Source organism: Tiliqua scincoides, chromosome 4 (assembly GCF_035046505.1).
Source record: "Tiliqua scincoides isolate rTilSci1 chromosome 4, rTilSci1.hap2, whole genome shotgun sequence".
Taxonomy (NCBI): domain Eukaryota; kingdom Metazoa; phylum Chordata; class Lepidosauria; order Squamata; family Scincidae; genus Tiliqua; species Tiliqua scincoides.
The window spans coordinates 207,983,982-208,056,070 of NC_089824.1; the positions used below are offsets into that span (position 1 = coordinate 207,983,982).

General features: G+C 42.6%; 1 protein-coding gene across 1 annotated transcript; it reads right to left on the reverse strand.

Annotated features, from left to right (window-relative positions):
• Window positions 1-12,706: 12,706 nt before the first annotated feature.
• ZNF217 (zinc finger protein 217) lies at window positions 12,707-43,212 on the reverse strand. Its single transcript, XM_066624950.1, has 6 exons — window positions 43,176-43,212; window positions 23,743-25,440; window positions 21,156-21,281; window positions 18,680-20,218; window positions 14,137-14,263; window positions 12,707-13,858 (listed from the first exon to the last, which is right to left on the reverse strand). Exons 2-5 carry the CDS (start codon window positions 25,133-25,135, stop codon window positions 14,154-14,156), a joined length of 3,168 nt encoding a protein of 1,055 aa, XP_066481047.1. The 5' UTR covers window positions 25,136-25,440; window positions 43,176-43,212; the 3' UTR covers window positions 12,707-13,858; window positions 14,137-14,153.
• Window positions 43,213-72,089: the final 28,877 nt, after the last annotated feature.

Consider the following 72,089-nt stretch of genomic DNA (forward strand, 5'->3'; position numbering starts at 1 on the left):
AACTGGCAACAAAGGTAAACTGGATGCAGCTGCCTCCCCTGATTCGGGACACAGTGCATGATGTCTTCTGGAAATCTTACAAGCAACCCAAGGATGGGCACAAACAGACAGACAGACATGCAAGCACATGCTGGGTTCATAATTTGGCATTCCATTGAGTAAAGAGCATATTTCTATAGTAAAATAGATAGAACAACAGATTCAGTATAACCTGTACCATCCTATGCCTCTCTACTCAGATGTTAACCCCATCAAGTTAAATGGGACCGAATCCCAGGTAAGAGCCTAAGGATGGCAATCCTATGGTCCAATCCTATCCAGGACTTCCACTGATAGAACTTGTGTCCTGTCAATGCAAGGAGCAAGACACAGCAAGCAATGGCCGCAGCAAGCAACGGCATAGCTACAGTGGTGATGGTGCGGGTAGTACTGCCGATGCTGCAATATGCACCTGAGCATTGCTGTCGCTGCCCAGAATGGCTCCCACAGCAACCCTGGAGCTACGACTCTGGCAAGCGGAATAGGACCACTGGCACAAATGACTGGCAACAGCACGTATGTTCCACTGGAGTGCCCAGCCACCAACAGTGCTGTTAAGTTGGTGGTTTGGGTAGGCCCATTGGGGCCATGGCATGGCAGTGTAGGTAAGCAAAAATTACTTTCCCGCATGTCATGAACACCAGAAAGACTACAGCATGCAGTGGAGCCCACCAAGGATGGAATGGGCCATTCGGCCTATTCAGTCTACAGAACACAAGGAACCTCCCTCAGTATTTGGTTACAGGGCTTTTGAGAAGAATTTTATCAGGAGGTACAAAGTTTCTTTGGGCAAGTGTCCCAGTGTGAGAGGTGATGGAACACAGCAGAGGAGGGCGGCAAAAAGGGTGGGCAGAACAGGGGTGGGGAGGGGGCAAAACAGGACAAGGGAGGGTAACGACAATCAGAAAAGTCTTTGGAGCCCAGGTTTATGGGGCTTCCCAATGCAGAGCCCAGGTCTGCAATGTCAGCAGCTAGATACAGTACTAAGGAAAAACCAAACACTCGCCTAAAGCTTTGTAAAATCTTTTTAAATAGAGAAAGTCATTGCAAAAAATTAGCATCATTGTGTTTAGACTCACACTACAATGGAAAGTGTCTTGTGTGCACCACAACATACTTCTGCAGCAGCTGCGGCCCCTCAGCTGTGTCCCTGAGTTCCTATATACTCCTTCCTGGCAAGCGGATCTACAGGCCAAAGAGCTGCCGCAGCAGGCCAGTTTCTTCCCAGATTTGACACTGCGTTAAGAAGTGTCATGTATGTATTCCTTTGCCCAGTACACATGGCTTTCAGTAGCAGTGGAAGCAGCACACCCACGTGAGCAGCAAGTCCAAGTGAGATAGGAAAATATAAGATCCCATGAAATATCTGGACCCCGTTCTTTGGCTCCTGGGAGGTTTTCTGACCCTGGGCCTAGGTACAAATTACCCCCTTAACCTCCCTTGCATGGGCCCTGACGACAGCAAGAAGCATGCAATTTTGCTGAGTGTTGGTGGAGCAAAGCCAGACGGATTGATCAGAAGCACCCAAGAAATCCAGTGCCAAGTCCTTTGAGGAAGCAACAGCAGCTATTTCAAAATAACACAACCCTGTTATTTAAATGCCCTTACCTTTTTGTAAGCCTTCCACTCCGCAGTGGGTCTCCGCTGAGAAGAGAAAAGGGGTGGGGAGGCTGCTGATGGAGGGGTTAGGATATGGTGTGTACCCTCCTGCAGCCTCCCCACTCCCTCCTATACCCTCCCCCACTGCTGCTTTACTTGCTCGCTGTGGCGCGGTCCAGTGGCAGACTGGGAACAGCGCCACCTTTTGCGTCAGCACTCCCAAAATGGCCACCAGTGTAGCGTTCCACATACCGTCAACAGCCATTTTGCAACAGTGGAACGTAGTTCCACTCTTGCAAAGTTCCACTACAGCTGGCGGCCCAATTCCATATGTATGTCCTGTTCTTGTTGTGGAGGAACATATGAGAGTCAACCTGGCCCCCTGTCATCTCTGCCTCCTCCTCCCAGGGGGGAGAGTTCCACCTCCAGGGGTTTCCAATGCCAGGATAAATGACTCACATGGCCTGGAGCACTTGAAATCTTTTTTGGGCCAAAGAATGGAAGAACAGAAAAGGGGGAGGGGTTGTCCCTCCCCTCCTCAGAGGGATCTCTTCTAGTTGAGCTTAAGAAGAAGCTCTTTGCCTGATCTGGAGTCCTGGGCAGGGCTTCTGAGGATATCTGAGGTTCCAAGCCACTTGCTGGGTTCTCACTGTTCCCTGATCCCATCCTGGGACAGGTGGTGGCTCCCACTGGAACCTGCTCCAGCTCACCCCTGAACAGAGTTGGCTGGCTGCCTGCCTCTAATCGCCTGGCCAGGTCCCTGCAGAATGCTCCTTCTACCTTCCTTGTGGCCAGAAATATTCCTTTTCCAATTCCCTTTTCAATTCTCCCCTCCCCCTTAGGCGCTAGATCAGTGATTTTCAACCTTTAACATCTCACGGCACAGTGACAAGGCACTAAAATGGTCAAGGCACACCACCAGGTTTTTGACAATTGACAAGGCATACCATACTGCCAGTGGGGGCTCACATCTCCCTTTGGCCCTATTAATAAATGACCTTCCACCCAAATTCCTGTGACACACCTGTGGACCACTCGCGGCACACCAGTGTGCCACGGCGCAGTGGTTGAAAATGGCTGCTGTAGGTGTTCTTTCTTGCCCCATTTCCTTTGTTCAAGTCCTCCTCCTTTGACATCACGGGCCATCGCTCCACTGCCCAGCTGATTGGTGGAGCCTTGTCTCCTGCCTGAGGGATCACTGCACCCATCCAGGGCTCGTACCCCCACAGGAATATACGGAGTTCTACCTATGCCTGAAGCCAGGCCATTTTGGGCAAATGTGCTGCACAAAAAGGACGTTGAAATGGTAAGGAAAACCACAAGAAAGAGATTCAGCAGGTCGCAGGACAGGAAGCGGAAATGAAATGTGTACTATATACAAAATTGTTGAGACCAATCCCAAGGAAAAGCAATCGTACCAGAAATGACAATTCATGAAAGCTGTATTACAAAGGAAGTGGGCTCAGGAACTTCTCTATCCATAATCAGGAAAGTCACTTATAACCAATTGTTATAAGGAAGTGCTGAAGACAATGTTGCACATATTGCAGAGCAACAAGTCCTCGTGATGGGTACTATCAATGTCAAAGTGAAATATGTCGCTCAGGCAGTCTGGTTGCCTTTATTAGCAGGGAAAGGCAAAGACCCTCTCCTTTCCGGCTGGGATTGAATAAAGGATGCTTCGCCTGGACTGGGCACCCACCAATCAGATCAGCACACTCTGTGCAGGACTTTTTCAGAGGGAGTAGTGGTACCTTCAGTGGGGTAGCAGGCAGGATATGTCAAGCCATGTTTTTTAAAGCAATGTCCAATAGAGGCACCACTAGGGTTTGAGTTCACCCAGTGTCCTTTTTGTTAGGTGTCAAGGTCGCTTGTCCCAGCAGAAATATCTTTGTTCACAACTACAATGGAATGAATCAGCAGTAGTTCTTGAGTAGAGACATTTCATGCTTAGATAAATGGCAGGTGTTTTGTCATGCTCGGACCACAAATCCCTGCAAGGTCTTTTGGGATAGAACTAGCCAATATCACCAATGACATCTGCTAGAATCCAGAGATCAGTAGTGTATCTAGAGGATGGACAAAACGGTAAGTACTGCAGGTGCCGCAATGCACCATGTAAGCAGCCCCTCCCACTCACCATCAGAGGCAGGGACAGCAATGTGTAGGTGCTAACTGAACCAAACTGCATTCAGTGAGCATGTGCCTCCTGCATGTCTCCTGCATGATCTCATCGCTGTCCAGAATGGCTCCATTGGCAAGTGAGAAGGGCTACTTACACTGTGCATTGTGGCGCCTACAGTACTTACTGTTTGGGGCACTGTTTAGCTATGCTACTGCCAGAGATGGGTCCCTGGTTTATCCACTTATGACTATAAATTTGAGTATAAGCCAGGGAAAGCCATGAGTAATGTGCATGATGAGCCATGAAGTATGACATTTTTCTCATCCTTTCTTTCTTGCCTATCTGCAGGTGGGCTATTGTAAGCTAAAGGGAGACAGGTGGCGTATGTGTACGTTCTTATGATTGCCACTTAGTGGCCAGAAAGAGGTAGATTAATTTGTTGAAGTTAGTTTAGAGTAGACTGAGCATCTTCAGTAGTGTGTGTGTGTGTGTGTGTGTGTGTGTGTGTGTGAGAGAGAGAGAGAGAGAGAGAGAGAGACTACTTAGAACAAAGAAGGGAACAAGCCACTGTCACTACTGTTTCAGGACTTCTATGTTATGGGTAGTACTAAAGCACCAGAAAGCTTTGTACAGGTGTACTTTCAAACATGAGTTTTTAAACACTTATTTTATTTGCAGAGTAACCTGAAATATAAAGAAAAGCTGGTTATTATTTGGTTTGTATCAATATCTATTTGAAAATAAGTACCGTAAGTAAGTAAGTAAATAAATAAATAAGAGGGGAAAAAACTGCTCCACAAAAGCAAAGAAGAGGAAGTGGCCTTGTGACTAACAAAAGGGTTAGCCAATCTGAGCAGTGAACAACCCTGCTCTGAAGATGGGGCACCTGTGACTTGGTGACTGACACAAGAGCTGGCCAATCAGTGCTGTTCAAAAATAGCTTCTTTCGAAAACCAGGAGAACAAGTTTACTCTGAAGTCAATCTGAAGGAGATGTGTGTTCGTATATGCAAAATGCAGTGAGTATACCTTCACAATAGGCTTACTAGTAAAATTATGTCTGTCTTAGGCATCTGTACTCTGTCCTTGGGATAAACCAGGCTTTGTAAAAGATGAAATCTGGAACTCCCTGCCACTTGGAGAAGCTGAGAGTATTGAAGTATTAAACCCCATCAGGGCCTGAATACCTTCTTTAGGAATGGGAACTTATTCTGTTCTAATAACCAAGCATATCACAACAAGAATGCATCCTACACCTCATATTAAACTTTTTTCCCTTCAGGAAGTTCTTGTAGCTTCAGTAAAGCTCACAGGAGGTCTCCTCCCTATACACTGTAAAAGCAGTCTTATTTTAACAATGTTCTAGTCCTCATGTGCCCTTAAACCATTCACTGGACCTATTTACAACTGAAAACCCATTTACGCCCTTATTCTGGTCATCCGATTGAAACATTTTATAGCTCCAGTGCAACTGCATCTTCATCACCCGTAAATTGTCACAGCAGAGGCTGTGCCACTAAACTATGGCTCACACCTTAAGCGACAGAAGCCCATTCAGTGCAGACCAACCAAAAACTATCTTCTACCTTCAGATATCCAGTAGTTGTTTTTTTCTTCCCTTCAATTAATTTGTATTCTAGATGGCAGCAATGTGCTCATACTGTCACCTTGTGGCCACAAGGCTCACAGCACATTTTAAAATGCAAAGGACTTCCTTATGCTGTTGATATTAGGAATTCCCAGTTCCTAAATTTATAATTCCAACTCTCCATACAGTAGCAATTCCCCATTCCAAATAAATGCCTTTCCTTTCTTTGTAGCCTGCAAACGTATGCATGCTTTCCTAGGAGTAAGCCCCACTGAGCATAATAGGACTTACCTCTGGGTAGACATGTATACAACTGTGCTGCTAGTTATTTAAATAACTGGACTTAAATAAAGTTGTTTAAAAGCACTTATGTAAATCTGTCATAAAGAGAGAGGAAACGCTATTGATTATATTTGATCTTGCCCTTCTTCTAAGGTGCTCAAGGCACCATACATGGTTCCCCTCATTTGATCCTCACAACAACCTTGTGAGGAAGGCTATGCTGAGAAACAGTGGTTCAAAGTCACCTTGTACACTCTGTGGGGACTTTTAACATGACTTTTGTTGTACTAGTCCAACAGAAAATGCCGTATGGCCATAGGCAAAGCTTGGTAAAATCTCAGAAGGCAGAAGTCTGAGCACTTCCAATGGGGGACAGCTAACTGTGCCCTTAAGGGCAATTCAGCCTCCTGAATGGGCAGTGCCATGCATGGGATCCTGAAGGAGATGGGCCCTGGCCCATTCAAAGGGCCCACAGGGATGGAGCCAGCTCTACTGGCTACCACATGAGTCACAAGCCTAGAACTAAGAAAATAGAAAATTGCTAGTGACTCAATGTTTTCTTATCTCTATATTCGACTGGACCATGACTGTGAGTCTGTGACTTTTTTTACACAGGTGTGGGAGAAGGGTGGTGAAACTGGGGCAGTACTGCTTGGGGCAATTGTGTCCTGGCATCATGTGCGGTTGCCATTTATGGGTTCGGAGGTGTGGCAGTGGTGGCTTTGCAATGTGCCTGCCCCTCATACCTTCTGCCATCGCTTCCCAGCCAACTCATCTGCTGAGCTGCAGCAGACCTCCAAGTGCACCACTGTACTTGGAGGTTTGCCACGGCTTAGCAGGAGACAAGAGTCAGCCAAAAAGCTTTCCGCTGACTCTCAGCTTCTGCCTAGCTGTGGCAAACTCCCACATACAATTGCCACACGCTTGATACACCTTTGGGGAAGAGGTGCTCAGTCATTCATGTCTGGAAGGGGCATTGCCTTGGGGTGAAGCATAACTTGGAATACACTTTGGCAGCTAGAGTTTCTAGCTCACTAGAAGGAAACGGGCTTTCCGCTTTGGGAGCAGTTGCCAGAAAAGCCAGGGGGCAAGACCATCTCCCCCCACTACTCCTTTGCTTTTCATTCAGTTTTACGTAGCTGTACATCTTTGGTGGGTAGATCTTGCCCAGGCCTGCCAACAGCTTGGGCTTTATGCCCCATTGCCAGGGCATATTTTTTAATGTAATAGTTTGTTTCTCCAGCTACCAGACACATAAGGGACACATGACCTTCAGTGTCACATTGCATACATTGCATTCATTCAGTGCAGTGAACTGAGAAAATTCAGACTGGAAGCCCAGGAACAACACATGTGAAATTGAATAGAAGCATCACAATCCAACCATAAGCAAGCATGAATTTATTCAGCAGCCACCCCAACTCCCTTTCTCTGGTGGTGAGATTGACTGATGAGTTTTGCCGCCTATTTGACAAGGATGTAATTTTATTTCAAATATTTATACCTTGCCTTTCCCCTCCCACTTGGGAGGCGCTAGTTTTTGCGTACCTAAATCTAGTTAAACTAAACTCATAATAAAGCTGTGGTATATAATGTTCAATGTTGGCCATACAAGGTGGATTCTTGTTTAAACGTACGTCGACTTTGATTCAAAGAAACATGGCTTTGTCAATCTAGCATCAGTTCTTGGATGGTACAAGAGATCAATCATAGCTGGCAAGACAAATACGGATAAATAGCTTCTGGTTCTTTGTTTTTTTGTGAGGCTTTTGTACCACAATACAACAGGTCCAGATGTGCCACTGAGTAACAGAGCCAGAAAGGAAGTTAAAGTGGGGGGGGGGTGTTCTAAAACCTTTGTTCTGGAATTCACTTACCATTTTCAAATGCAGGTGGTTGAAGAGCAAAGTAGCCCAAACACATGCTCAGAGGCATTCTGTCTTACTTTTTAAACCCAAAGCTGGTTCCCTTCAGAAAGATCAGGGCTATAAATACTGAAGAAAAATACTTCATTGCTTTTAAAGAGAAGGCTGTAGGCTTAGATTCAGTGGCTTTCTAATCCAGTGGCATAGCTAGAGGGGGTACAAAGCACTGTTCTGCAGATTTCTCAACACAACGTGCAAGCGGTCTCTCCTCCTCCCCTGGGAGCCATTCCAAGGCACAGCATGGTCTGTGCCACAGCCTCCTATCTTTGCAATGCCACAGAGGGCAGTAGCTTCCGCCACACATTGCCCCAGAAAGGGGGGGAAGCAGGTCCCCAGCGTGACTCTAAAGATCAGCTGTGGAGATAGGAGGCTGTGGCACAGAGGTGCCATGCTGTGCCCAAGATTATTATGCTGGTGCACTGATCAGGCCCACTTGATGGAGTTTGGAGGCTCCTGTGCTAAATAAATGCAGACGTTCAGAACGCAGTACAATCCTCCACACAATTGCACCACCAATATTACTCCTATGGGGTGGCATATTACTCAGTTCAATAGCCCTAGGCCAGTTCAGGTGTAATGCCAACCACTGCATGAATATACTGCCCCTCTTTTATCACATGTTTTGCTTCCATTATTTATGTTCCATTTTGGACCAAGCTATGGGTTGCCACTACATCCCAACCAGGAAACTACCAAAAGGCAAGACCCAAGCAACCAGCTGCAGGCTGTGGTTTGCCATCAGGGCCTGTTCTATGCTGCTCTTTCTGGTGTCTTTGCACTTTTGTCACTAATTCTACCACTTTTCTGTTCAGTGAGAGCTGCCTTGTGCTCATTTTAACAATGCAAGAAAGACGGCTTAGAAACCTCTTCATTTCGAAGTGCCAACCACAGCTTGCCCATTCCAATGAAATTGCAAATTTTGGTTGAACATAAGAACAGCCCCACTGGATCAGGCCATAGGCCCATCTAGTCCAGCTTCCTGTATCTCACAGCGGCCCACCAAATGCCCCAGGGAGCACACCAGATAACAAGAGACCTCATCCTGGTGCCCTCCCTTGCATCTGGCATTCTGACATAGCCCATTTCTAAAATCAGGAGGTTACGCATACGCATCATGGCTTGTAACCCGTAATGGATTTTTCCTCCAGAAACTTGTCCAATCCCCTTTTAAAGGCGTCCAGGCCAGATGCCGTCACTACATCCTGTGGCAAGGAGTTCCACAGACCAACCACACGCTGAGTAAAGAAATATTTTCTCTTGTGTGTTCTAACTCTCCCAACACTCAATTTTAGTGGATGTCCCCTGGTTCTGGTGTTATGTGAGAGTGTAAAGAGCATCTCCCTATCCACGCTGTCCATCCCCTGCATAATTTTGTATGTCCCAATCATGTCCCCCCTCAGGTGTCTCTTTTCTAGGCTGAAGAGGTCCAAACGCCATAGCCTTTCCTCATAAGGAAGGTGCCCCAGCCCTGTAATCATCTTAATTGCTCTCTTTTGCACCTTTTCCATTTCCACTATGTCTTTTTTGAGATGCTGGACACAATACTCCAGGTGTGGCCTTACCATAGATTTGTACAACGGCATTATAATTAGCCGTTTTGTTCTCAATACCTCTGGATCAAGTTGGAAACCAACTAACTGAAGCAGACCATGATGGGGGAGGGTGCATGCACAAAGGTATCAGTAACTCTTACTGCAGAAACAAAGAGGAAGTTTCCCAGCTTCTAGGCAAGTTATTTCTGGACTATCACTTTCTAAGAAGGGAGTCCTTTTCCACATTCTTCAGTTAAGTGCAGTATTCCTGCAGAAAAACAGTCTCCTGTTTATTTGTCAAAAGTTATATGGCAACAGAAATCTGAGCACGTGTCCTGCGGTTGATGATAACAGCAGCAATGTTCCTTTAACGAAGAGCCTCCTGAATATATGTACACTTGTAATACATGTAAAACTAATTTTATGAAGTAGCTTTTGGATATGGGAGGCACATTAGTCCTCAGGGTTTCTTTTTGGCAGCAATCCAAACATCTGCAAAGAGACTTTGCCTGAAAAATACGTACAGCCACCTTCAGTGGAAGTATCAGCTTCTAAAAAGATTTAGCTTCATTTTGCTTCTCAAGTTCACACGCTTACTCTTCAAAAACTGCTCACCAGCCTTTGCAGGGATGCCAGCCACATAGGCAAGCGTATCAGAACATGTAGAACCCAAGACTGATACTTATATTAGACCTTGAAACAAACTCGCGGTCTGGACAGTTTCCATTATTTCATCTGCAGTTCTTTGGAACAGTGCTTTAAGACTACTGTAATCGTTAAATTTTTTAAAGATTCAAATAGTTCAGCTAATGCAATTTACATCAGAATTCTTCTAGTCTGGGAAACTTTTTAGCATTCCTCTATTCTGTTTCTAAGAAAAGCTCCTATTCTGTAGAACATCTTTCTAAAATGAAATGTGTCTGTATTCTTCCTAGTCATTCTGGTCCCTCTCCAGAATTTATTAAGGTAAATTGGCTCTCTGTGTTTCCAGTAGAAGCCACCAGTGCATAGAACTGATTGGTTCCTCTTCTTGCCTTCACAATTTTACCTCTTCCCATCATGAAGCAGTTTACAGACTTTTTCACAATTAGTTGTGCTTTTTTCCTTTCTCCTAAGTGCCAAATAGGCTTTTAAGGGCACAATCCTAACCCCTTATGTCAGTGTTTTCCAGCACTGGCAGAGCGGTGCCAATGGGACATGTGCTGCATCCTGCAGTTGGGTGCCACTCTCAGAGGCCTCCTCAAAGTAAAGGAATGTTTGTTCCCTTACCTCAGAGTTGCATTGCCCTTATGTCAGTGCTGGAAAGACATAAGGGGTTAGAATTACGCCCCCAGTTACTTAAAGGTAGAAGAAGCAAGTAAAAGCAAATTGAAGGCAGATATCCTGTCTGAAGGGCAAAAGAGAAGACTGAATCAGTAGTGAAAACTTAGGTCACCCTAAAATATGGCAAAGAAGTTGGGCTCAGCTTCCTAAGAGGAAAACTGAAAACACTGTGCTTTTGATGCACTTAGTGCTACAACACAATTTTTCAGTGCATACCGCTTATCAAGGTGAACCTGGGTATGCACAGTAACCAATTACCTCTAACTGCTGTAGCAATGAACACCAAATTGTCCCATATCTTCCTGCTCTCTCCTTTCCCACCCCAACTCCAATTCTAAGGAATTAGGTATCTGCCAAGAGCACCCCTTTGCACAGATGATCAGAGCCCCTCCCAACTTTTTGAACTAATATGAATCACAAATGCTCTGCCAACCCCCAAAACTGTTGATTTAAGCCTTCTGTTTTAATCAAGTTCTCAAAATCATTAGCCTTTTGAAAAATAACTGAAGGGAAATTAACTTGATCCGAGATGTACTGCATTTCTCTCTACTAACGTCTCCTAAACATCCCCAATAACTCCCTCTCTAATCCACTTACATGATGCCAATTGAATCCTTGAAATCCTTTCTATGCAAGCAGCAACTAGACAAGAGTGACACCAACACCCTCAAATCAGAACCACAAAGCAAACTTCTGTCTGCCTCTCATACGTTTAAATGCATTCAAAAGACAAAAACAAAAGGACAACAGGAGTGTTTGCAAAAACACAAAGTCTGTATTTACATCCACATGTAATAACATATTCCACTAAACTGAAAACACATCATATCATAAATTAAATGACTCGTATACTGTCTGCAGTTTGACAATTTAAAGGTTTCACAATTAAAATAAATCAAAGTGAACAGAAATAAATATAACAAATCAAATTTGTACCTGTATACTCATTGCTATTGCCAAAAAAGAAAAGAAAGCCACAAATAGTAGCATCCCACAGTACTTAATACTGATGGGCAAAACCTACTTTGAAGACCAGGGATACAAATCTACAAAGCTCTGCTGCTACACCTCTTCTACCTAGAGCTTGTACGATGCTCCTAGGCAGAAGTGCTGAGTAGACCATTCCTCACAGCTACAGCTCCTTATTGTATTATCCTCAGGATGTGGGAACTGCTTATTTTGTACCATAAACATAAGATCAGACAGTTCAGATCACCTGAGAAAACCCCCAACTCTAAGCTTTTGTGTTGCCCTTCCTAGAAACTGGAGCAGCACTATGGTATGGGAAGGAACTGGTCTGTGGGCTTCCTACATTACTGTACATCCATGGGACAGAAAGGAGCTCATGATGTAGCAGTTTCATGCCAGAAAGTCAACATTAAGGTGGTGTCCCCAGTAGGATTCAAAAACAGTTACAACATTCTATTTTTTGTTCTGAAGTGAATGAGAGAAGGGAACTTAAAGCTTTCATTTAAAAAATCTATCAGCACAAAAAGGAAGATTCGTTTAAAAACTGTAATTAAACACAGTCTTGGTCTTTGTATATTTCTTGAGATCTGGATTTTGTTTTTAAAGAAAGAGAGAAGTTATAGTAGACACTCGATAAGACACATTGAAGACTCAGGCAAAAATAGATTAACATCTTCCAAGTGTATTCATCTTCGAAAAATAGGCTATAAAAGTGCAAAACTAGGAAAACAAATCTAGATTTTATGTACATATGGCTCAGCTTATGAACAGGAAAAGGGTAAATTGCGTACAATTTCCTGATGCACAGCACTTCATTACATTGCCAGTTTTACAGAGACATCAAAATTATATATTCCATAACACATAGAAAAGTAAGACATACATTTAAAAATGTTTCCAAGTTGCAGGGACAGGGAAAAGAGAAACCTCCAAGAACATTTGTGTTCTGCTATTTTACAGCTGATAAGAAAAACATTCAACATTGCAAAAAATATTTCTGAAATCATTCTATCCTGGAAACATTTGGGGTCAAACTCAAAGTAAAAAATTAAACTGTTGCTGCTTTACCAAGCCAGCTTCTTGGACCATCATAAAGGCAGGCAAATACATGGGATGATACAGACAATTCTATTTTTCAATATTCAGTTATGTGCAATGGAAAGACACTTAGGTACATAAAAGTTAAAGTTCCATGATAAGCATTATCAAGACAATTTAGGGGCTGTATTGCTCAGTTCAGTTCTGCACATACAGGCTTTACCATAGCCACGCTCACCTTAGGGGTTGCTCAGGACAGTTCTAAGGGTATTCATAGAACTGTCCTGAGCAACCCCTCTCTTCTAAGGTGAGCGTGGCTAAGAGGGCACAGCCAAATATGTCAGCCATTGCCTTCATGATGGGCATCTTCTTGTTGCCAGCCTGTATACACTGCACTGGAGAGATAAGAAACCACTGAAACTCACTATGAAAGGTGTGCACAATTCTCTTATTGAAGATGATGAGTGGAGTCCTCGCAGTGCACTGCCGCTACATCCTAACCAAGAACTGGTGAGGAATTAATGAAGAGGCAGCCGATTTGTGCCTTAATGGAATTCTCTTCCACCCATGCAGCTGAGAAGGGGGATGCTACTGATTGGTTTGCTGAATATATCAGGGCTGCCGTATTAGTAAAGATTTTTTAATACCTGTATGTTTATAGTTGTGTCAGTATTTAGATTGGTTTTCTGGGTGGGGGTATCTGAAAACTGAATATTTAAAGAAGGAATAACTCTCTCTCATGCAAGTCACTCTAGCAACAGTTAGGAGGCCAGAAGACAGTCAGCTGAAGGTCTTCTACTCGCACTGACAATCTGCCAAGAATGGCAAAGAGTCTTAGTCCCTTACTTATAAGGAGAACTTCACTTTCTCATAGGACATCCAAGATATCCATATGAGGAAGTACAAATATTAACCGAACATATTATGGTCTCTGATATTAACGTTCCTACCTCTGAATGGTGTTTAAACTATGAACATGAAATACATCGTTCATTTGGAAATTTTATTTAATGTACACTGTTTACAGCACAAAGCAAAATCTGTCAAACTGCTACCCTTATACAAAAAACCTCCTAGCATTTAAACCAGACAAAAATCAATGCACAGATTTACCTGAGGTGCAAGGGTTACATACAGCTTCAAAAGTGGATTTCTTTTCAGCAGCACTCAAATATGCAAAAATATACTTTATGTTGAATATTTGGTCTATTATACTTCTAAAGAAAAATATTATTCAAGATCAAGAACACATTTGCCAGTTCTTTGCAACCAAGCTTTAGATAATATTTGCATCCACAAGGTATAAATGGAGTGAAACCTATTAGAGAAATGTAGTGTTTGTCTCTATACATAGTACAATCACAGCTTAGTTTGGTAGCTTTCATCATTCATGCTCAAAGGAACAACTGCAAGGGAATTCAAAATTTGCATCCTCATACCTGGAATACACAAACAAAAAGCAATGATTGACCCACACCAAGAATCAAAATAGTACATCTATAAAATAAGGCATTTCCTATAGTTTGTTAGAAACAGTCTATCTTCCTAAAGTGCTACTGCAAAGCATGACAAAAGAAAATCATGCAGCTGTCCTACTAACATCAGATCCTTTTCACAGATCATGATAATGACCAACAAGTGGCAAGATATATGTGTTCCCAATTTACAGAAATGGAAAACTTATCAGAAATCTTTTTGAAAAACCAAATCATTTTACCATTCATTGCAGCCAAATCATGTCCTCTTGTCGTTCGGTCTATTATGTGCACTGCCAATAAGGTTCTCATAATTTCGCTTTTGTAGCATGGTGTTAGACAAGTGTTGATATGACACTGGTCTTTTTCCTATAAAAATAAACGTTAAATATCAATAATAAGTCAGCATGGCTTCTGTAAGGGTAAGTCTTGCCTCACGAAACTTATAGAATTCTTTGAAAAGGTCAACAGGCATGTGGATGCGGGAGAACCCGTGGACATTATATATCTGGACTTTCAGAAGGCGTTTGACACGGTCCCTCACCAAAGGCTACTGAAAATTCCACAGTCAGGGAATTAGAGGACAGGTCCTCTTGTGGATTGAGAACTGGTTGGAGGCCAGGAAGCAGAGAGTGGGTGTCAATGGGCAATTTTCACAATGGAGAGAGGTGAAAAGCGGTGTGCCCCAAGGATCTGTCCTGGGACCGGTGCTTTTCAACCTCTTCATAAATGACCTGGAGACAGGGTTGAGCAGTGAAGTGGCTAAGTTTGCAGATGACACCAAACTTTTCCGAGTGGTAAAGACCAGAAGTGATTGTGAGGAGCTCCAGAAGGATCTCTCCAGACTGGCAGAATGGGCAGCAGAATGGCAGATGCGCTTCAATGTCAGTAAGTGTAAAGTCATGCACATTGGGGCAAAAAATCAAAACTTTAGATATAGGCTGATGGGTTCTGAGCTGTCTGTGACAGATCTTGGGGTGAGAGATCTTGGGGTGGTGGTGGAGAGGTCGATGAAAGTGTCGACCCAATGTGCGGCGGCAGTGAAGAAGGCCAATTCTATGCTTGGGATCATTAGGAAGGGTATTGAGAACAAAACGGCTAGTATTATAATGCCGTTGTACAAATCTATGGTAAGGCCACACCTGGAGTATTGTGTCCAGTTCTGGTCGCCGCATCTCAAAAAAGACATAGTGGAAATGGAAAAGGTGCAAAAGAGAGCGACTAAGATGATTACGGGGCTGGGGCACCTTCCTTATGAGGAAAGGCTACGGCGTTTGGGCCTCTTCAGCCTAGAAAAGAGACGCTTGCGGGGGGACATGATTGAGACATACAAAATTACGCAGGGGATGGACAGAGTGGATAGACAGATGCTCTTTACACTCGCACAAAACACCAGAACCAGGGGACATCCACTAAAATTGAGTGTTGGGCGGGTTAGGACAGACAAAAGAAAATATTTCTTTACTCAGCGTGTGGTCGGTCTGTGGAACTCCTTGCCACAGGATGTGGTGCTGGCGTCTAGCCTAGACGCCTTTAAAGGGGATTGGACAAGTTTCTGGAGGAAAAATCCATTATGGGGTACAAGCTATGATGTGTATGCGCAACCTCCTGATTTTAGGAATGGGTTAAGTCAGAATGTAGGGGAGGGCACCAGGATGAGGTCTCTTGTTATCTGGTGTGCTCCCTGGGGCATTTGGTGGGCCGCTGTGAGATACAGGAAGCTGGACTAGATGGGCCTATGGCCTGATCCAGTGGGGCTGTTCTTATGTTCTTATGCTAGAAATAGTGAAAGCTAATAGTGAAAGCTAATTCCAAGAACTTAGTAGTTGGACTGCACTGTCATCTGCCTTTACTCAGGTACTTGACTGCATTCTGTAGGTACTGACATAATTGCATAAAGTTAGTGTCATTAAAGGGCTAGTGAAACATTCCATTCTCTTTTGTTCCAAAAACACAATATAGCAAATTATTTCAGACCATAACATTTAAGAACAATGCACACATAAATCAAGGAAACAGGCCAGGGTCCAAAGAAGCACTGAATGAGCTCCACATGCCCAAGTGAGCTTCAGATTGGCGTTTCCCTCAATCAGTAGCACACCATGCCACACAGCAAAAAACGAAGGGGAATTTCAAAGACTGTTACTGATACTGAAGGAAGTCCAGCTGTTCAAAGAAGCAAAGTTCATCATTCCATAGGGCGAGCACAAGCTCTTTGCTTAAGCTTAAAGAAGCAATTTAGAACCTGCCTTAAGCATGCACTGATTTACCACTTTGTGTTTCCAAAAGTGAATCAACTCCCTAATTTTATTCCTACTCTTTGAGATTTTTCAGGTGAAAACAACCGTAAGCAATCACCTTTGGCTGGAGAGAATACTTGTGGGAATACAACTTTACTACATGCTAGGAAGAAAATTTTAAGAATTGTAGATTTGTAATAGACCCAGTAATTGCAACCAAGCTAGCAAAGAGTGTCCAGATGTTTGTCCAACATACATAATGCCCTAATAGATTGGTTCTCAAATTGGTGGGTTGCGACCAACCAGTTGGTGTGTAAAGTTTCTCCCATCCCTTTAAGGGGCAGGGGAAGGCAACAACGCGATCCCCAGGATCATGTCACTAAGGGGAGCGAGGGGAGTGCTTTTCCTTACTGTGGGCTTCTGCATGCAGCAGGTTCTGGGGAGCCCCGTGCAGTCCTCCGCAGGGCTCCCCAAGTTTTAGAGTGTTGAAAAACTGTGTACAAACCGCCTCCTGCGAACTTGTGTGTGCTGTTTCTCAACATTCTAACACTCAGGGAGCACTGTGAAGGGCTCCCCGCACCTCCTGCTGCATGCAGAAGCCCACAGTAAGTAAAAGCACCCCCCCCCCTCACTCCCCTTAGAAACATGGTCCTGGGGTTCGCGTCCCTGCCCCCGCCCCTCCCCTGCAAAGGCTTACTTAGAGAGTAACACTCCCTAAAAGTTTGAGAACCACTGCCCTAATATGTACAAGGCAACCCCTCAAGCCCCAATGGAATCTAGAGTACTCTAGTATATAGAAACGCAAAAAAAACCACATGGGAGAGATGAGAATACATTGAAAAACCCTTTGCAGGCATCAAAGCACTTACTATGGCAAGAGCTGGTGTTGGCACAGTAGTTCCTAAGTGATCCTAGCTCACTCCAATGGCTTCTGTACTCATATGTTATTGGAATAGTGCAGGATGGAGACAAGATAATAGTAGCAGAAGCACTCATGCAATACAAGAATAATCCTTAAGACACATGGCCTGCCAGCCAAATTCTGCACATGCCAGCACCATCAAGGTACACTGCATTTTACACAGCCCATGAGAATCCAGCCTTAACCTACAAAGGGCCTACAATTAAAATAGGTGCAAGGGGGGAAAGAAACTGAGAAAGGGGAAAGAATTGGAGGCAGGAAAGAAAATCCAGTTATTTCAGTTTCTCTTTAAATTTCAGCAGGTTGTGCTAGATATACACGTTGAAGGGATTTGAGGGACAGTAGAATGAAAAGGTCGAAGCAATGAGAGGAGTAAATGATTTTGTTGGCAGAGTGTAAGACAGAGTTAAAGAGAGACTAACGACTGACCAATGAGAGTCATTTTACCCTCATACTGATGACATACTGACATAGTGGCATACTGATCATGTGATTTACATCTACACTTGTAAGCCTTTGTACAGACATTCTTCTCTACGCATGGGTATGAGATGTGCAAGATGCCTGAAGTGTGATAATACCTGCCCCCCCCACAACTGCATTCTAAATACCTGCAACAGAATTTGCAATTATTTTAGTAATAAGACCTACTGGTTTTTTTAAGTTATAAAGGGGGGACAAAAACAAGTCCCGCATTCACTCTCCACAATGCCCTGCCAAGAAATACAGGGCAGCATATAAAACTCTCTTCTCCCTCTTAGCAGCTGCGAAAATAACATACACCACTTTCTCCCTGGGGTGCACAAGCAGTTGAACACAGAAGTGACTGCACATCTGATAAGCTGCACAGAACATACACAGGACCATTCAGAAAGCAGCTGCCATTAGCACTGTGTCAAAGCGAGTACCAAATGCCTGTCCTTTGGCATGGGAACCCTCCCAATGAAATGTAGGACAGACAACAGGAAGCAACTCCTGGTACTTTGTAGAAGTAAATACCAAAAGAAGATTTACCAGGAAGCATACCCACCTGAAACTGACTGGAACAAAAAAGCAATTCGCCTGTTATGCAATCTAAGGGCATACAGAGCTTGGAAACTCTGAGCACTGCTGGGCGTGGGAGTTGGATTTGTCACGACACTCACCAAAAAGAATAAACTTGAAATATTGGAATGTAAAAATGCAGGTTAAACAATGGCAAAAGGATCACCTTAAAATAATTTTAGTAATACTTTTGGTACATACCAAGGTGTACCAAACAAAGTGACTGCATGTTATTCTCGTGTATCTGGAAGCCTTAAATAGGACCTATTAAATATTAAGTCCTAGTTAATCTTAGTCCTCAGTATGTTGCAAGATGTCCCCAAAATTGATCCACATTTGCCATCTTCTCACTGATGGCAAATGTGGATCCGTTTTGGGGACACCTTGCAACATACTGAGGACTAAGTGAATGCCTAGCAGAAGGCTCAGTGAGCAGGAGGGGCAGTTGCTTAAGAAAACCACTGTGATCTCATTCCATATGCACAGGACATGAGTATGGAAGGCTTCTTCAGCACCAAACAACTATAAAATTTTAGAGAGAGAGAGAAAGAGAGAGCGCGTGCACACAAGGGTGTATACCTTCTTTTGAGGAGTTGGGGGCTTGGCTGCCACTCGATCCACACGAACTGTAAAATGGTCCAGGGCCGTATGTTTCGTATGGCTTGAGAATAGTTACTGGATTTATAGCATCAATTTCAGAGCTCATGAGCCCTTGTTTGGCAGGCAGGAAAGAGGGTGCAGGTTTGGTGTGTGTACATTCCTGAGGTAGCAGACTTGCATATCTGCCTGCAATATGTAATCTGCCTGCATCATGCCCCCTCCGATAAAAGGCAGAGTCCATCTGTTCTGGAACCAAGAGATTTGGCCTCACTCTTTTCGAAGGTACTCCATCAAATTCCAAGTTCATATTCCCTGCAGGTCTGTTACTAAGAAACTCTATTCCGCGATTGCTTGACCAAGTTGCTTCATTCAGAGGAGTCTCGAGAGAGCCATTGATGTTGCCACTCGCCATGCCTACTTGAGAAGCCAAAACTCTGACTTTAGTATCCAGCCTTTTTCCTCTGTCCTGTGTTGGAGCATTACTAGGACCATGGCACATTTCATTTTGTGGTCTATAGCTACCAATTTGAGCGCCACTCATTTGCTGTTTGCATGATTTCAAGTTACTTGGTGCCAAGCTGCTGGAGTTTATTCCTGAAAGAATGGGCGTTTTGCTTTGTGGACTGGGACACTGTTTAGCCTTCTCGACGTGCAGACATTTTGACTGGGTAGCGGGGAGAGGCTTTGTTTTCGCAGGGTTAAGCTGCAGGGGGAGCACGTCGTTGCCCAAAAGATAAGGTGGGCATCCAGTACGTCTGGCTTTAATAGCTGCCCTATTTCGGATGCCATTTTTATTAACAGTATTAGGATTGTATTTATGCATCAGTCGCTGGTGCATTATAAGAACCTCTGGATACACTGTCCGGTAGGTACAAAAAGGGCAGGTGCTGGTTGCTATGGAGCCTCGAGAAAAAGGTATTACTGAAGCATCATGGAAAGAGGCAGTTGATAAATTCAAGGGACTTTCTTGAACTGTTAGTCTGCATTTGGCATTTTCTGCAATTCCACTAGGAAGATCTGTATTTGTTTTGCCTTTCAAAGCACCACTATAAAGCACACTTTCTGGTGATGCACAATTTTTCTTCTCCGTTCTATCAACAGCATAATTGTTTGCCTGAGGCTCTATTGTGTTTTTTTCCAATTTTAACTTTTCAAGGCAAGGAACGGATACACTTTCATTTGAGGCATTACAGTCTGTACCCTTCTTTGTGACCTGAGTTGCATTTTTCAGTGTGCTCTGAAAGGAGCAAAGCATCTCTTTCTGCTGTTTTGCAGGTGGGCTTCCTTTAACATCTTTGGCATCTTCAAGGAGCCTTTTCAGATTTTTGGTTTCTGAAGCACCACAGGTGACTGGCAAGAATCCCACCTCCTGAGAATGTAATAAACTTTTATTATCGCTTTTCACGTCTGCTGCAGCTTCTACATGTTTGTCCTTGTGATGTCTCTCCAAATGATACCGCAAAGATGTCTTCTGGGCTGCCGCATACTCACAAAATTCACATTTGTATGGTTTTTCACCTGAAAGTTGTGAAGTAGAAGTCAGAATTATCACCACTCCCCTCCCTTTTTTTTTTTCCTTTTACACAAAATACTAAAAAGTTTTGAAATGCTTTAGGAATTCATAAGGTTTTTTATGCTCCCCTACCCTAACTAAACACTCTAGCTAGGTCAGTGTTTTGCCAGAACCTGAACTTGCTCTGTGTTAACTAGAATTTTAGCTTTCAGGAATTTTAAGGATGGCAGTTTGTTAGAACAAAGAAAAAGTTAGTGGGATGGGGAGAAAGCACAAAGTGCAACAAGGCTTTCCAAAACTTAGAAGTACCATCTTTGTACACAGACCTCATGGCTAGCCAGGGACCTGTTTGAAGACACACCTCAGGAGTTGTGAAATGCTAAAGAATTCTCTCCACTTGCTTCTGGAAGAGGCCCAAGTGATACCTAAATTCATGGTGACAGAGCAATTTAAACCTACCCCTTCCCACCGCCCAAGCTTTGGTTGAATGCATTCTCTAACCTATTAGTTCAGGGCAGATGCCCATATCCTTGGTATCAACACTGATGTACAACAGTCTCTTTCCTACGTCCCTCAAATACACCCTGGATTCCAGCACTGAGTTTCACAGATACAGAAAATCTTTTTTGAAAAAGAGACTGGCAAGACCCTTCAGAATATGACACCTTTAAAGGCAGAAGAATTAGTGTCCTTGTCAATCCTATTCCTTAATTTCCATGATAAATTTCATTATCACAAAGAGCCAGCTCACAATTCTGAACACTTCTGGGTTAGCATTCGCATGGCTCCTAGCCTCATCCTTCAGCTACCAAGAGGGGCCCTGCCATAGCATGCAGTCAGTTGTTTCCTGAAAGTGAATTAGCACCCAACTCAAGACTTAATGTACAGCAACTCTCTCAATTCAGACACCAATTTTCATCTGAAGAGCTCAATTTGCTTTACCTGTGTGAGTTCTGAGATGAATATTGAGGTAATAGTTGGAGCGGAAGTATTTCCCGCAATAGCTACATTCTCTGGAGGCCCCGAGGTTTTTAACTTTTGTTCTTTCCATTCCATCTTCATTTTTATCTTAAGAAAGGGAAAAAAAGCCAACAACATTATATGACCTATATTATGAAGCAGCAGTGTGAATACAGGATCCACATACATTTAATACCCCAACAGCACCAATATTATTATCATTATTATTATTATTATTATTAACAGTATTTATGCGCTATTGTGGCTACTGCTAGACACGTATATATACCATGAGCATACTTTTTCCACTGCTGCCTTTCCCTACACCCCTTCACAATTGTGAAATCAAAAGGAACTATGCATATGGGTTGACAGAATTTCAATCAGAATGGGGAACATACAGTAACAGGGAATCCATCTGAAGGTTGCCAGTTATATGCATTTGTAGAGACTTGATCCAAAACCATGCTTCAGGTTTACTAAATTTCAATAACTTTTCCCCCAAAAAGTAAGACTGCCACTGTCTGACATCCGATGACCAAGCATATAGTCGTTCTCAAAACTGACACACAAAGCACATCACCCGCCCACCCCCAGGTTGTCACCTATGGACATTCATCACTCTCAACAAGATACATTTTCTCTATCTGCCCCAGAAAAATGAGAAAACATCTTCCCTGAAACTGCAGTACAGGCCAGTGTTGCCTCCTGGCATTACCTTCCCCTTCGCCCAGTTGTTCAGGAATAGGATTGGGCTCTCAGAGTAATGGTGATGTTTCAGATATTTCCCCCTTGCTTGCCTGTCAGCCATAGAACAAGCCTCATCAAGCAATTCCACTGTCTTCATGCTTGGCAGAGCAATGGTGTTGGCACTGGGAAACCAATGCTCCATAAAGCAGTGGCTCCCAATCTTTTAAGCACCAGGACCTACTTTTTCAAATGACACTCTATTGGGACCCACCTAAGTTTACCAGACTTTTAAAAAGGAGCTCTATAAAGAAATAATTTATTTATCAGTAATAATAACCAGAAAAAAAGACCCTCAAACATTTTATCTCCCTATATTTACAGATGATCGCAAACTGCAGGAGCTGAGCTCTTTGCAGGGTAATTAGCAGCTACAGTATCTGATTTCTGAATAGACTCGGTGCTTGAGGCAATTAGTTACCCGATCTTTCCATCACCTTTTGGGGACCCACCCAAAATCAGGTCATAACCCACAGTTTGGGAACCACTGCCATAAAGGAACCCCACTAAGGGTAGAAGCATCCAATATAGTACTTTGTTTTTCCCTTATGTGTTTCAGTATTCCCATGACCCACAATCTCTGGACAACACATCATATAGTGTTAACTATCCAATTCTGGAAGATAAATACTGCCTTGGGAAGACTTAAGTGGAATGCCACGTGTGTCTACTATAGGGTAGTCCATCAGTCCTAGTTGTAAGTATGACAATAGAATCGCTGGCAATACACAGCGCGCAGTTAGGCTTCCATGAGCTACAAACCTAATCCAAGGCACTGAACAAGTTGAAACAAGCCCATTTTGTCTGCTTTACAGAGGACAGTACTGGTCATGACCATTGTCAAAGCAAATGTTTTCGCTCATTACAAACAGTTTTGTTCCATTTACTAATTTTTCAAAAATACTGTAATGAGTATTCATTTCCTTATGTTACATAAATTCTTTACTCTCTAAAAAAAATAGAGTAGTTTCCAAGTATGAAAAAGTTCAATGTTTTTTGTAATGTGGGATGCTTTAAAGTTGGTGTGGTGGGGAAAATCTCTGTTTTCTGTTCTCAAACAGATACATGCTTTCAAACTCTATGGTAGTTTTAACTGTTCAGAGGGCTACTTCGAGTACTTTCTTCCTTGAAAGCAGCCAAAAATTGTTGAAAGAACAAAGAAACCTGTTTCACTCTGATTATTGCATGCAAAAACCAAGATTTGTCGCTAGAGGGCAGCAAGCACAATACTATGGTCATGATAGTTTCTGTTTACTACCAACCACTCCTGTGAAGATACAATCTTGTGGAAGTGAATTCCATAAAATTAAGAACTGAAGATTATTCTGTTGTGGATCTGCTGCCATTGGGGAAAGGTGAAACTGACATACTGACACTTGCCCTAATGCTTCTTGCTCAGTATCATGTGGCAAAGAAAGAAAGGACTACCACCAAATGAAAAACAATTGATTTTCTGGCAACTAATAAAAAAAAATGCCTATTGTTCCATTGCACCAGCCTGAACTATAGGTCGGCACACTTCTGGAAAGGGCAATATGCAATAATGTGTACATGGAACACTCTGGAAACAGAATGTACTGAAAATTATGCAAACATCCTTCCCTTAATATGCCAGTACAAGAAAGTTATGCAGGAACACTTGAACAGAATATTGAGGACATACACCTAGGAATAAGGACCATTATCCATAAACACTCCGCTCTGCTAGAACACTTATAAAAAAGCTATATAAGGTGTTTTTTCTAAGTTATGCAGCAAGGACAAAGAAAATGAGATAGAAAGGAAAGTCATTCATTTGTGAGTAATTCTCAGTGCTTCTTACCTAAAGTCTCGATTAGCCCATCTTCTGACCCATCTTCAGAGCCTCCCTCTGCTCGTTCGCCTCCTGCATTGTCATCCAAAGTTACTACATCTGCAAGAGATGCTCTGGGTTGCTTTCCATCAACAGAATTTGCTTCCACATCATTCTTTCGGTCTCTCTTATGTACTCTTGAATGAAGGACTAGCTGGTGGTAAGTTCGAAAGGCTTTGTCGCACTCTGAACAATGGGTGGGCTTATCTTTGTTCTTAAGATCCATCTCCACAGAAGGCACTTCACGACAGGGGTATCTGAATTTGTCTTGTCGCACGCTACCAATCCCAGTACAACTTCCAGTTTTGTTTGCCTTGGTCTTCCCCATGGTTTCAGTCTGGCTCACTTTGTTCGCTTTCCAAATTTCCCCAAGCTCTTCTTTATCAGAGGATGAATCATCATTGTCTGTACTTCCTTCTTGCCCTGGCTCCTTTATTTGTCCGTGGCCAACAGCAATTTTACCTTTGGTAGCCAGCTGCCATGCCTGATATGTACTGAATGGATCCAACTCTGCTATCGATTTCACAGGTTTTTCTAGTTTGCCATTGCTAGGAGGAGAGCGTGGCTTTAAGTTTAAAAACTGTAAGAATTCCGCTCTGGGCAATCTCTTTCCTTTGCCACCTTGGTCTGACTGTGAGACATCATCACCAGCGACTGAATCTTTGGTATGCACTTTACTGTGCACGATTAAACTCTCCTTATTCTGAAACAGGAAGCCACAAACCATGCAGATTTTATAAGGCGATGTAATGCTTTCAGTTATTTGGTCCTGCACAACCTCATTTATTGTTATAGGACTCTCAGATCCTTGTGGTGTCTTGCTTCTGGAGCCAGGCTTACCAGTATGTGTCCTCATGTGATTTTTGAGGAACCAAGGCTCCTTGAATCGCCTTCCGCACACATTGCACCAGTAAGTGAAAGAATCCTTATGCTTCCTCATATGGGCCTCAACATCAAAGGCCTCATCAAAAGTTTGCCCACAAACTACACAGCTGAAATCTTGGTTGTCCTTTTCATTTACATCCGAGGATGGCAAATCCGTTTTCAATTGTCCTTTTTCAAGATGGCTGAGATATTCCGCTTCGACGCGCAAAACCGCTGGCTCACAAAGCGTTGGTCTGTGCTGTGTTAGGACATGCTTACCAAGGTCTTCTGGATGCTTGAAAGTCTGATCACAAAACATGCAGTCTAAAGGCAGGCATCCTTCACCTTGCATTAAAAATTTGTCTTGCAAGTTCTTGTACGATATTGTATTGGCCCCTTTGATTGGCATTGTGGCATCATTGTTCTCCATACGTGAACCAACAGTACTGGCTATACCATCTGGTCCATCCATATAAGCTAAGAGAGGCTGGGTCGGCATAATTCCTTTGTTGATGTTAACATAAATTATGGAAGTCTTTATGTTGGAAATTAAGGCCACTTTGTTTTCCACTTGTTTGCTTACAAATGTTTTTTTGAGTTCAGCAGGTTACTTTAAGAAATGCTTGCTGAATTATCTCTCCCTCTTATCTGTCCACACATAATACAAGCTATTTGTAGAAGTGTCCATTAGTTCTCCCAGTGGAAGTACAGAATTGCTTAAGAATCCTTTAATTCTCTTCAGTTCATTTAACAAGCCTTCAGAAAAGCTGGTCCACTTACATCTCCATGTGAAATATTTGAGATCTGGAATCAGAGGAAATATGGAAATAGGTAAGTAACACCAAGAATTTTATCACCTAAGGAAGAGAGAAAACAAACAAACAAAAAAACTCAATTATCCAGGGAAGCAAAGCCTGCATTTGAAAAAAAAATCTGCAAAACACTACCAGATAATTGTTTTAGATTGCCTCTGAGATGAAAATCAACCTTCTTCCAAAAAGCGTGTACTTACAGTGTAATTCTTCTTGGATTCCTATTTTTTAAGCTAAAACGTTTACCCAGCCATTTTAAATAAATATCCCCATGCAATCCATGTTTAAGGATGTGTAATATGGCTACTGAATTCAGATGTCATTACACACTTTTTAAAATGATGCAACTATCAAAGGAAATTACTAATTTCTACAAGGAAGCTGCCTTAGGGAGTTACTGCAAGGCTTAAATTATCTTTTATGCTCACACGGAGGAAACTGTCTCATTGAAAGGAATCAAAGGGCCTTATTTTGCTTTTCCACCCCTATAATCCTAAAAATTCTACGTTTTCATTCAGGCTAAATTAGGTGAAGTAAAATTTCACTCTTTAAAAAGATACTAAAAACCACAATTTGGTTTACTGAAATGGAAGATATCACCTCATAGAAACAATCAAACTCTTGCACTGACCATACTCAGTTTTCACAAGGACTTATTAGTGACAATATGCAACATCTGCTGTGGATAGTGCCCATCAAGCAGCCATTTTGAAGCTATACTGCAACTGAAGTCTGAAAATGGAGTACTACCCTTGCGATTACCTAACAGTATATCAGCAACAGGACTGTCAGATAAGAGACAATTATAAGTTTAGCTTAGCCCTAATACAGGAGTATGAGCAGGTGTGTTATGGGATCCGTTATGAGTATTAACCTCCTTAAAACTCAAGTAAAATTATTCTACTTTTAACTGATCCAGCAGAACTGGTAAAATAAAATAACCACATAAAAGAAATAAACTGAAAAGTTATAAAGCGGCATTAAGTGAAAGGTCCAGAGCAGTGTTTCTCAAACTGTGGGTCGTGACCCACTAGGTGGGTCACGAGTCAATTTCAGGTGTGTCCCCATTCATTTCAATATTTTATTTTTAATATATTAGACTTGATGCTACCATGATATGTGACTTCATTTGGGGAAATGTTACAGACCTGTACTTTTAACAAGTTACTATGTATATTCATTTAAGAATGACAGTAAATGGGACTTATTCCTGGGTAAGTGTGGGTAGGATTGCAGCCTAGGACTGTTAAAAATTTTCCTGCTTGATGATGTCACTTCTGGTTATGACATCACTTCTGGTGGGTCCTGACAGATTCTCATTCTAAAAAGTGGGTCCCCGTGCAAAATGTATGAGAACTACTGGTCTAGAGACTTGTGCATAACCCTTGTTATTTATATTGTGCTTTATAGTATTCAAAGTGTTTGCAGGAGGTTTGCAAAGTGGGCAGGAGGTCTGGTCTACAGGGTTGAGCCTCCGTTTGCCTGATAACATCGGAAGGTCGCCAGTTCGAGGCCACCGAACTGTTATTCCATCTGCTCTGAGCGTGGGAGGATGGAGGCCGGATCAGAATGAAACATCTGAATTGTTGTAGCTCTTGAAAGATAGAGCCTTCTTTCAATTGTAAAAATCCCTATGGGGATTTAAATTAGCCTGCCTATGTAAACCACCTTGAATAAAGTCCGAGGAGAAATCTGAGGACCTAGAAAGGTGGTATATAAATACCTGTATTATTATTATTATTATTATTATTGCCATTTCTTATGCACAATTCTTACAGCCATCCTTTAAGAAATACTATCCCCCATACTGCAGATGAAGGGGCCAAGGAAGAGATAATGCCTTGTCATGATGAGATCCAAACAGTCAACTTCCCAATTCATATCTGTCTCTTAGCCACTACATTATACCACTTCTAATATACCATCTCCTGACAGATACCAACTTTACTGAAGTTCATGGACTGTTTTGTCCTTATTCTCAGTTGTTTTCTCCTACTACCCAAGAAAAAAAGTGATGCCTCTGTTGTGTCAACTTTCCTGCTGCAAATCTCTAACCCAATTAAGTATCACCTAAATAATTTACGTTATATTTTTATACATAATATAAAAACATTCAATATTTTTGCCTTGAATTTTAATCCTCCCCACCTTGCCACACTGTACTACAAGCAAGATACTACCCATGAAACAAGGTTGCTTAAGTCATTTCTGCCCAACATTATATATATGCAACCAGGACCAAATGCGTACACCTGTGGGCCGGGCAAAAATGGGTTAATATAAAACCAAGTTGGACATAACTGAACAGTTCCTTTAGCAGAATACTGCCTCCATACACAATTCTTCTGCCCCCTTTAGAAAAGAGGTCCGTTTACCTTCACTTACTGGCAGTTGCAAAAAAAAAAATTAGTTGGCTCCCTGGTTTAATTGCAGCACACCCATAGCTGAGGGCCAGTATGACGAATGACTTGGATGGGGAGAACTAGGTATATAACTTGTGAGCAAGAGTTTATACAAGCATGGAAGACACCACTAGTTCTCAAAAACCTGGACTTGCTCATGGGCCACTTTGGGAGACAAAAACCACATGCTGATAAGGGTCTGGATGGATAAGGGTCATGGAATAAGGGTCTTGGATAAGGGTCATGGAATCCCATCCTGAGCATGAATTCCTTTTACTGGACCTATCATCAGTGACAATGTTAGCGAGGATTACCGCTTAATGAAGCAACAACTAAGAATGATCTTAACAATTGCCCCACCTACATGAAACTGCCTAACCCTTAGGATCATATACCAAGGCCTCATTCCTTGTTCCATTCACCTTTTGCTGTTAGTTCAAAAGCAAATGGGCAAGAGAACAGGGCCTTGCCTATGGTGTCCCCAAGACAATGGAAGCTTTCTTACCTGGCCCCAAATCTACTTGCTGGAAGGCAAGCAGCAAAGACCTACCTCTTCCAGCAGGCATGTTCAGACACTGCCTCTGATGAACTGTACTGTCATTACAGTTTCACTGTAATCTGTTTTTACTGGTTTTCAAATTTTGCTGCTAAGTGTTCGACCGCTTGAGTATATTTTTTATACAGCCAAGTGTTAAAAATACAAAACAACAAATCTAGTTTGGCAGCACTACCTGCCAAGCTTGGAAATTTTGTATGTTCGTTCTAAATTTAAACCTGTTTTGCTTTCAATCTTGTACATCCCAATGCAACCAAAAATATGTAGATTAAAGACTGGACACTCTGTTGCCATGCGTGCTTGGTTCAAAATCTACTCTGCCCCCCCCCCTCCACCAAACACATACACAATTCCTAGTAGTCTGAAACCCAAAAGTTAAAGCTACAGAAACCATCAAAGCACCTGGAGTATCACATTCATTTCAGTGTCATTTAAACAGATACACAGAAGCTCTTCAAGAAATCCTCAATCATATTTTCCAACTACAGCACACGGGCTCAGAAGCTCCATTCCTAAACATAAGAAGTGTCAGTGTGACAAGCCAAAGCTCCTTAAAATCATACTGCAGCTTTCAAAAGCAGCATGTGTGCACATACTCCATTTTGCTCTTGCTCAGTAGCTCTTGCTCAGACAATTTCTTCAACACACAGCAGATGACAGCTATTTTAAAGCAACAAGATATGAAGGTTGAAAGGATCAGACATCATCCCCAGACTTCTCCCACACTTCCCAGACAGGAAGCTTTTTTCTGTGGAAATGACACCCAAGTACATAATGGACTCCAATGCAAGCTGAAGATAGGCATTAAATCAACATGTTAATTTTTTAAAGATGAGGATCCAGTGTTCAGTTCAAGTAGAAAGTCACCCTCTCATACACTACAGTAATGAAACCGTTTACATGAAACAAGGCACACAGGTTTACCCAACAATGTGCCTTCTCTGCCTAGACATGCAGGTCTTTTTAGGCACAATCAAGAAAAGATCAATTCTGCAGGTTAGGTATATTCTGCTATCGTAGCACAATTTCTTCTGACAGTATTAGTGAGAGAACAGATAAGAGACAGAAACCCTACTTCCAAACACTTAAAATTCAGCAACCTTACTTGCCGTAAGGGCTAGCAACTTCATACCTTCTAAAAATAAAATTCTTTTAAAAAGATAAGAGCTCTTCAGAAGCTGAATGTTGTGCCCATTATCACATCTTGCAATCACACTGCATGCAGACACACACACAGACCTGGGAATAGACTGAGAAGGCACAACTGCCAGGTGTTACTTATACCTTCCTGATAGTCAATAGATTCTGGTAGTGTGTGGGTGGGGGGGCAAACTCAAACAGTCAGATCAAGCTCTAAATGACCCTGTATTGGGCCCCAAAACTAGATGCACTGCTGGACCAACCATGAGGCAAAGTGTGGAGGATTGCATTGGCAGCACATTGTGAGGGGGCAGCAGATTTGGGGTACACTTCACCCCAAGTCTGCTTCTGCCTCCCTCCAGCATGCTGCTTGCACACAACAATTTGCATTCCCGAATGAGAAGATCATCTCCCTCCATGTTCTCCCCATTCCCTTGTTCTCCCCATTCCTTTGTTCTCAGGGCACAGCATCCCTTTCAATAAAACCAGGTCTTGCACTTCCAGGTTTGGTGAAACCGTGAGACAAGCAGGATAAGGGGCTTTTCTACAGTGCCATGGCAGACATAGCAGCTATGGCTTTGGTGTTGTCATGCTGGTGCTCCAGGTTGCGCTACCCCCAACTTGGCAAGATGGTATCATCTACTGGGCCAGCAAATGGCTTGAAATTTAGACATGCCTTTAAATCCACCCCCTCCCCATCACACTGCACGTCTAGGCTGTTGGCCAATTAGCAAGACGGCTAATGAATAATATCAATATAAGTAAGTTAGTAAACAAGATCGGAAGAGAGATGGGCTTGGAGTTTGTTCTCTCTTTGCGCCTCTCAAGGATAAGCTAACAAAACTAAAACACTTTTAAAAAATTCCAGTTCCATTTGGGTTCTCCAAAACACCGAAATAGACTTTGCTCTAATGGCAATTTTCTTTCCTTATCTTGTTGACCATTCACCCATGAAGAGTTCTGGCTTCCTCAAGAAGTTTGACTGGGACTTCTTTAAGAGAAAGAAGCAACTGAGTTGTTGGGGTTTTACCAGGACATTTGGGTTAAGACTCCAGCCTTGTACTATAAATAAGAGATGGGTCTGCTTCCAAGTCAAAAAAATAGGATTTGTCAAGAATTAGAAAGCAGGAATACAGAAAGCATTTGGGCAAGAGAAAGCCCTCTCGCTGGGCAACAACACTAAGCACCTAAGGATTATGGAGCAAAGATCCTCTCCCCAGAGCTGGTCTCATTTTGTCTCACTATATCTCAGTGGTTCTCAAATTGGGGCGTTGCGACATTCCAACCTGAGGGCCCTGGACTCTGCCCCCTTAAGGGACAGGGGAAGGCAGTGACACAATTCCCAAAATTGCATCACTAAGAGGGCTGCAGGGACTGGCATGTACTTACCAGTCCCTGCAACAGCCTCCCAGGGGTGCAGAAAGCCCTGCACGACCCTCTGCAGGGCTCCGCAGGTCTTAGATAGTGAAAGCAGAGTGACTGCACCCCACTTCTGGTTTGCAATTGAAACTGGAGGTGGGGTGCGAAAGCTCCGTTTTCACTTTCTGAAGGTTGGGAAGCCCTGTGGTGGGTCGTGCAGGGCTTCCCAGAAGGCCGCTGCATGGACTGGTAAGTGCATGCCAGGCCCTGCACCCCCCCCTTAGCCACGTGATCCTGGGGGTCGCGTCACTGTCTTCCCCCCAACCCCACAAGAACTCTCCCTGAGCGTTTGAGAACCACTGCTCTATCCTGATCTTTAGAGAAATGTAATGCAATGGTAATAAAAGTAATTCAGTAGTAGATGCTTACCACGTACACTTCTTCGAGAACAATTTCTTTTAATTGAAAAGCAGTATATAAATATTTAAAACACACAAACCAACTCAAGTTTCTTCTGCTTCTCTTCAAGGTCCAGTACCAAGCAAGACAAGAGTCCTTCCCTCTAGTGCATGAAGGTGACTTGGGATACAGGACTTGCACTTGCGTCTTTCATTTCCATGCCCATCTTTAGAGAAGAAGAAAACAGGAATCCAGGTTCTATGCAATACAGAAGTAGACAGGAAAGGGAATCTATGTTTCAAGCATCCAGGGCTGAGTACCCGCCCTTGCAGACCTGGCAATTTGGGTAGTGGTGTGTTCAGGAGGTACTCAATATACCAAGACAAGCTTTTTCCACACTAAAGGGTGAGTGTGGCTTGACAATCATATTCAAGACTGAAAATCTTAACATGTACTGGACACTGTCCATTAACTAACAGTCCAATTCTAATTAAATCCCCACACTGCAACGCAGCAACTCTGGTGCTGCTTCCACTGTATCCCATTAGGGGTATTGGGATACTGGAGGCCTCCTAAGGGTAAGGGAACATTAGTTCCCTTGCCCCGGGGTAACCCCCATCAGCTACCATGAGTCAACTCAGACCTGCGCTGGCTTGATTGCTGGTGCAAGACCAAGTTGATCCTGGGAAGGGGGTCAGGATTCACTGTGCACTGCCACTGCCAAACCCATACCCCTCCTGGGATGGACCCACTCTACCCGTCTTCCCGTCACTGCCCTGTTCTGCCCACCCACTGCCCATTCAACCCCCTTCCAACTCCCAGCACTGGCCTACCTAACCAGCAGGCAACTGGTGTCCATCTTTGCATGGTTCTGGCTGCTTGCCACCACTTGCAGGAATAGGCAGGCCCCACACACTGGCCTAGTTGTATTTGCAATGGCCATAAAGCAGTTCTCTAAGTGTTTGGTCCAACTTAAAATTTTTACTAGCAATCAAGAGGCTGACAGGTGCATAGAGGGAATGCAGCACAACACTACTCAAGTGAAAGCCACTTACATTTTTGTTGTGTACAAGACATTTGAGGTAGAACCTTAGAAACCATTCATGTTATCGGGCTTTTAAATCTAAACTTACATTTCTTGCATTTTTCTGTTATGCAGAATTGTATTCAGCTATCTTTTTCAATGTTAGTGAGGCCTTTAAAATTCCAATACGATTTACTGCCATCATTTGTGGGATGGCGGAGGGGATAGAACGGGACAGAAAATGAGACAATAAGAATACATTCCTGATTAATTCTAGTGACAATGTTATTTAGTGGTTAAGTCAATGGTTGTGAGATATATTTCTCTGTAAATTGACTGCTGAATATTACCTATATGTGAAAAGACATTTTCGAGCTTTGGATAAAGTGAGAAACTCAATTTACACTTGTATATCGGACTCTACATTTTGCTGAAATTATTAAACATTTACTGCAATGCTAGCTAGTTACATTTCACTTGATCTCTACTGAGTTGACGGGCATCCTTCATTTTAAATGGAATGACAATCATGAGAGCTTCACAGAACACAATGGATATCCCTTATTGCAAAACATTACCATTTCAGAATTCTGCAGAACAGATTGCACTTCCAGAGTGTTGCTAAATTTCTGACCTGGCAGCCCTCTCTTATTTTGACCTGGATTCACATAACTGAAAACTGCAATGCTTGACATTTAAGGGACATCCTGAAATACTCACCTTAGCCTGAATCACAATGAACTTCTGCAAAGACTACCTGATCCCAATCACCCAAGAGCTGCTGGAACATAAGAACAGCCCCACTGGATCAGGCCATAGGCCCATCTAGTCCAGCTTCCTGTATCTCACAGCGGCCCACCAAATGCCCAGGGAGCACACCAGATAACAAGAGACCTCATCCTGGTGCCCTCCCTTGCATCTGACACAGCCCATTTCTAAAATCAGGAGGTTGCACATACACATCATGGCTTGTAACCCATAATGGATTTTTCCACCAGAAATTTGTCCAATCCCCTTTTAAAGGCATCTAGGCCAGATGCCATTACCACATCCTGTGGCAAAGGGTTCCACAGACCAACCAGACGCTGAATAAAGAAATATTTTCTTTTGTCTGTCCGAACTCTCCCAACACGCAATTTTAGTGGATGTCCCCTGGTTCTGGTGTTATGTTTCACATGCTGATCCAAGTATTAATGGCATTGCCATTAGTTCAAGTTTAATGAGGAGGTTTAGGAGTTCAGTAGGAAGAGATATGCTCCGTAAGGTTTCCAGGTCTAAATCTGTAGAAATCCAATGGTCAAGGAAGTAATTCTAAGATCTTAGAAGAACCCAAACCTATGCTTGCCTGCTCAGAAGTAAGTCCTATGATAATCAAGGGGACTTACTCCAAGATAAGTGTGGATAGGAATGCAGCCCTAATGGCTATACAATAAGTGGCAATGGTTTTGCCTAATGGAGATGAGTTACAGCAAGGTAGGTAGGGACATACACATTAGCCTTTTAGCAAAGCACCAAGTTACAGAAATCTCCGGGAACTTGTAGTAGCAGCCAATTCTTAGCAGCAGCATAGGAATCTACAGCTGGAAAGCCCTTTTTCAGCCCTCACCTGGTCATGAAAGGAACTGAAGCTGCCTGCTGACCTTCTGGCAGGGCCTCACTCTTTCATGCAAAAGAGAACGAGGAAGTTGCTCCCTGGCCATTTTCCTTCCTTATTCTTCCTGGCATCTGCTGCTTGTTCCTGATCCCCCCTCCCTTGCCAACTGCAAGCAGAACAGCTGACTTGAGAGGCAAACAGCTGGGGGAGAAGCTTCCTTATTCCTCTCCGAAGAACAGGAGAGGTGCAGCTAGAAGACGAGCAGGAAGATGTAACTGAGCAGGAGCAGGAAGATGCAATCACATTAAGTTAGTGAGGCTTTTGAACATGTGGTGCCTTCATTAAAAAGGCCAAAATATGAACATAGAGGTAGCCTACTGAATTCTAACCAGCCTGTCTGAAGTTCAGCTCTGTGAATAAGAATATCAAACAGGAAAGATAATCAGATTAGGCCATCAAACACTCAACTCTGGACAGCATTTCAACAGACCTTTCTTTAAGCATAACTCCAAGAACAATTAAGAAAGCCATTTGTTAAAAGCTCGCAGAAGCGCCTGGACAACACTGTCATGCTGCTTAGTTGAAATTCTTAGTATTTCACACCAAAATGGGGTACAGATTACCTCATTTTGGTGTAGGGTAACAATTATCTATTTTGTGTTCAGTAATGGATAGGGAATCAGTAAATAATATTTTGGACTAGGAATACTCTATTCATAACCCTAACCCCCCCCCCCCCGCGCGCGTGTGCGCCAGGCCCCATGCAACCATTTCTAGAAGGCATAATTTTAGCTTCAGAAGACTTTGGAAATAAGTAAGACCATTTGGGTTGCATTCTATGTGATTCATCCATTTGCAGGAGATACCCCAGTTGTGCAAGGAGAGAGAAGCAGTTTTCACCCATCTTTCCTTCCTTCTTCAGTCTCCTATTACCACCCACCGTCCCAAATACCTGCACCTGAAAGATCCAACATAAAACTATCAATGCGTCTATGTTTGTGTAAATACTGGCACCAAAAGACCACAAAATGCAAGGGGAAGTAATGGGTCTGATCTCAGTGAAGCACCTAGAGATATGATAAGTCCTGTAGCTATGAGGGAGGACTGATTGAGTATTTGCAATATTCGATTAATTCTACTTATTTAGATGGTTGTTCCAAGACCAACAAGAAATGCATGTTAAGTGCTTTGCATAGTCAGAAACCACTACATAAAATGCTAAGTATGAAGTGAAAAGTTTACGATTTCTCTCTCTGAACAAGTTGCTGAATTCATTTTCCTAGGCTGTCCTGTACTGAATAAGTCTTTTCACTCTTAGGTCATACACACACACACCCCTTCCTTCCCATTTCACAGGGCTGTATTTCTGGTAATACTAAGATCAAATGTTCCAAACTCTAATCGAGTGTGATTTGATTAAGTATTACAGTGGTATCTCTTTAGGTTGTGTGGATGAGATGTTTTAGTACTAAAAATAACTCCTATTCATCCATTCCAAAAAGCACTTTTTAAAAATACGGTACAACCCAGGCCCTAAGACCCTCACTGTTCAAAAACTTCCAGGAAACCAAGTACAGTATGCATTTCTCTCCCCCCCCCCCAAGGTTATGTTTCAGTGGAAGAATCCTACTTCTAATGCTAATACTGCACTATTTAAAGGCCAACAATGTGCTGATCTTCCCCACCCTCAAAAATCTTTCCCGCCCCTCAAAAAAAAAATCAGATAACAGAAAGGTCATAATATTATTCCATTACAGGTTGAGATTAATTATTCTAGTGGGTTCCTTCCAAGCACTCATGTGGATGGCAAAAAACTATAACAAATCAGTTTAAAAGGAAGTTATATATATGACCTAAGAGTGAGAAGACTTATTCAGTACAGGACAGCCTAGGAAAATGAATTTGGCAACTTGTTCAGAGAGAGAAATTGCAATATGGTGATTTAAAAACAGCCTTGATGACCTTTGTGTTGTAAGATAAGAGTCATTAAGAAGACAATCCATCAATCAGTCCTCCTCCAAGAGCTTAGAAAGAAGCTTCACTCAGCACCCCCCCCCCCTTTCTTCAATACAAAGTGATCACCTTTCTTTTATGTGCTCAGGGAGAAGGGAGGGGTTACCTGGAGAGAGAAGGACTGATGGATTGTCAGCCAGCTGCGCCCCCTCCCTCCCTCCCTCCCTCATTAAGGAGGCTATTGTTAAAGGAACTGTTCAGTTTTTTAAACTGATTTTAAAAGGATGCATTTTCCCCTTCTCCAGGGATCAGCACATTCCTTCTCATTTGCAGGGCCATTCCTGTTGAGTCAGAATTCCACATTCAGATAAATCACATGGCAAAGAGCAGCTGAGACTGTACCATTTTAGACTGCAGGTCAATCATGTACTACTGAATCAAAATTCATTACCCCTGGCAAACCAGTATGTCAGGAAAAGGGTTCCAGGCTAGAACTTGCCTGCAAGGATGCCAATTTCTCCTCCCCAGGAGTGGAGAGACATTCAAATGTGGTCTGTTAGGTACAATGCAGAATGCTCATTCTGTACCACTCAATGCACATGAATGTGTCAACTGGCTCACTCAAATCTAACAGATCTGACAAAAGTTTTAAACAAGAAATGATTAGCAGGCCCATGTAATGAATGAGCGGCTATAGTGTACCACATCAGACCATAGGTGGGACATAGCAAGTGTCTGAATACTTCAAAGCTATACCACTGCTCCAAAATTTGTCCTATATGAAGAAAGCATTCAAACTAAATACTTCCACTTTCAAAAGTACAGTCTAGTAACTGGATGTTGGGCCTGTTTCAACTCTATTGCTGCACTCCTACACACACTTTTCTGGGAGTAAGCCCTATTGAATTCAATGAGACTTTCAGAGTACACATGTATAGGATGGTGCTATAAATTGCTAACCTTCCACATTATCCACATGAATACTGTTATTATCTGAAAGACAACTGGGCATTTCTACTAGCACATATTCATTAAGCACATTAGAGATGTGGCTAGAAAATAAAGATATATACATTATCAAGCAAAATGTCTAAGACAGTATTTCAGAAAGGATTGTAATATATTCAGAGAGAGATTCTACAGTATCAATCTATATTGGCTAATAACATCACTATTTTGATTGGAGGGACAACATAGACAGAAAGTGTATGAACAAAATTATCCTTTACTACTCTCTTACAAAATACGTACAATATACCACGTTAAGAATACTACCTGATATCCTCTAAGGATAGTATCTAAGCAGTAGTTCAACACTTTTGGTCATTTTAAAGGAGCAGTCTAAAGCTGTTGCAAAGATTTCTCCCAGTAAGTAAATACATAAAAAGATATATGGATGAACCCCCTTCCCCCAGGTATTTAAAATTCCTGGTCCAATGCAGAATTGCAGTACACTTAAAATTCAGAAATTTGGGTGATTTCTCATGTGCTGGGACTTCTATGGCCAGTCCACCAAAACATCAAACACATTAAGACAGAGGGGCAATATTCAAAATGCAACTGCCTCAACATGACCTATGGTCATTGAAACAGTCACTCCTTCCCTACCTAGCATATACCACTAAAAGAAATTTACACACAGCTTGCTTTCTAGTTATTGCCACTGAACCTTAACAGGTACAAAAAGTTGTAATAGATTAGAAATAAACAACATGAGATTCAAGGCATCTGTAGTTCAGAAGCCCAATCACCCTTGAAAACAAGAGCCAAAAATTTTCTAGTGGATAAAATGATTTACTGCATTACATAGCTGCTGTGCACCCAAATATGTTTTGAGTGTCAAGTGAAAATATGTTGCAACAAACCTGGTTTTGTTTTAAGTTCCTTTTCTAGAGTTGTCTTTATGATACCTACAAGGGAAGTGTATTCATCATAAAGGAGCAGATCTGCATTCCTAAGTTTACAAAATGCAACAATTGATGCAACAATTGCAGAGAACCAAGCTCTCTCTGCTTCATTTTTAAAGCTAGAGTTCAGAAGAGACATGCTAATTCACAGGTAGTCATCCAGCCCCTCACCCAGCTGTTGTTTTTTTTTAATGTAGGCTACAGCCTCCAAAGGAAGGGATCTCTATTTTTAGGAGTGCCATTTTTTCCAAGCCAATCCTACTTTCAATTTACAAAAGTATCTTTTTTATGATTACAAAGACAAGTTTAAGAGCACCAGGGCAATGTGTCCAAAACAAAAAGACTAATTAAATGACCCAAGTATGCCTCAATTGCTAACTATACAATTGTGAAATCCCATTTGTTATTTTGAGCATTCAGGTTTGGCAAATACCAGGTCCTTTTGATCACCACTGCTGGCTGAAAGACTCATCTAGCAAACAAGAGTTTGTCACATTAACCAAAGTGTCAGGAATTGTTTCCTGAAAAGTGGAATGCTATCATGGGCAAACGGGTACAAACTGAAGTCAGTGTTGAAAAAGTTATTCCAGGTTTGATTTTTTTTTTTTTAAAGCCCAATAAAAACATTAAATGCCATGTACTGGCCTCCTTTTGCTATGAGGATGCTAACCTAAAGCTGATATGGTCAATGTGAGCCATTCACAGAAGTTAAAAAATGTAAAATTCCTAGTCTTGGAATTCTTCCAATCCCCAGCCAGACCAAAGTATGCCTTGCTTGGAGCAAAATGTTCTTTAACTTTATTATGAACCAATCTTAAAAAGTGTAAATCAAGAATTCAACTAACTTCTGATCAACTACAAAACAGACTTTAAAAACAACCACATGTAGCCCCAGACTGGGAACAGGAACAAAAAAAGGAGAAGTATGCCAACTCACTAGCTATGGGCTAGTTAACCTCAATTTACAATTGTAAAGCCACATGCATGGCTTTGCACACACACAGCTGTAGAGATAACCCACCCCACCTCTGAGATTCCCAAATCCTACAAGCATACATTTTCACACACACACACAGACACACACACACACTTGTAAGATTGGGGGGGGGGGGAACTCTGGAAGAGATTTTAACTCTGATATCTTTTTTCTGTATTACTTCTAGGCTGAATTTTACTTGCTGAAATGTGTACACGATTTAAGAGTCATTAAAAAACGCAAAAAAGTGTTCATTACAGGTTAAATATATTTTATGCCAAAAGCATGGCAAATGAAATTATGTTTGGGGGCGGGAAGGCGAGAGAACCAATTGTATTGGACTCCTGATGTTCTAATCAAGAGTCTGGGAATAAAGGAGACCCTGGTAATGGCAGCCCTGCTGTGGCAAAATTTTGCTGATTTTCTGCATTTAAATAGAAAGTTGAACTGGAAAGGATGACATGAGATTTATCTCATGTCAATGACAGTCCAACAGCCTTAGTTATTTAATCATCCTGAATCTCTGTGGAAGCAAGTAAACTCAAAGGTCAAACTTCTCTTTAAAAAAAAAAAGGAAAGCTTAGTCATTTTAACGATAAAGGGTAGGAGAAGCCTTTACCTCCCTTGTGCATCAGCAATGGTTTTTTGTAGCATTTGGTTTAGTGACATGCATAACTTTCCCCCTCATTTAGCAAATCCCTTATTGTTTTAACTAGTATTTTTAAAAGAATTGAGAAGATAGTTGCTGTTACTTCCTGGACTTTTAAAGCGTCCTAATTAGAAAGTCTCTGTTTTATGCAGCTATTATCACACTGAAAGCCAAATGAGACCTGCAATTCTCTATTCTACTCTTACTATTTCTAGGCAACCATGCAATAAATTTGCACCTTAATCCTGAACATATCCTGAACATATAGAGTATGCCACACTAATATCAGTGGGACTTACTTCCAAGTAATGTGATTAGGATCAGGGATATGCTTTTCACTTTGATCATGTGCATATACAAGCCAAATAAATTTTGACCCAATACAATTACTGGACACAAGGTACAGTAAAGCTTCTGAGTAGTGCACATCAGGGTTTGAAAGGCTGAGAGTTTCATAAAGGCTAAGATGAAACAGACCAGTGTAAATGGTAACCAAGTACCTTCCTCTTTCCAGCATATCCCCACCCCCACACTTCTCCATTTCCCACCAAAACAAAGGAGATATTCCAAGCCATCCATAGCTCTCCATCTGGAATCTCATGCCATTTCTGTTGAAAAAGTTAGTAGCCTTCCTCTTAAAACTCCTATAAATATCTCTCTTGCTCTGCAATTACACTTTTTGGGGAACCACAAGTTTATAAACAAAAGTACTTAATTAAAACAAATCCAGGAAATGGCTCTCCATTCACTCAAAATATGATTCACCATTATAAGAAACAAAGTGCAGTTAAGAAAGAAAAGCCCAACTTGATATCCTGAGGAAGTTATTTACACTGAACCTAGCAGAAAAGGTAAGCCACGCTCTTAAATATACATGTATATTACAAAAATGTAAAATATACATGTATATATTATGTATAAAGGTATTTAGTTATGATCTTAATTTCATTTAAGGTAGTTTGGATGACTTCAAGAAGAGAGAACTCCTCTGGTCAATTTACAGTCAATTCTTTGTTTAAAGGGGACACCAATGTTGTAATTTTGCTGCACACAGAATTTCCAAAGGAGACACATACCTAAAATAAGACTTCTTTCTCAGCAAGAATCAGACAGCTGCCATTAAGGCCACACCTTAAAAAGTTCTTACCACACAGCAACCAAGCAAGTACAAACTAGTGGTGGGTCTTTTCAGGCAAAAAGCAGCAGTTAAAACTTAAGAGAAAGATTTGGTATTCTCAGATCAGATCTTAGAAATGCTGTGATAAATCCCCCCTCCCCCAAAGGATCTAAATACTGGGGGGGGGAGTTTGGTTTTGTTCTGAATTTTCTTTTCTCTCTCTTTTTTTTTTACACAAGTGTAGTCTAACTACCTTTCACAGGAATATAAATATTTAACATTTAAACCTGACAACACAGCACTAAAAGATAAAATGCCTTCCTGCTAAGAGCAATAGTGCCTCAGTACTGGAAGGCAGCTGTTGTTCCCCCTGCCTCCTCTTTTGTTGCACCTAATCTCATGTCAAGTCATTCAACCAGCTCCAAAGCGATGAAGACATAATTGAATCAACCTTATACAAAAATCACATCTACTGTTCTTAAATAGTAATATGCCCATGTTGGTTATTCCAAACCAAGGTACAGTATTTCTCCCCCCCCCAAAAAAAAAAACCAAAAACATGCTCTTTCACATTCTCTCTCTCACACACAAACACACACAAAACCACAATGAAACTGAAACAACTCTTGGACTTTTCAGAACAAAATATAACTAGATTAACCTGACCAATCAATAGTCTTCTGTAATATCTTCTCAACTACAGCTGTGCATTATGCATGCACATAACTTGAAATAAAGTGAGCTTGGAATTGCATCATTTCAAGAAAAGCCAGGAAGCACTCTCTCCCTTCCACCACCATCCCCCAGTCTCCAACATGAACATACACATTTTAAGATTCTCTGAAGTTGGAAGGGAATTCTTTAATATTAGAGTAGTAATAACTGATGACCCATCATAAGTTGGCATTCCAATTGCAGATGTTATATACTGACTCATCAATTCACATAAAACTAGTGGGGGGGCCAAATTCCACCCACTTTCTCTCCCCCACCTCCAAAGAAAACAGTTTAGCCTACTTATTTGAGCAAGTTCTTTTATGTTGTCCAAGAAAACATCATGACCATTTTTTTTAAGAAAAAGGGATTTCACATCCCATATCTACAGAAGACCCTTAAGTGTAATAAAACATGGCGAGAGAAAACATTTGCAAGCCATTGTTATGAGCACAGTGTTCAGATACCTTTGCAGACACAAAAACCAGCTTCCATCCACCAACAGCATGTAAGCAGTGGTCAGCAAGTCAATGCCTGCTATTCAAATTGTACTTAGGCGTTTTATTTCTCTGCCTTACTGATCATATCAGGCAAGTATTCCAGGCCCAATACATTGTGAAGAATACTACTCACACACAGTTCCACCCTCCCCTTTTGCATTTTTGAAAGTACACTTATTTCCTTCTGTTCTTTCACATATAGAAACTTCCTTTTTCACATTCTTTTGTAAAAGATTTCACTTCATCTATAGACTTGAAGTTCCTATTTCTGCTTTTCACTCTACACTAGATTATTTCTACTCCTTGCAAACCCACCCCCACTTTCCACTGATTGGGGGGGGAAGAAGTGGTGGATATTTTAGTGCTTTCAAGGTCATTTTAGAAAGGACAAAAAAAAAACCAACCCAAAACAAAACAAAAAAAATAGGCAACTCCTTTATTTTTCTCCCTTTTAAACAAGTCTTCCAAAACAAAACATAAGTTATTTTTGAAACCAAATACCATTCAGCCAGAAGCCCAGCAATGAAATTCTGCTGGCAACTACTTTCCTTCCACCCCCCCCCCCAAAAAAAAACTTACACTTCAATTCAGAAACTCACAAGGGGATTCACACACAGCCTACTATGGGGGTGGGGATGGGCTCATGGGATCACATGGGGAAGGCGATAGGATTTCTGCAGCTGAAATAAACAAAACCCAAACACACCCTAAGTGAAGCAGGATTAGTCAAGAATTAATGTTTCCCCATATATAGGTAAAGGGATCAGCATACGGAAGTGAAATCACATTGCAAGATACACTCATGAATTTTTATTCTACTCCCCCCCCCACTCTCTCCTAGCAAGGTCTATTGTTGTTACATGAGCCAAGTAGATTGTTTATTTTGAAAGAGCTCCCAGACCCTCTTTTTTTTTTTTCCTTTTAACCTCTAGTGGCTTTATAGATTTTTTTTTTCTCTTTAAACTAACACAACAAATGCTCAGGGGCAGATTAAATTCCGCATTAAAAAGCATTCAAAATGAAACTCACCCCCCTCCAAAAATAAAAAATAAGGATCAATAAACTTTTCATTAGCAAATCCCACACCTCCTTCTCTCCACCCCCCGCCCCACCAACCAAACATATTACAAATCTGTTTTCCAGAAACACACAAATCCTGCCCACTCTCCCAATCCAGAATAGATATATTGAAAACAAATACCTATGGAAGTTACTTGGATGGTAGGAAAAGGAGGGGAGGAGAAAAAGAGGCAGCAGAGACCAGGCAGAAATCACAAGCAGCAAGAAGTTTGGAGGAAATGGAGAAGCTGATCTTCCTCTTCCTCATCTATCTTCCTCCTCCCTCGCCCTATTTTTTTTTTTTTAAATAGGGAGATAAATGTAACATAAGGAGAGTGTCTTGGAAAAGAGGTGCTATTTGGAAAAAGGTTTCTTTACCTGCTGCTGCTGATCTTGCTCCTGCTCCTCCTCTGCTATTGCCTAGTGGTGGTTGGTTGGTGGTAGAGGAAGAAGATAAAACTGACACAACAAGAGTTGCAGCGTTTGAATGAGAAGAAAAGAGGGAGGAGGGATTCTAGGGGGAGGGGAAAGAGGAGGGCTATTGGGACTTTTTGAGGCTGGTAGCCTGAGCTACTGCTACACACACACCTGATACTCTTCTCTTTTCTGCTCCTTACACCACTGGGAGGAGGATTTGGGAAGAGAGCAAAGGAAGGCATCTCCAAATTGAGACTCAGAGACAAAGAAGAGCTTAGGATGCTATGCTTATGGGCACAGCTGGAAGATCATGGGGGGAGATGACAATAAGGTGCAGTGCTGCCCCTTTTGTAGGTACACTTGCCCCATTTTTATTGGGGCTGATGGGGGTGAATTCAACAGGGGAGAATGATTTACAGCCCAACCCTGTCCACACTTTCCTGGGAGTAAGCCCCATTGAATCTAATGGGACTTACTTCTGAATAGATGTGCATAGGATTGGGATGTTATGCACTGCAAGCCTTCTTAGCCCTCCCACCCATTTCAAAACTAAGTGTTTCCAAGGTGGTTTACCAAAGGAGCCACCAATATAAAATTAAGAAACTAGGACAAAGGAACATAGCAAAAAAAAAAATCAGTATAATAGCCCCCCTCCCCCACACACATTATTATTATTATTATTAACAGTATTTATATACCACTTTTCAACAAAAATTCACAAAGTGGTTTACAGAGAAAATCAAATAACAAATGGCTCCCTGTCCCAAAAGGGCTCACAACCTAAAAAGATACAAAACAACACCAGCAGTCAGCCACTAGAAAAGACACTGCTTCCATGAGGAGGGCCAGATACTCTCCCCCTGCTAAACAAAAGAGAACCACCCACTTGAAAAAGTGCCTCTTACCCAGTTAGCAAGGGTTATCCTCTTTCCTAGGCTCAAACCTTCCCATAAAACCTTGAGATGGGGCAAGGTAGGATCATGACAACTTCATACACTTTCTAATAAAATTATTACTGGATTGGCACAGATTGGCATCTTCCCTTTTGCCCCCCCAAGCATGTGATTGTACACTCCCTTTTCTGTACACACTGTACACACACTTTTCTGATTGTACACACTTGTCTTTTTCTGATGTACACTGATAGTGCTATTTAAAACATAGCACTATATTTTAGCACTAAATAAAATTATAACTTAAATTTATTTAATTAAATTAAATTAACTATATTACAGCACTAAATAAAAAAGGGGCCAGATGCCATAACCACATCCTATGGCAAGGAGTTCCACAGACTAAAAACACACTAGGTAAAGAAATTTCTTGTTGTGGTTGTCTGTCATCTTGCCCTCGTGATGACAGACCAGCTAATCTCAGACTGTACATACCCATATGGCTTGTAACCTGTGATGGACTTTCCCCCCAGAAATTTGTCCAATCCCCCTTTAAAGGCATACAAACCAGATGTCATCACCACATCCTATGGCAAGGGGTTCTACAGACTAACTTCCCTCTGGGTAAAGAAATATTTTCTTTTGTCTGTGTTAACCCTCCCAACACTCAATTTTAGTGGTTCTGCCCTGGAGGGGAGAGGGTATTTGGGACTCCCCCATCTGTTTTGAAGCCTGCCCCAGAGATGCCCCCCCTGATAGGGAGGCAGGGGGTCAGCCTGCCTCACCCACCCTCTCCAGGGCCAGTGATAATGTACCAGGCTTCCTAAGGATGGAGGCTCAGTGTCCCTCCCTCCCAGCCAGCCCACCCGCCCCACCTGGAGGCTCACACCTCCCCTCCCTGTGTGCATGGAGGCAACAGAACACTCATTCCCTCTGCTCACCTGGCAGCTATGAGGAAGGCAAGGAAGGCCTGTTTGCCCATGCTAGGCAAGATGCTTTCCCCCCTTCTCCCTGCAGTTCTTGCAGCCAGCCCTGCCCTCCTGTGCCCACCTGACCCTCATTCCCTGCCTTGTGTAGGGTTCCTCCCTCGCCTGAAGGCAGGAACTGCCTGAAAGCAGCAGGGGCTGGGCGTGCCTTGAGGAGTATTAAAGATATCTTTCTTTAGCCATGGGGGTGTGTGGACAAACATGCCCTGAGGTGGGGAACAAAATGGAGGTGCTGTGCCTGGTCTCTGGGAGGGAGATGTCTGGTGGAATCTGAGGGCTTCTCATGAAAGGAGGTGCTGAGGGTTTCTAACTGTCACCTATAGAGCCCTAAAGTTAAGTTAATGGTAGTCCTTATGTTTCTTTTTTTGTCTCCTTCCTTCTCATCAGAAACTGAGGAAGAGGGCAGTGTGAGAGAGAGTTATGGGGCCTAGCCAGTTTCCTTCTGTGGGAGGCAGGTGAGCCAGAGCCTCCCCACCAGAGTCCTTTGAAAAGTGCCACTGCTGTGTGAGGCACCCAAGCAGTCACATCCCACACACTGTGGGGAGGCAGAGCCTCTCCACAGGAGTCCTTCAAAAAGCACTGTTGTCATGTGAACGCCCAAGCACCCACATCCCACATGCTCTGCATTCTCCACTGGAGTCCTTTGAAAATCACCAATGCTATGTGAGGCACCCACAACCCACATGCTCTGCACTCGCCATGCTCTGCGCATGGGTTGTGGGTGCGCAGAGCATGGAGAGTGCAGAGCGTGTGGGTTGTGGGTGCTTGGGTGCTTCACACAGTGGTGGGGATTTTCAAAGACTCAGGTGGAAAGGCTCTGCCTCTTCTGCCTTCCCACCCTCCCCACAGCCCTGGTGGGAACAAGGGTGTAGTTGTGAGGGAGCAGCAGCTTTAGTAGTGGAGAGTATAGATCCTCATGAAAGGAGGTGCTGATGACTGAGGGTTTCTAAATGTCACCTATAGAGAAGCGTCCTGAAGTTAAGTTAATGGTAGTCCTTATGTTTCTTTTTCTGTTTCCTTCCCCTCCCCATGAGAAAATGAGGAAGAGGGCAGTGAGAGAGAGTTATGGGGCCAAGTATGTTTCTTCCTATGGGAGCCACATTGTAGCTGTGAAGGAGAAGCAGCTTTGATGGCAGTAGGTCTAAATTCATTTCTGTTCACTTATGGATATACATCAGTGTTTCTCAATCAGTGATATGGGTAGCACCAGTGGTACTTGAGGTGGTGTCGGGGGTTGCTTGCAGGACTCCTGGACCCCTGCCACCAGGCAGTGAAACCAGGAATGCAACACAACAAGGTAAAAGGCTCCAAAGAATGCTTTACTGTGTTCAAAAAAAGCCCTCCTGTCCACACTGAACCTCTTACTGGTGTTTGTCATATTGCATCTGGCCTCCCAAACCAGAAGTAACTGGCAGTGATGTTATCACCAGTTACTTCAGGTGGTACTCTGAATAGGTAGGCCATGTGAAATGGTATAGCAGAGAACAAACACTGAGAAACACTGGTATAAATCAGTTTCTGGATATACATCAGGATATACAATAGTGTTTCTCAACAAGTACGGGTACCACCTGCGCCTGCGTTGGCTTGGTCATGTCGTGAGAATGGATGATGGCCAGATCCCAAAGGATCTCCTCTATGGAGAACTCGTGCAAGGAAAGCGCCCTACAGGTAGACCACAGCTGCGATACAAGGACATCTGCAAGAGGGATCTGAAGGCCTTAGGGATGGACCTCAACAAGTGGGAAACCCTGGCCTCTGAGCGGCCCGCTTGGAGGCAGGCTGTGCAGCATGGCCTTTCCCAGTTTGAAGAGACACTTGGCCAACAGTCTGAGGCAAAGAGGCAAAGAAGGAAGGCCCATAGCCAGGGAGACAGACCAGGGACAGACTGCACTTGCTCCCGGTGTGGAAGGGATTGTCACTCCCGGATTGGCCTTTTCAGCCACACTAGACGCTGTGCCAGAACCACCTTTCAGAGCGCGATACCATAGTCTTTCGAGACTGAAGGTTGCCAATACTAATACTTACGGGTACCACCAGTGGTACTTGAGGTGATGTTCAGTGGTACTCACAGGATCCCCAGATCCTGCAAGGAGACTATAATGCAATGCGACAAGCAGCAATAGGAGGCTCAGCAGGCAGAGAGCTCCAGGATGCACTTTTCTCATGCTGGAAGAGCCCTCCCATCTGTCCTGAGCCTCTCAGGCTGCAATCCTAACCACACTTCTCTGGGAGTAAGTTCCATTGACTAGAATGGGACTTACTTCTGAGTAGACATGCATAGGATTGGGTTTTTACTGGCATTTGTCATGTTGTGTCTGACCTCCCAATTCAGAAGTAACTGGGGATGACTTCATCATCACCAGTGGTATTTCCAATAATAGGTGGCACCTCCAATAGGTGGACCATGCAAAGTGGTCCAGCGGGGGACAAATGTTGAGAAGCGCTGATATACGTCCATGTTTATTGATGGATGAATTGACTGTTGCTTCTTTCTTCAAGGAGCTGGCAGCAGTATATGTTCACATATATGTTCACATAAAAAAAGTTCACAAAGTGGTTTACAGGTTGAGCCTCATTACTCACTTGGGTTCCTTCCAAGCACTCACACGGATGGCAAAAAACTCACTATAGCAAATCCATTTAAAAAACAGAGTTTCTTTGCTCCAGTGATTTAGAAACAGCCTTGCTGACCTTTGTGAGGTAAGATAAGAGTCATTAAGACATAATCCAATCAGTCCTACTCCAAGCTTAGAAAGGCACTTCACTCAGCCCCTCCCTTCACCAATGCAAAGTGATCATCTTTCTTTCACATGGGGGGGAAGGGAGGGGTCAGCTTGGGAGAGAAGGATTGATGGATTGTCAGTCAGCTGCCCTCTCTCTCTCATTAAGGAGGCTATTGTTAAAGAACTGTTCAGTTTTTTAAACTGATTTTAAAGGGGTGCATTTTTCCCCTTCTCCAGGGATCAACACATTCCTTCTCATTTGCAGTGGCCATTCGTGTTGAGTCCGTGTATAAAAAATCTGTGTATAAATAGGCTGGACCTGTATAGACAAAATTAAATAATGGCTCCTTGTTCCAAAAGGGTTCGCAATCTAAAAAGATGCAGAACATCAGCCAACAGCCATTCGAAAAGACACTGTGCTGGGGGGGGCAGTTATTCTTTCCCTGCTAAATATTAGAGGAGCACCACTTGAAAAAGTGCCTCTTTACCCACTTATCCTTACTACAGCTCAGAAAAGTGGATTGGCATTATGATCTCCAAATTGCAAGTGAGGCCTGGGGTTGAGCAATAAGCCACTTGCCTAAAAGCATAGCTGAAATGAAATTTGGCCTGGGATAATTCAGCTCACTGTCTTTTCAGAGTTTTACTGTTTTCTCATGGCGCTGGGTAGAGCAATATGGAAGAAGGAAGTGCTCCCTCCCCTCTTCTGCTATCAGTCATGCTCTCCAAAAGTGGCATTTAAAATAATAAAAGTTGACTATGCAGATCTGTGTTTAATGTGTGTGGGGGGGGGGGACACAAAGGGCGCAATCCTAACGAACTTTTCAGCACTGGCATAGTTGTGCCAGTGGGGCATGTGCTGCATCCTGCAATTGAGGGGCAGTCACGGAGACCTCCTCAAGGTAAGGCAATGTTTGTTCCCTTACCTCAGAGTTGCATTGCCCTTAAGTCAGTGCTGGAAAGTTGGTTAGGATTGCGGCCAATGTTGACAAAAACACTTGGAAGGACACCAGAATAGGGAGGGGTGCAGGGATGCCATCTTCTAGATGGGTAGCCATGTTTCAATAAAAACAGGAAGCACTGATGGTACAGTATCTTAAAAACTAACATATTTAACACAGCAGAAATTTTGTGAACTAGATACCACTTTCATGAGATCCAGAAACTGAATCAGAGACTAGACTTGAAGGCATCTCAAAAGGCTATACAGATTGCAGAATAGACAGGCTACTCAAGGATTATGGTAGAGAGAGGGCTGGAGATATTAATAGGGTAGAAAAAAATTTCTTTTAATTTTTTTCAGGCAGTTGAGAACAGAAGAGGCTGAGGGGACTGGGGGAAAAGAAGGGGAAATAATAGTAGCAACTGTGTTGGTGAGAGTGGAATTTTGTAATTCCCAGCTCAGATAATTTGAACATTGGGATTCAGGAGCCTATTAAGAGTCAACCAGAGCCTGATGTCTGCCATTAGACCTGCTTTATAGAACTGACCTACTGTACTTCCAGTAGATGTGAAAGGACTCAGCATATCTGAGAATCAAAATAGCTTGTAAAGTTGCTTTGGAACAAGAGTTATTAACAACACTTGAGTTGTTTCTTTATACTCCCAAATGCATTTTGAGATAACTCTTCCATGCATGTCGGATGTGTGTGTGTTGAAACCTTTCTTCAACAGTGAAGAAACCAATGCTGCATTATATTTCTTTTCTTTTACTTCCTGCCTTTGTCATATTTCAACTAAATATAAGAATATAAGAAGAGCCCTGCTGGATCAGGCCAAAGGCCCATCTAGTCCAGCTTCCTGTATCTCACAGTGGCCCACCAAATATATGGACTAAACACTACAGCATTCTGTAAATCTGAACTAAGAGTAATTGCTGATCTGCCAATCCATTCTCACAGTGTTTAAGGGGAACTGAACAAACACACTTTTGCTGTATTTATTAATGGAGCAGACCTGCAGTTAAAGATGAGGCTCTACCAGACTTGTGCAGTATTACATTACAGATAATGGGGGGTTCCTAATAAGGCAAATAGCAGTTGGGTCATTATTCAGACTGGGGAATCTACACCAGGTCAACCACCACCAGTTTCCATTCCGAGGTCCTGATTTATATCAAAACTATCATCAGTCAATAGCTTCCTAAAAACAGTAATTAAAGAAACCAGAATGAGCTTAAACAAAATATAAAAATGCAAAAAAAAAACTCTTTCCAGCACTGGCATAGCGGTGCCAATGGGACATGTGCTGCCTCCTGCAGTTGGGTGTCACTCATGGAGGCCTCCTCAAAGTAAGGTAATGTTTGTTCCCTTACCTCAGAGCAGTATTGCCCTTATGTCAGTGCTGGAAAGCACTGACATAAGGGGTTAGGATTATGCCCAATGGCTCCAAAGGTCTAACAGAATAAAAACACTAAGAGCAAGACAGGTGGATCAGCCAGAGAAAGACAATCCAAAATTTTGAGGCCACCACTGAAAAAGTCCTGCTGCTAGTAAATGTTACTCCATGCAAGGAACTTTTATGTCAGATCTCAGTTATGAAGATCACTGTAACAGATCATGTGTAGCAACAGAGTATGTTTTATGTTTTCTCCTCAGTTTGGTTATTTGAATTGTAGGTCATGCCCCTTGTGGGGAATGGTGCAGAGTGCAAAATGCTAAAAGATTGTGCAAGGCAGAAGAAATGGAAGAAGGGAAACCCTACACCCCTTTAAACTTCTTGGTGTGAGAAGCAGCTGATATGTCAAGAATTATTATTGTCCAAGACAAGGAGGAAGGGCTCAGGAGGAAACTAATATTTTTGAATTTCCTACCCCACTCCTTCCTGACATGGTAGTTAGTGCAGAAGATGGGGCTTTGAGGCTCCGGAACAAAGATTTCAAATAAAAAATCTGGTAGCACATTTCTTAGTTTGGTGCTAATGTGTGACAGGAACTTGGGTTGATAAGAGAGTGAAAAGAGACTACAGGAGAATCCTATTGTATATAGTAGATAGCCAGCCATATCCACTTGAGCTGAGCTTGGAAGAGTTCCTTCAAGCAGTGGTACCCATCTATACAGCTCAAGTAGCTATGTGCAGGATATTAACTGGCGCCATTGGTGAGGCACAATCATGTATCTTCAGACAGGAACAAGAGGATTCTCTGTTCCTTTTCCTGAGTTCTGATTCCTGAGAATCCTGGATTCTGAGACCAGCACAGCAATCACTCTTAAAGCTGCTGTGCAATCATTTTCATTGTGCTTCTTCTCTGTTCCTGCAAACACAGTTTATCACAGCTTCAGGAATGTGTAGCTAGTGACAACCAAACATTGCATAGTTTTTCTTGCTTTCTTCTGGAGGCAAAAAAGTGACAGTAAACATGAGAAGACAGAGCTCTGAAGCTGCACAGTGATTCTTTGTCAATGTTGAAACTTGTGCTTGTTGCAAATGGCACCATAGAAACCTTGTTTATACTTGAGTTCCTTCACATGGGTTCAGAAATTTCAGTCATACGCAATTTGTTCACATGGGTAGTCTAGTGTAAATTAGTGCTGCCATTAGTAATTCTGTGCAGGTGGAATGTTTTGTTAATTGTAGGTTAAAATCTAGCACACAAGTTCCTGGAAAACCATCTTCAACTCTGGTGCCATTTTCACATGGCTCAACTGGGAGCATGATATATCAAGGGGACAGCTCCCAACAATATTGGAATGCATCTAGCAGTGCAATCCTACACATCTTTGCTCAGAAAAAAAACCCCACTGGACTGAATGCGATTTACACACTGATCAGTATGCATAGGACATGGTCATAAAGCCTTGGTCATATTTCTTTCCTTAGAACATCCATTCTTTGAGTGATGATATCCTTGGTTTTTATTTTAAAAAGAAAGATTTTAGCATTCCTGCTTGAAGAGTGGCATTGCTGAAAGCAAACAGGGAATATAAATCTGAATACCTGTATATTATTTAAACAGTTTAAAATCTGGATTTTTAGCATGTTGTATTTTGAAGAGGGGGAGGCACTTTTTATGGGTTTTGAACATTGGGGCTATTTCTCCTAGGATAAGGGCATATTCATGAATTTGCTGCTTGGGTGTTTGTGTAGGAAACAGAAGCTGATTTAACAAGTGCAATACAGTACTTGTAAAAAATAAAATAAGTTGAAGTTGGTCACAGATATTTTGCAGGAACCAGAACACCCAGAGTGTTGCATTAAGGAAGAGCAATTGTACCATCCAAAAGCTTGCATGGATTTGATCCTGGTGGAGAAAAGGGCATGGTTGGAGAGAGGATGGGGAACAGGGTGGCACTATGAAATTATACCCATGTTAATTAGAAACTAGATAACCTACTGGAAATCAGTGCAATGTCAGGATAACAGAGCTTGTCTTACACCATCTACTTCACACTGGAACATAGCACAGAACTTGCACTTTGAACTTTTTAAAGTTCTGTTTAAATTGACACACTGTGGTCATGCCCATGTCTTAGAAAGCAGTCTTCTTGGACAACATATTCTGGGGTGGGTTGTAAGTAATGAAAATGTGAAAAAAAAATAAGTAATCCCTTCTCCCCATGCCTTCTTATCACTGAAAAGCCACAACTTCAGGGTCAACTTTGACAAACCCCTCTGGCAAACAAATGCATATTTATGGGTTTGCTAAAACAAATAGTCCTATAATTAAGTAAAGCATGTAATCACATATTTGGATGGTGGGGGCTTTGGTTAAAATGCTTTTTAGAATACATCACAGATATAGCATTACAAGACTGCAATAAGTAGTTCTATTAATTTTTGCTGATTAGCTGCAATGTTTGTGTAAATTTACAGTGCTTCTGGCCAATTCACTCTTCGATCACCATGTAAAAAATGTACTCTTTTCTATCCTTCTTTTGCCTTGTTTAGTAGAGTCCACCCTTTAAACATGCTGCAGCAGCTCATTTCTATTGTATAAATAAGAATACAATATTATACATAAGTGCAGAGATTACTTATATATTAGTATAAGTATTTTTAAATACATGTTCATGCATGCTCAGGTTGCATATTTTTGATCTAAACTAACTGTGACCTACTAACTACATTTTTTTTAAATTATAAAACTGGAAAAATACAACAAAACATAATGTTAGGTGTTAATTTACACATGACCCTGCAGAGCTCTGCCTCCCAGTAAGACATGGGGCTGCTGGGAGCCAGTGTTGTAGTCATTGATCTTGCTTGCATAATATGCAGTTTCGTTCTTAAGATATGAAGGTATGCTCTCTCTCTCTCTCTCTCTCTCTCTCTCTCTCTCTCTCTCTCTCTGTTATATTTCTTTTGGAAACTCTTAACCTCACTGAAGATATTTGCAATTCTGCAGTCACACTAAAAAAAACACACACTATAAAATATGTGCCAAGTACCTTTATTATATTGAATTTTGTTTTTGTTTAATCTCAGCTGACTATCATTGATTAGAAGATGTGAACAAAAGATGCAGATTCTGTCTGGATTAATTTTTTTTTAAATGTCTCAAAATCTTACAGGCACAAATGATTCTCCTTCAGTTCTCAGAGACCTGGAAAAACTGGAATACTGTATTAAGGACGGTTTCAATATTAGCAACAAGTAGTACAAAAAAATTGAAGCGCATACATTGGCTGATTCCTGAGAGCTCTTTGTCTCCCCTTCTGTTAGGCATACACAGGAGTAGTATGTTTACAGGAAGTGCTAGCTAGGCAGACAGTTTGGTAGTCTTGATGTGGTAGCTGATTTGACTAATACACTCACATGGTTACGTGTACAGAATTGCAGACAAAAGCTCTGAGAGAGGCTCAAGTCACTGCATTCTTGAACCGTCAGCTAATCACATGATTAACTGCTTTTTGGGCTGTTCCTTCTTGGTGATCAGTAAACAGGGCTGCTGGAGCTCTTCCCCCACCAGGAATGCAATCCATGCTTCCAGAGGAATGGCTACCCCACTGTCTTTTATTCATTACGTTTTAAACCCTTCCTCTTATCCTCCAGCATCTTGCAGATAAGAATATGGACTTGTGTTTGTAACAAACGCGCACACATCATTTTGTGAGCCTCACACCCTCCACTGTGCAATATTGTGGACTCACAGCTCCATCCTATCCACACTTTCCTGGGAGTAAGCCCCATTGACTCTAATGGGACTTCTGAGCAGAAGTGCGTAGGATTGGGCTCTCAGTGGTGTCTGTTTTCTTCTCCAGTACCTTTTTCTTCACTGGTTTCAAAGTGAAGTGATGGGGGGGCTTTTTTTGTTGAAGATAATGTTAGGAAAACAGAATGGTCCTACAAGAGAGTTATTTATTTATTTTTCACCTTTTTATACCACCCTTTCTCCAAGGAGCTCAGGGTGGTGTGCATGGTTCCTTCTCTCCTTTTGTCCGCATGACAATCCTGTGAGGTAGGGGAGGCTGAGAGATAGTGACTGTCCCAAGGTCACCCAGAAAGCTTTGTGGCTGAGTGGAAATTTGACCCTGGATCTTCCAGGTTTAACTTCCAAACCACTACACCAGGTGTTAGAAATCTGGGTATGGAAACATGGGGCACACCACTAGTCCCTCTCCATGTCAGAGTGCTCCTTGGTCGCATCCCTGACCCTCTCAGAAGGCACGGGGTGTGACCTGTCTGCCTGTGTACTACACAGTGCTGGTTAATTCTTAAGGTTCATTCTTGTGCATTTAGTTGTGTGCATGCTAGAGATAAGATGCAATCAGACCAAACTCAGAGATTTCAGTTCTAAAGACTCTGGGGAGGAAGATGAACCTGAAGAAACAGTGCTAGGACTCACATGAGCAAAATTTTAAGGAGCACTCCTCCAAGGCAAATGTGGGCAGGGATTTATCAGGGACTGGTTCCAGGGAAGAAGTAGGGACAGCTGGAGCATAGATGCGTACTCCAAGAGACTCAGGCTGGCATGCATGGTTTTATCTCCCTTGTCTTGCCCATTTTATCCTCATAGCAGCGCAGGAAGGTAGGTTTGCAGAGAGGTACTGGGCCACCATTACCAGTGAGCTCCAGCACAGATTTGAATCTCTCATAGGCCTAAAATCAGTACTCTGATCACAGTACCACACTATTTGTCTCTGTTCTGGATTCCCACTTAATACATAGGGGCACATTGGATGATCCCGTCCTGCCTAGCCCATTGTGTGGAGGGGGTACAAGGGTGCCCAGTCCTGCACATCCATGTGAGGCAGAAAGTTCAGATGCCATCTGCGCACATTAAATCCAAGTTGTGCATCTCTCAACTTGTGCGGTTGATTTCGGAAATCAATTATGAAAATCAGCCACTGCGTTTTATCCTACACACGTAGGTGGCATTTACATGTTCTGTTCCTGCATGGATGCAGAGCGCAACACACCAAATGGACAGCGGGGCATGATTGCAAGTCTGGCCTCCATGTGATGAGAGGTAGATTGGGTGGTAATAGTAACAGCAGCTGCAGGGTTATGGTTTTCATTTGTGTGCCCCCCCCCCCAGCTGCTTCCTTTCATATTCCCTTATCTTGTGTGTTTTGCAAAACATACCTACTTTCCACATGGGAAAAAAATGTATCTTGTTTTTAAGTAGGCTGCACACTTCACAAGCATGCAGCTACCCAAATTGGGCAGCAATGTGATAGTAAATGCTTTACTTTAGGTTTAATTATTGTCATGTGTCTTCTTCTTAGCTGATCTGAATCATTCTAGTGCAACTTCCTTGTTTGCTTATCATGGCAGAGCCAAGCGCAAAGGTGGTAAAAATTTTCCTCTTTGTGGTGAGATGTTTTCCTGCTCAAAAAAAAGGCTGCTCTAACAAATATTTCACTCAAGCAAGATTCCAAACTGGTGATTGCCCAGAGCTCAGCAGCCATGGGCCGTTCTGTTTCCGCTCTGTGCTTTGTTGTTTCAAAAGAGAAATAACCAGATAACACACTGAAGAACAAAATATTTCAAAATGGAACAGCTATCTGCGTGGGATTGCATAAAATTCTTGTGTACACAGATAGCTTCAATTCTACAGATAATATAAAATCATTGAACCTCTCAAGCCTCACTGAAATTTCTACCTTTCTGAGGATCTACTTTTCCAGCATAGCTAGAGGGGGGCAAAGCACTAAATTTTGCTTGCAGCCTCCCCATGGCATGAAAGCTGAGCCATTCTGGGTGGGGGAGCAAGACGGAAGTGTATGTCTCCGTTTTGGGGGCCCCGTCTGGAATGGCTCCAAAGGGGAGGGACCACTTGCACACTGCAGGGAGAGGCTCCCTGCAAAACTTAGTGCTTTGCACCCCCTCTAGCTATGCCACTGTTTTCCAGTGATATATGGGGGTGGGGGTGAATACTGGTGCTTTACCCTTTGTATATAATTCTTTATGGCCAAAATGTACTATGTGTAAAAGCAAACTTTTGTGATTGTGTGTTCATTCTCGATAACATGATACCTCTGGAATACTGTCCTTGATTGCGTAAATAATTTCCCACAGAATGATGCAAAAGAACTGCTTAGCCTTAGAAAGCTGAGAGAAAGCTCATGAAACAGCATTTGGGCTTTTATCAGTTTTGCTAGGACATTGACTATACTGACGTTCATGTGCTTGTGGAAGGTGTGTAAGATGTGTTTATATTAGGCAATGAGGTATTTTCAGTCCTTATCTAGGCAGGCTAGCTATGTTTCCGTGCTTGCTAGTAGCAAACTTAAACAGACAGGATACCTTGCAAAGACTTCCAGCAGGATCCAGCAGTATTTTTTGTTTTACTTTTCACATTTTTATATTGCTCTTCCTCCAAAGAGCTCAGGGTGGTATACATAGTTCCTCTCCTCCTTTTGTCCTCCCAGCAATCCTGTGAGATAGGTGAGGCTGAGAGACTGGCCCAAGGTCATCCAGGAAGCTTAAGAACATAAGAAGGAGGCAGGAGGTCTGGTCTAGAGGGTTGAGCCTCCATTTGCCTGAAGATAACATCCGAAGGTCGCCAGTTCGAGGCCACCTGCACTACGACCTTGAAGCAGCTGACAAGCTGAGCTGGGAGGATGGAGGCCAGAATATGCGACCAGGTCAAGAAAGAAACATCTGAATGTAGTGGTTTCTTGAAAGATAGAAACCTTCTTTCAAATTGTAAAAATCCCTACTGGGATTTAAATTGCCTGCCTATGTAAACCGCCTTGAATAAAGTCCGAGGAGAAATCTGAGAACCAAGAAAGACGGTATAGAAATATCTGTATTATTATTATTATTATTATTATTATTATTATTATAAGAACAGCCCCACTGGATCAGGCCATAGGCCCATCTAGTCCAGCTTCCTGTATCTCACAGCGGCCCACCAAATGCCCCAGGGAGCACACCAGATAACAAGAGACCTCATCCTGGTGCCCTCCCTTGCATCTGGCATTCTGACATAGCCCATTTCTAAAATCAGGAGGTTGCACATACACATCATGGCTTGTAACCCGTAATGGATTTTTCCACCAGAAACTTGTCCAATCCCCTTTAAAAGGCATCCAGGCCAGATGCCGTCACCACATCCTGTGGCAAGGAGTTCCACAGACCAACCACACGCTGAGTAAGGAAATATTTTCTTTTGTCTGTTCTAACTCTCCCAACACTCAATTTTAGTGGATGTCCCCTGGTTCTGGTGTTATGTGAGAGTGTAAAGAGTATCTCCCTATCCACTCTGTCCATCCCCTGCATAATTTTGTATGTCTCAGTCATGTCCCCTCTCAGGCGTCTCTTTTCTAAGCTTCACAGCTGAGCAGGGATTTGAACCTGGCTCTTCTAAGTGCAACTCCCAAACCACTACACCATCCTTGCTCCTTCCATGAGTCATTCTATCCATGAGACATGCCTACTGAGCAGGGCCAGGGTTATGCCTAATTCCCCATTTGCTGGTGAATTCCTAGGTTTCACCTAGGATATACTATATATACTCCAGACCTTGAAGCAAACACTGCAGTTTAAGTTACCAAAAAATATTTCTTTGACAAATAGCTGCTCAGTAGCAGCACCAGAAAAATGGGGGAGGGGACAAACCCCTTTGGAGGAGGGCGAGCTTTGTCCTTTATTTTAGATTTCTAAGAGATTCATAGTGCATTACACATTCATGCCCCCACCCTAAACATATTTTCTCTGAAGTGTCCTATTGATTTGGATGGCATTAGCTATCAAATAAACAAGTTTAGGATTTGCAGGCCTTTTTTATGATTCCAGTTTATGATTCAGCAATGGGGTGGGATGGCAAGCTGCATGTTTGGTGACCCTTGCCCTCCCCTCTTAGGCACCACCAGTGTCTCTGCTAGTTTTCTGTGTTTTTATTATAACCAGAATATGAATTAACTCATATACAGTAATCTGATCTCACATTTAAGCAACCAAGGCCATGGAGGTATTTGTATCAGGATTTGCTGAACATTTCCAGATGATCCACTTGATAAACTGAGTGGTAAAATTATTCCTTCTCTCTTTCTTCCTTCATTGTTTTATAATGAACCAGGAAATGGGCTCCTGTTTAGCTAGAAATAGTGTTGGAAGAACATATTTGCATTAAAAAAGGCTAAACGCATTTTTAAGCAAGGATTGCTCCATGCAAAAATAAGAGTCTCAGACCTGTTTGTAGTGAGATTAAAAACAGCCTGAGAATGAACTTGCTGCATAGATCAGAAAAGGAAGGCAGACATAGATGATAAAACAAATAGATCACAAATAAGTTGGTTCATATAATCCTAGTTAATGTACTTTATTGAATGTTAACCAAAAATATCTTTGTAAGGGGTATCAGATTCTCAGAACATCAGTTCAGCTTCTCTCACCTCACCTTCACAAAAGTTCATTTCAGACAGTGGTGAGAACAGACTGAATACCTAATATAAAAACTCCAAGAGCAGGAAGTATTTATTTACTTAAAATCACGGTATGTAACATAAAAGAAGAAGGTAATTAAAAAGGCTGTAATCTGATACATTCTTACCTGGGAGTAAGTCCCATTAAACTCAGTGAGGCTGACATCCAAGCAGACATACACAGAATTGCACTGCCAATAACTTTCATTGCTTAATTTGAGCAACAGAAAATGTGCATAAGAATATTTACTGTATTATTCAAACATTGATGGTATTATAGGGTAAGGCTGAGAAGCCCAAAGAGAATTTCCATTTCCCCTGAAATAAAGAAAACAAATTGAAAATTAAAACTGGGAGAATTCTCCCACAGCACTGTGCTGTCATTTGTAAAGGTTTAATAAACCTTTAACCTTTAAAAAAAGGTTTATCAAAATTGTAAGTTGCTGAGTAGCTCCATTATCAAAAAAATAAAATAAGCCAAAGGAGGAGGGTAATAGCTTGACTGAGATCAACTAAAGCAATCCTATTGTCTACTCAAAAGCAAGGCCCATTGATTTTGATGAGACTTACTCCCAGGTATGTGTGCATAGGATTGCAGCCTAAGAGCACAAGCCTATGCATGTCTACTTTGAAGTAAGTCCCTTTGTTGTGTCCAATAGGGCTTACTCCCAGGAAAATGTTATAGGATTGCAGTCTGAGGGCCCAATCCTATCCAATTCTTCAGTGCCAGTGCAGCTGCAATGCAGCCCCAAGGAAAGGGAACAAACATTCACTTACCTGGAGCTCCACCCTAGTTACACCTCTGGCAGAACTGGTTGGTTATAGGATTCCACTAGCGTTTCATGAAGAGAAACTATAGGGGCAAGTGAATTCAGATTACTGCATTTTATTTTATTTTTTGTTTGTTTTATTTATTTTTGCCCTGGCTACTGATTGTCCTTCATAGCTAATGAATGGCAAGTTAGGAGTTAAAATCTCCATTCTACCATACTGGGAAATGGAAAACCAGTCACTTCCTTTCCACTTAATGTACCTCTCAGCTGTGGGGATAAAATTAGTTTGGAGGGACAAACCAGCTCTTTGAAGGAAGAAGAGGATGAAAATGCATAAACAAAGGCTGTAATTTTATATACACTCAGCTGGAGTAAGCCCCATTGAACTCAGTGGGACCTACTTCTGAGTAAACAAGTAGCAGTGATTCTCAAACTTATAGCTCTGGGACCCACTTTTTAGAATGAGAATCTCAGGACCCCCAGAAGTGATGTCATGACCAGAAGTGACATCATCAAGCAGGAAAATTTTTAACAATTCTAGGCTGCAATCCTACCCACACTTACCCAGGAGTAAGTTCAATTTACTATCATTGTTAAAAGCATATACATAGTGGTCTGTTAAAGTACAGATCTGTAACATTTCCCCAAATACAGTCATATACCATGATAGCATCAAGTCTAATAGATTAAAAATAAAATGTTGAAATGAATGGGGATCCACCTGCAATTGGTTCATGACCCACCTTGTGAGTCCTGCCCCATAGTTTGAGAAACACTGATGTATAGGATTGTGCTGGGAGTACAATCCTACATGTGATATCTTGGGAGTACATTACACTGAGGGGCTTATTCTCAGGTATATATGTAAAGGACTGGAGCCTAAAATGCATGTTAAAAATTTGTAACAAAATTGTGGAGGTTGCAATGGAATGAAGGCAACAAACACCGGTTTTGACTTTAATCAATGTTTCTAGCCCTCACGGGTGTGAGTATAGATGTGATATCTGCAGAATTGAAAATTTGCTTGTAAGAAATAGCACATCAGTTTTTCTTTAGTTGCATTTGTATTCTGTTCCGTACTCCAGGGAACTCAAGGTCTTTTCTTTTTTTAATCCTCACAACAACCCCATGAGTTTGAGGGATAATAAGTTATTTAGGGCACCCAGTTATGTTTGTGTCTGAGTGGGGATTTGAACCTTCTGACCAACTCCAATGCTCCATGTGCCAAACAGTATGCTTAGCTCTGTAGTCCCTTATGAATGACATTAGCAGACTACACTATACAAAATACATTACTGTACAGAGATTACTGCAGTATGGGTATCTTCAACCCTCTCAGTGTGAGACTGCCTTGGAAGAGAGTTTGACCATGTCAGCTAGTGCAGAATGCAACAGCAAGAGTTTGAGGGGGGGACGGGACTAGTTTTCCTGAATTTATTGTGGAGATGGTGTATTTTAGTGATTTAAAGCTTAAAGCTGTCAACCAGGACTTTCCCTGGCTCAAATCTCATCTCTGCAATAAGGCCTTAGACAAGCCACTCTCAGCCTCAGCTGCAATAGAGGAGATGAATACAGTATGCATACCTTACAGGGCTGTAATAAGGAAGAAGCACTTTGCACTGTTAGAAAGTGCTATGCAAATACTAATTGTTGCTATTAGCTGCTTTTCTGGCTCATTCCAGCTCAATTCTAAGTGCTGGTCATTACCTTTTAAAACCTTAAAAGAGGTGGAGGCCAGGAGTGCCTCCTCTCACATTCAAGGTGCCCACCCACCTGGATGTCCCATTACTGATCTTAATAGGGAGAACGTTCTCTGTTAAGGTGTTCCTGACTGAGGAACCAGTGATGTTGCCAGTGATGGACAAAGCCCTACCCTGGGCCCTTCCTGGCACCTGTGCCTGCTCCCAAATGGAGCCCTGAGGATTAGGGATCATACTGGCCTGATGATCCTTTTGATGGGCAGGGCCACTGGCTGACCTGGCTGACTCTTGAGGCTGCCCCTGTGCAGAACTCTGCCCCTCTGTGTGGTCACTTCTCTAATATAATTTAGACACCCAGTAAAAATGGCAGTTTTCCATTATGCATTCTGCATCCTTCAGTCTCGGAAGACTATGGTATCGCACTCTGAATAGTGTTCTGGAACAGAGTGTCCTCTCCAGTGCGCGAAGCCTGGGTGAAGTAGGTATGGAGGATAGACTGTTACCCATGCAGCAAATTCCCCCTCTCCATGTCGCTGAAATGGCCCAATGGAAAGGCAGAAGCCAATATGGTTGGTTCCAGCGACGTAGAAGGAGTTGCCAGAACGTGACTGTGTTCAGCCATGAACTGCCTCAGGGACTCCGGCTCTGGATTTTGCCTCGAGGTTGACTCCTGAAGCCTTTTCCATAACTGGATGTAGCCACAAGGCAGTGGGGGTTTGGGATCAGAGTTTTCCTTCTCTCAGATGAGCTGCCTTCCCAGTAGTCCCATCTACCTGGTGGCTGTTTAGTCCCCTCTTACAAGTACAGCCAAACTGAGGGCCTATTCTTATCCCCAGCCCTCAGGGGAAATGGATGCATTATTTGCTAGCTCTCTCTCTCTCAGCCAAATTTAACTGAATAGTTACTTGCTCTGCTGCCTTGTTTCCTAAATGAATCCTATATTATATTGTATTTGTTTTTATCATCATGTGGTTGTTAGCTGCCTTGAGAACTCCTTAGTGGGACAAAAAGCAAGGAAAGAAATAAGCCAGTGAACACATTTTGCAAGGAAAGAAATAAGCCAGTGTACATTAATTTGTATGGATTTAGAAGGGTGGATCTTACATTTGCCTAACAAATACTCATGATTTGTGAAGATCTTTCAGCCTAATGTCATCAATAGCTTTCATTTGGACTTGTGAGTCAATTGCCATAGTCTTGTGTCACAAGATTCATGATTGTTTCTCCTGCCACAAATGAATTTATTGCAGATTAGAGTCTGCTTCATCAGATGAATCTTCATCAGGTGTGAAGGTACACCCTGAGGGGCAAAAGGAGGGGGAGTGATCCTCACCAATTTCCCATAACCCTGGAGCCCTCCACACCCTGCAATTCCCTGCTCTGGAGGGTGCCATCAAGTAAGGTATAATAAAGCAAAGCTATTAAACCTGGAAGATCCAGGTTCAAATCTCTGCTCATCCATGAAGCTTCCTGAGTGACCTTGTATCTCCCAGCCTCACCTACCTCATATGGCTGTGGTGAAGACAAAAGGAGAGGAGGAACTGTGTACACTATCCTGAACTCGTTGAAGGAAGGGTGGTATAAAAATTTGAAAAACCTCTCTTTATTCCATTCAAGTCAGCGAATAATCCAAACAATACAATATGAAGCTGAACAAAAAGTTAAACCGTTTACAGTATAAAAACAAAATAAAGTGGCATATTAAGCCTGATATGCAGTTATCCAAATGTTAAAAGGTGCTCCCTGTGGTGTCTCCTTGAGGATTTGTTCAAAGTCTGAAGGCCACCACTATTGAGGGTGCATTGCTCCCTGTGATTGACTTAGTCACAGGAGTAGGTAGAGGTCTCTGGTGCCAGATCTGTGTTAATGGGCAAGTGGGGGCTTATATCCCAGAATGATGCAAAACAATGCTTAATTATTTGTACAGTTCTTCCAGTCTGAAGTCGTGGGTAGCTGCCATTAGGCACTGTTTTCCAGACGGGAAGCAGGAGAAACAATTATAAGTCTTGGGGCATCTTAAAGACTAACAGTGTAATCCAATGCACATCTACTCAGAAATGTCCCATTAAAACCATTTCTGCCCAATGTTGTGTATACATAACAGGGATCAAATGTGTACATCTGTGGGCAGGGCAAAAATGGGTTAAATTAAGTGAGGCTTATTCCCAGGAAAGCATGTATAGGATTGCAGCCCAAGGGTAACATCCCAATTAGCATTTCCACCATTGGGAGTTCCCTCCATTCTGCTGAATGAATGGGCAATCAAATGGCAAATGCATTTCAGTGTAAATAAGTATGAAGTGATGCACATTTGAGCAAAAAAAAAAATCCCAGCTTCACATATACACTGATAGGGTCTGAGCTGTCAGTGATGAACCAGGAAAAAGTTCTTGGGGTTGTAGTGGATAGCTCAGTGGAAATGTAGACTTGGAATGTGGCAGTGGTGAAGAAGGGGAATTTTGTGCTAGGAAGAGGATGGAGAATAAGGGCCCAATCCTATCCAACTTTCCAGCACCCACCGGTGCAACCACAATGCAGCTCCGAGATAATGGAACAAACATTCCCTTACCTTGAGGAGGCCTCCATGACTGCCTCCCCACTGCCTCCCAGGAAGCAATGCATGGTCCCTTGGCACTGCTGCACAGGCACTGGAAAATTGGATAGGATTGGACCCTGACAGCCTAACCCTAACCACACTTTCCTGGGAGTAAGCCCCATTGACTCTAATGGGACTTACTTCTGAGTAGTCATGCCTAGGATTGGGCTGTGAGTCTGTTATTACATTGTCCTTGTATAAATCTATGGGGCAACCATGTGTGTAGTTCTTGATGTCATCACACTGCAAGAAGGATCTTGTAGAGCTGGGTAATGTAGAAAAGAAGGCAACCAAAACTATCAGAGGGTTGGAGCACCTACTTACAAGGAAAGGCTATAGCATTTTAGCTTAGCGGGGGGGGGGGGGGAAGCAATTATGACAAAGGGGGGCATGATTGAGATTTATAAAATTATGCATGGTGTGGAGAATGAGACGTCTGTCTCTTCTCACAGGAGTTATCCAAAGAAACTGATTGGTAGGAGATTTAGGGCAGATAAAAGGAGTTACAGGGTGGGCCCTGGTATCCATGGGGGTTCCATTCTGGAACCTCCATGGATACCAGGACCCACAGATAGCAGGGTCCACATTTAAAGCACCTGAAAATACTTCATTGCAGTGCATTCTGGGGCAAACCTAGTAGAAGAAAGGAACTTCCACATGACACAGAAGTGGGTTTTTCAGTGGTTAAAACAGCTCTATAGGTTGATAAACGGCACAGTTTGGTTGTGACCCAGTAGGAACCCTGAATCTGTCACTTTTTTAGTGTTTTTCAAGTACTTTAAATTTGGTTCCAGGAATCCGCTGGCATCTGCGGTGAGTCAAATCTGCGGATGCCAGAACCATGGATGCTTCTTCACACAGTGCATAGTTAATCTGGAGAATTCATTGCCCCAAGATGTAGTGATGACCGCTAGCTTGGATAATTTTAAAAGGAAAATCGGACAGGTTGATGGAGAATAAATCTATCAGTGAGGACTGGTTATTCTGACTATACCTCCAGGTTCAGAGGTAGTCTGCTTCTGAATGCCAGTTGCAGGGGAGCAGTGGTAAGAGAGAGGCATGCTCTTGTCTCTGGCTTGTGGGCTTCCCAGAAGCATCCAGTGGGCCCTTTTAGGAAACAAAGTGCTGGACTAGATGGGCCTGATCCAGCAGCTCTTAGGTACTTATGGTGACACTGCTAATGGTCGTTGCTAATGGTCACTGTATGGTAATCTAGGTAGTGAGGGAAGAATTCCTGCCCTTATCTTTAGTGGCAGTGGAGGTAGGAAGCACCAGGGCTAGCATTGTGCAACTGCATAGTATCTGATGGGACAATTACCCTGTCCACTTTGTACAGATGGGGCTACTGATATCAGCAGTATGTCTGCTCAGAAAAAATGCACTTGCACAGTGCTGGCAGCAGCCCCCCCCCCCCCCAGCATCTTAAAGTCAGGGCACAGATTCCTTGTTGGCACCTGGGAATTATGCCTATCAAACCACCTTAAAGGCTGTCAGCTAGCATTAAATATAACTCCCCATCTGCCATGTTGTTATTTCAAACTCTACAATCAAAAGAGGAACTTTGCAATACATTACAGAAAGATCCTGTCTTTGGGGCTCTGTCCCAGAAAGTGTTTTGCTAGCGGAATAACCTGGCAAGAAAAGGGAATAGTTTAATTTAATACCCCATCATGGTCTGTGGCATTGTACTAGTAGAGGATGCTGCCGTGGCAGTAAATACCTTCACCAGGTGAGTCTCACAACCAGAGCCGCCCTTGGGTAGGGCAACTGGGGCAGCCGCACTGGGCCCAACACTTTCATGGCCAATATATGGCCATAATGTGTGGGGGGGGAGAGACTGCACTGGTAAGTTGCAGTGGCCTGTACCCTTCTAGGGACAGCTCTAAGCACAAGGCTTTTTGTAGGTTTACTTGAAGGTAAGTCTCATTGCAACAGTGTGTTTAGGATTGCAGCCTTAGTATAAGAGTGTTCCCCCCCCCCAAGTTTAAAAAGTTAATTTTTCACCCAGATGAGGGATCGAGGCTGGGAATGAAACTTTGGCCCTCACAGATCCACACACAGCAGCGCACATATACTAGTAACCTCGCCTGTTATAATGGGATCACAACTAACAAGCACAATGGGCCTGTCCCACTTGGCTTGCACAGGACGGTGTTGCAAAGACATTGAGAAAAGCTCTTGCTGCCTGTTATCTGGAGATATCTGGAGAATCTGGTTGTAGTAACAGGCTTGTAATTTGCAATTTGCCTGCTGAGTGAGTTGAGCAATTGCCTCTGGGTGAGCACTGGAGTGGCAAATGATTCATCCTACTCCAAGGCTCAAAGGTCTACTAAGGCCTTTAGGCCCACAAAAGAGGGAAAGCCAAGCTGTTCTTGCAGCCAACTCAGCACTGCCCTTTGTTTAACACAGAAGAGGGCTAGTTGGCTGCATGCAAGGAAAGAGAGAGAAAAATGTGCATGCATGATTCGGCCTGACAAGGGGATAGCATCGCATTTCAAAGTCCCAGATTCCCTGGCCTCCTGGAGCCAAGGAGAGGATGCATCCGGAGGAAGCCTATCACTGAGCTTGTTTTTTCTGATATCATAGTGGTAGACGCCACACGTATCAATGGCCATCCCTGCCTCTTTTCCTTTCATGAACTAGGAAGAGAGCCTGACAGAGAGTCTAGAGAGACACAGAATGGAAGTAGGCCAATGAGTGATCACTCCTTGAGACTAACTGTAGCATTGCATGGTAAGATTAAATTTTCAAACTAATGTAATTGATGGTTCTGTCACTTCTGCATGCCAAATCTGTATTTTATCGCAACTCGGATAAACTTAGAAAATAATCATATTTGTTCCAAGGGTACCACTGCTGAATGTCCCAGCCCTTTGGTCAGTTTGCTAAAATCAGCTTCCAGCTTCAATGAAAGTTGTCCTTAGCAGATGTAGCTATATCTTTACCTAGTAACTGTATAAACAAATACAATTCTTTTTTTTAAAAGATGCTTCCTCTTTCAGGCTTCTGTTCTTTTAATACAAGAAGCACGATGCATTCTCCTGACAAACATTTCATATACCAGCAGCCTACAGGGAACACTTGTGAAAGAGCAGGTTAGATAGAAAGATCCCTGGCAAGAACACAGGACTGTCAGGCTTTTGCCATATACTGGGTGTGAAATAGTTCTTAACTTTGCAAATATCAGAGAGCTGTGGCTTTAATTTCTTTTTTTGTGTATGAGAAACCGAACTTGAACACAGTGCAAAAGCTAAGTAAACTTTTATTTCCCCCCCCCCCGCCTACTATTTTCTTTATTCAGCAGTTAAAAAAAAATATTATAGGTTTTGGCCATCTAATGGCACAAACCTAACCAACTTTCCAGCACCAAGGTAAGGGCAATGCAATTCCGAGGTAGGGGAAGAAACATTCCCTTACCTTCAGGAGACCTTAGTGAGTGCCCCCCAACTGCTGGATGCAACACGTGCCCCACTGGCACAGCTATGCCAGTGCTTGAAAGTTGGTTAGGATTTGGGCCCAAGTTGGCAGTGTGCATTTTGTAAGATACAAAACCCTCTACATTATTCTCAGAGATTTTACCAGAGACATGCTGACACGTTCCTTTTTCTATCCTGCAAATAGCTAATGTGCTTTGCCAGCTCTGATCACCCCAAAAGGGAGGCCTGCTACACTCAGACCCTGCCCCAGTTGGCAACAGGTGGTCAACTGTGGCACAAAAGGCAAGAACTGTCATTGATTTGCCAGTATGCTTGTGTGTGGTGCAGGCACATCAGATACTGCATGTGGGGAGTGCTCCCTACAGCACCCTTTTCCACATGTGAGTGATTCCAGACAGCGGCGTCACTAGGGGGGGTGTGGACTGCATCAAGTGGTGCACATAGGGTGTGTGTGACACCACTGGTTAAAATTGTGAAAATCTTGGTATTTTCGAATAATACCATCATGTTATATGTCATTTGATGGTTAATCTAATGCACAATGGAATAAAACAAACTGCATTGAAATATGTCTTCTAGCAAAGACAGATTTCCTTAACTCAAAACTGACCAATGAGACTGATTGTTCTGAGAGCCAATGAGGTGTTAATGTGACACAGCAGGGGACCAATAAAATGTTAGTATGAGTCAGCTCTAATTCCACGTATCAGAGCTAATACTAGAACTCTTACTGAGTTTGGGAATGACATCAAGTTGGCTACTGATTTTTGGTTGGTTACTAATTTGTTAGGTGACCTGTACTGTTGTACAGTATATTAAAATATACAAATTAATAAAATTAATGGGGGTTACACCAACCCTAGTGATGCCATGCATTTAAGCTGTGTGTATGAAATTGTAATATATTCTGTATGGTCTGGTATGGGAGAAGGTCCATCATGGAGATGACGAAGTGAGCTCTTGCACTGGGTGAAACAAATCCTAGTGACACTTCTGATTCCAAATCCAGAAAAAAAAATCCACAAATATCATTAAGGTAATACCTTTATTAAGGCCTACTGCTGTGTTGCAAAGCAGTTCGCAAGCCTCTTAGTTCCCTAGAACTCTTTTTCAGGTTGGATATTACGAAAAAAATAACAAAATGGGGAAAAGGAGAGAAAAAGCTGGACATGATGGAAAAGCCCAAAGGTGATGAAGACAATTGTATTTTTAGTCTGCATGTCAATTCCTTTATTTACCTAATATATAAAGAAATATTCTTTAGCAGAAGCAGTCATCTCTTCTTTCCTGAATGAGTTGTTTCTGTGTCTTTTGAAGAGTGCTTATCTTAAGGTTAATTAGAGTAGACCATAATCAGACTGAATTAGATTATATCATTATATATTATATGTATATCATGATTATATCATGATAGGTATAAAGCAGATAAAGGTATAAAGGTAACACCAAGGACTGTAGAAACCTTTTTTCATGCTCAGGACACCCTAGGTGATTTGGGGTAAGTACCCCAAATCTAAAGAACCCCAGGAGCTGCACAAGACCTCTCATACAGCTGCACAGTCACTCGCCGATAAATCTATGCACAGACTTCTGCATGGGAAAACACAAATACATATTCCAGGGAGAAACTCTGTTTTCTGGTCTTTGGTCAATCACTGACCCCGTCTTGTCTTTATTTGGCCTTTTGGGGTGCCTTTGCAAAAAGAAGAAATGTGTCTGGGGTATTCCAAGTGAACAAGCTTTCCTTCTGAACCTGTTTCTCCCCATAACTGCCTATCCCAATAGAAAACATTGCTGAATGCGTTTGTATTGCAGCAAATCCATAATAAGTACAACGAGATCCATCATGAGCCAAGGTATTATTTAAGCATGCTTAAGCTTTGAAAAAGGAAATGGTTACCTAACTGACCTGAAGCAAGTGAAAGAACAGGATTCTTGCCAATAAAACAAATACAGAAGGCAGAGAAAAGTCTCTGGTGATTATAATAATGGAGGGAGGCATTAGGCAGGGATCCTTGGAGTGACATGTTAGAGCAATTCAAGAGTATCCCTTTTTTCATCTGGGAAATGTTGGAGGGTATCCCCATGGAGTCATGGGGGAAAACATGTGGCTGCTCATTAGAAACTGTGTGCTTTCCAGGGCAGCTGGGAAACACCTTTCTCTGCCTAAGCTTTTAGAGAGAACTGTTGCCAGTCAGAAGTCAGTATGAGGCCTGGGCTATCTGCTCTGACTCAGCTTCATGTGTTTATATGACCAGTTAAAGCCTTTTTTTCCTCTATGCATGAAGCTCCCATTTACACAATTGATTTATGTGTGTGGAACCCCTTTTCTGCATATAAGTCATGTGAAAGCATATAAAACTGCTTCTACAATGTTCCTGAACCTTAAGGAATGTTTCAACAATAGACCTCAATTTCTTACCTTCCTGGGCTAGGAGCACACATTGGTTTGTCTGACTGCGGACATGGTGTTCAGCTTAGAACATAAGAACAGCCCCACTGGATCAGGCCATAGGCCCATCTAGTCCAGCTTCCTGTATCTCACAGCGGCCCACCAAAAGCCCCAGTACCCTGGGAGTACACCAGATAACAAGAGACCTCATTCTGGTGCCCTCCCTTGCATCTGGCATTCTGACATAGCCCATTTCTAAAATCAGGAGGTTGCACATACACACCCAAAAACTTGGTGGATGCAAATTATAAAACAACATGGAGGAAGGTACAAAAAAAATTAAATCAATGGAATAATAGTTATTTAAGCATTTTGGGGAAGATAAGGGCAATTAAAATGTTCATTTTATCTAAGATGCTATATCTATTTCAGGTGCTTCCAGAGTGGATTCCCAGGAACCAATTAGTTATATGGGATCAAGAAATAAAAAATTGGTTGTTTGGGAAGAAGAAAGCTAGAATTTTAAGGAAAGTTGTGTATTCACCACAGGAAGATTTAGGATGGGGATTGCCACATTTGGAAAGTTACTATGAAGCTTTCCAAATTAAGATGTTGATGGAAATAGATGCGAAAAATTTGGATAAATGGGTGAGATGGGAAGATACAATAAATAGAGGAGGAGGTAATTTTGGAATATTTACACAGAAAGTGAAAAAGGAAATTAAAATTACAATAGGACCAGGAGGTTGCACATACACATCATGGCTTGTAACCCGTAATGCATTTTTCCTTCAGAAACTTGTCCAATCCCCTTTTAAAAGTGTCCAGGCCAGATGCCATCACCACATCCTGTGGCAAGGAGTTCCACAGATCAACCACACGCTGAGTAAAGAAATATTTTCTTTTGTCTGTTCTATAGTTGCTCTCTTTTGCTTGTTATAGATAGTACTGTATTGAACCCCGTTTGAAGGATCAGGCTCACATCGATCTAGCCTTGTCACTGGAGACCTTTTGGCAAACAGGTCCTTTCACCAACTGAGGTACCAGTTGTGTGACCCCTCCTAGACAGAGATAGTCTTTGGTGGTACTTTGGTAGTACGGAGTAGTGCTTTGAACACTTCCAGACTTGGATTTCTGCAATGCACCTTATGCGATCTGCCTTTAAAGACCTCTTAGAAACGTCAGTAAGTCCAGAGAGTAGCTGCCAAGTGGGTCCAGCTCGAGGGAACCAATCTTACAAATTTGGAAGCCTTCCCACAGGCTGCCAGTTCATTTCTGAGCACAACTCAAAGTGCATAAAATGCTTGCGTAACAAAGAGTGTGATCCTGGGTGCTCAATCAGCTGGCGCAGATCCCCTGCACCAGCCCAGGAGTGTCACAGACATTCCGTAAAGCACATTTGTGGTTACCTGAGAGCCGGTTAGGCTGGCACGGAGGGCAAATCTGGACCTAGAGGGGGTATGTTTGTGCCTGCCGAGGCAGGCCAGCATGGGAGATGGAAGAGGGTGGCGGGGGGGTGGGGTGGAACAGAGGCAGGGAGGAGGCATTTTTGGGCAGAAGGAGGGCAGAAAGGCAGGTGAATCAGGCCTGGGAGGTGGGTGGAATCAGACATAGCGGTGCAGGCTGAATCCTAACCCCAACTCCCAGGCCCTGCAAACTTACACAGGCTGCTCAGATTTGTGTCAGCAAAATTACTGGTACAGATCTAAATAGCTCCATAGGTGTCATTGGCATGCAGCATGGGGTAAGGGGAAAAATATCTCCTTACCCTGAGTTTGCCCTCCAGCTGGCACCTACCTTGTGCGGGATACAGCGCAGGCCACGCGGCCTGCCTGATCCAGTGCAATTTAGGATTGTGCTGCCCTTTTTCAGAATGGTTTTAAGGGGTGTGTGTATTAGATGATGACTTTATTTGTTGTATTATGTTTTTAGTGATGTGACTGGACTTGAGAACTGTTATTGGAAAGGCAGGAAATAAATCTGCCAATGAATACAATAAATTAAAATGGTGGGGTTTTTTTTAATACCACCAGGAAGAATAGATTCACTATCCTGCTTGTCAATCTACATATGAAAACACCAGTGCAATGAAGGGGTTGTATATTTTGCAGGCACTGACTGTGCCTTGTCTCAGAACCCCATCTCCTTCATGCCTATTTCTTCCTTGGGGGAGTTTATTCTTTATGGCTTTTCTATTGCTTCCTCCTTCAGCCAGCGTTCTGCAGCCTTGGAAATTTCCTTTCCTCATTTATAAGTGACACTTGACATAGCATGGGTTACTTTGAGAAGTGTTACCGTTTCGGTACAAAACATATTCACACATACATGCAAATGAATACATGGGCATAAAGGCATACAGTTGTTTCATGATTGCCCAGAGCCACTTTTATGGTATTCCCAAATCCGCAAACACCAACAAAACAGTGGCAATAAAGCAATACCACTCCATCTTCAGAGCTCCGGATGCCAGAGGTCATCATCTCTCTTTCTCACTAGAACACGCTTTCCCTGCATTTTGGTGGGGGAAGTACATTTTGCAAAATATTTTTAGAAAGCAAACA

Excerpts from the sequence above, each read along its gene's own strand:
- ZNF217 (XM_066624950.1), bottom strand. The coding sequence starts at position 25,135 with ATGCCGACCCAGCCTCTCTTAGCTTATATGGATGGACCAGATGGTATA. Across the intron at positions 21,282-23,742 it reads TGGGCTAATCGAGACTTTAG|ATAAAAATGAAGATGGAATG; the intron begins GTAAGAAGCACT and ends CCCTTTCTTAAG. Across the intron at positions 20,219-21,155 it reads TCATCTCAGAACTCACACAG|GTGAAAAACCATACAAATGT; the intron begins GTAAAGCAAATT and ends CACAACTTTCAG.